At 36.2% G+C, this 60,948-nt stretch overlaps 1 protein-coding gene, 3 long non-coding RNA genes and 1 other non-coding gene across 6 annotated transcripts; 3 read left to right on the forward strand and 2 right to left on the reverse strand.

Moving 5' to 3' along the window:
• Positions 1–12,184: 12,184 nt before the first annotated feature.
• Positions 12,185–12,291, reverse strand: LOC119629441 (U6 spliceosomal RNA). The gene has a single exon (XR_005245424.1). It is a non-coding gene; the product is annotated as a U6 spliceosomal RNA (small nuclear RNA).
• Positions 12,292–17,706: 5,415 nt separating this feature from the next.
• Positions 17,707–26,755, forward strand: LOC105841926 (uncharacterized). Of its 2 annotated transcripts, XR_009974717.1 has the most exons (6): positions 17,707–18,130; positions 19,002–19,021; positions 19,693–20,022; positions 21,396–21,534; positions 21,602–21,815; positions 21,903–26,755. It is a non-coding gene; the product is annotated as an uncharacterized LOC105841926 (long non-coding RNA). The 2 variants fall into 2 exon arrangements; XR_009974718.1 differs by lacking the exon at positions 19,002–19,021.
• Positions 26,756–33,048: 6,293 nt separating this feature from the next.
• LOC105841905 (uncharacterized) lies at positions 33,049–36,221 on the forward strand. The gene is made up of 3 exons (XM_012691696.4): positions 33,049–33,267; positions 34,395–34,572; positions 35,753–36,221. The coding sequence occupies exons 1-3, from the start codon at positions 33,183–33,185 to the stop codon at positions 36,054–36,056; spliced, it is 567 nt and encodes a 188-aa protein (XP_012547150.2). The 5' UTR covers positions 33,049–33,182; the 3' UTR covers positions 36,057–36,221.
• Positions 36,222–37,411: 1,190 nt separating this feature from the next.
• On the reverse strand, positions 37,412–40,516 carry LOC134199995 (uncharacterized). Its single transcript, XR_009974724.1, has 2 exons — positions 40,152–40,516; positions 37,412–37,634 (listed from the first exon to the last, which is right to left on the reverse strand). It is a non-coding gene; the product is annotated as an uncharacterized LOC134199995 (long non-coding RNA).
• Positions 38,103–39,520, forward strand: LOC134199992 (uncharacterized). Its single transcript, XR_009974721.1, has 2 exons — positions 38,103–38,287; positions 39,303–39,520. It is a non-coding gene; the product is annotated as an uncharacterized LOC134199992 (long non-coding RNA).
• Positions 40,517–60,948: the final 20,432 nt, after the last annotated feature.

Genomic DNA, 60,948 nt, shown 5'->3' on the forward strand with positions numbered 1-60,948 from the left:
GCACGTGACTTAATTATTTACACGTTTGTGACGTCTGTACGCAAATAGTACAATTTAGATAGAACACGGAAAAAGTGAACATTCCGTACATCGCATTCCGGTTTAAATAAAACAGACCAAGTTTATTCTAAAAAATTCCGTGAGCTTAGAGTAGATTTCTATTTTTGTATTTCAGAATATATAAGTAATGCAGATTTCATATTCGCCTAAAGTATTATTAAACATGCCTCAGTGTATCTTCGATTAATAATTTATTTATTAGCCATCACCATCGTATTGATTTGAGCGTCATTGTCTTAAGGTGTATAACATCAAATTATATTAAACAAAACAGTTAGCGTGCTATCAAATTATAATGTTTGTTCGATAATCTTTAAAAGTGCTGAAACGGTATATATCAATCGGAAAATATATAAGTCGGATTTAATAGACCAACGAACTGCGACAGTGTTCATGCAACGTTGACACCGCTCACTTCCACCCTGCTTAATAAGTGTCACCCGGGGACATAGCGGTCTATCTTGCACTCTACTTACCTTTTTAATTAGGTAGGTTTATTTTGCAAGTCTAATCGTTGCGTAGATTAATTTCAACGATCTAAGAAGCAAAAATCTAAAAATAATCGTTCACAGGTGTGTTGTTCGATGTGTAACGAAAATAAACGGTTATTTTGCGTATAGAACGTATTTCTCGAGGATTACATTTTGCAAGCGACGAGAGATTAACGGGGTCTCGCATCAGCTTGATTACGTCTAAACATGGTGGCACAGACGATATGCGACGATCGCGTTTTTGTACATCGCACGTTTATGGTGAAGCGGTCGCGGATCCGGGTCATGCGCTGCACGTAACGGGCTGATGGTAACGGGTGTGTGTCTTGGCCTAGGCTAGGTCGTACAGCGGGATGATACTCGCGGAAGTGGGCTCTCGGACGGTGATTACTGGCGCGCGGTCGCCATTGCTCGGCGGCTATGTTCTTTTTTTAAAAATGCATTTTCTAATTAACTATATAACCTTCTTCCCGCAATTCCGACGTTTATGCTTTTATTTACAATACAATATTTTCAGGTATAGTTACTTATAGCAATTGGATGAAAATAATCTTAAATATGTTGATTTCAGTTTAGGCATTTAAAATATGTATATGTAAAGGGTTTTTTTGTTTAAAATCCAAAGATAAAGTACAAAATAAATATGATCATAACTCGGTTTACGATTCGCGAGAGGGAAGCGCGGGCGCTATTCCGACTGCTATAAGAAAGTTAAGTTCACTGCCACGGACACTAGGTGCGACAACCTTGCCACTACTCTACACGTAATGTCATCTATTTACTGCCAAATTACTTCTTTGACTTCACTCTTATATTCGATAAGAATATAAGAGTGAAGTCAAAGTATATATTCGATAAGAATGTGGAAGTGAGTATTTTTGAAATGTACAATTTTTTTTAGATTGCCGAATGAGGAAAATGTTCTTTGAGGGTATGATTGTCTTTTTCTTTGGCATCGTTTGACAGCGTTTCTAAATCTTTAGATGGAATTCAACATATGAGGTGTCATTAGGTTCATTTCAACTGTGGGCATGGCGTCCATGAAATACATTAAAAATTAGCCAATCACTAAAAAGTATATAACATAACGTCGTTGTCAAACCAAAATCTGATATGTGCATTTTTGAGATTTTCACTTCTTGACCTTTTCCTATATTTCCCAGCCCTATCTACCGTTTAAAAAAAACTATTAGGTATGTGTCTAGAGTAGAGTGTGTAGAGCTTTAATATTTATCTATAGTTTTCATTTGATATAGTTCTTAAAAATATATCTTCATATAAAATTTTATACGAAAATGTTTTTACTCGTTAATTCAAAATATAGTTTTTGCACATAGCAGATTTTGGTTTGACGCGATGATAAACTAATTGAATAAATAAAAAACTAAATAAATCAATATTTATGTATAATTTCTTCGTCCCCATTAGTAATAGGTACGTTTACTTACATTACTTACTTACGTTATGAAAAAAAGCTTTTTTTCGCATTTTAATTAGAAGGTTTTGTGTTTCATTTCATAATTTAGTTTATTCACATGAGTAAATAATGAATACCAACCAACCAACACTTGTATTAACGAAAACTGCTTTATTCAATGTCGAAAGTTATTACATTTCGTATTTTGAATTGCCATTTGTTGAATGATAATGAAGTTTTCTTTCTGCTAAAGAATTTGCATTTTAATCTCTATTATGGATATAATTAAAGCAAAGTGTATCTTTTGGAGGTTAATTTAATTCGAGTTTTTGAGTTTTCTTTTATTACCGATATCCGTAGGCAACGGTAACCCTTTTCAACACATTGGCCGCACGTCCATATGATTGGTACAAAACAAAATGGAATTAACGGATTCGCAGACGTGTCGACGCGGCCACGATGTACTTGAGATTATAATGTAAGCGGTACTTCGATAGTAATACGCGCACAGAATACCTATGTGATAATTCAAACCATCGGTGACGTAACCGGTTTGCAAACTCATTATAAATAACCACATGAGTTTGTTTACGTAATAAATTTTGAGGAAATATTGCTACTCCGAAAGCAAAAAAAATGGTTAATGTAACAAGATTTATATATTTAATGATAGCATGGAATCGTTCAATTTGATTGCCGTATTAATCATAGAGATAGCTTGTTTAAAGTTTACCTAAGACACATACTAACGATATTGTTTTTACAATAATGTAGGTATACGTTTTTAGAAAATATCTCAGTAAACAAAACCGTCATGAAGTCTGCCTAGACTTTCCAGCGTCAGCATTCCACTGTAAAAATATTATGGTTAGTTACATTATCGCACATTTACAAGCGCTTTTAAAATTGCCAATAAAAATTTAGACACGCATATTCTAAATCTAGACAATCACGTTTGTTTCAGGTTGAATCACAATTCAAAAATGCAGTGAGCAAACCAGAGTCACTTGCGATCATAATATGTGAATCAGCGCGACCGGAAACTTCGCCATGTTGGCTCACTGCCGCCATGTTTATTGGTGCTCCGGAAGTTGTGCGCGCGCCTTACTTCTTTAGTTAGATACACATACGATTTTCACGAGTCGGAAATATTCAGTAGCTATTTTGGGTGACGACGTTTTTCTGCTCCACGGAGACATTCAGAACAGTTAATCATAAACTTGTCGACAGAATTTGGTGCTATATATAAAATAGAGGCGTGTGTAAGTGTGAGACATAATGTCTATTTGGTTTTGTTATTATGAGAAAAAACACATCCCAATTAAATTTATGTAAATTTAAAATAGGTCTCTATTTAAGAAATTTTTGATTTTATTTTAATATACAAAACGAATGTTTTTGTATCCATGATGTCGGGTTGCGTGTTTGTTTGTCTGCTTGATTAGAAGCTTTGTACAATTGTTGTTGGCATTTCTGTTGTACTATAAACCTGAGACTTAGAACTCTGATGTCTGAAGGTGGATGGCGGTATTTACGTCGTCTATGGGCTCCAGTTACTTAACACCAGCTGGGCCGTGACTTCGTCCACTCACGTAAGCAATAATAAATAAATAAAATCTTCAGCAAATTTAAAACCTCTGATTTACAAAGTTATACTGAACTGAGACTTAGCTGCGTTAAATACTTTTTTTTTTGCTTTAATTATTGAACATATGTATTTGTTAGAACAATGCGCTGGCACTGCCGCATCGTCAGTCATCCACAAAAATACAGCTAAAAACGATTTCACCATTGTCAAATAACAATGGTAAACCGATCACTCAGTGCTTTAGGAAAGCAAGAAAATCTGATTTGTTGGAAAAAAAAAAGATAGCTGAGAAAGGGTGCGCTCACGCACGAAGGCTCGAGGGGCTTGAGGAATGCGGTCGGACGACTGCGCCGGGGTGCGGACGGGAGGTACGAGGGACAAAAGCCTTTAAGAACTGGTTTTGCTTCCTGTACGTGTCGGATGTCCTGCGGCTTCCTGCCTTAGTATAGGCACGAAGTTGAGCATAGGGTTGAACTCACCATGTTACCTATTTTAGTTTATCAGAGTTCTTTTTTAGCTTAAAGGAAGGGTAAGAAAGAAGAAAGGAAATAATTTTCAATAGATAGGAGTTAATTGTCGTTGTAAACTAAGCTTGAAGTTATTTGTATCTAAAATAATACGTAATTATTTTTAGCATTTCGATTATGATAATCTAATGGCTCTTTTGGGCCTCTGGGTCTCTACGGAGGTATGGTAGGGCAGCTATTATTACATTATCACCAAAGTTAATCTTACATTATCAAGACAGGTGACGACGTTCACCTATTAACATCAGGTGTGCCGATGGGAAATGATCTCTGCTTATAGTGTAGCGTTACAAATATCTACCGATCTTTTGTTTTTTTTTTGTTTTGTGTTATTAAAGATTGTTAACCCTAGGAGAGACGGGTCCGCAGGATGCGCACGATTGAGAAACTCTATTTTCTTATTTCTGCCCTGCGGTCACTGTAACATAACGCTCCTCGCTTCAGAGAGTGCCGGACCTGCGTAAACCACAGATAACTTTGTCTTTCAAAATTCAATTTATTGACAATGTTCATATCAATCGTCTCGGGATAATAAAAATGCTTATTTTAATTAAAATTCAGCTTGCTATGGAAGCGAGTTTTTTAAAGTTTTAAACTACATATTTTTAAATTCACTTTTAATCATTAAAATTAGCATGAAAATTTAACAGCTTAGTTTACCAGTTTTTGAAATCGTAATCGTGTCAATATAATCAAATAAAAAAGTAGGTAAAAAGCTGTGACTAAAGAATTTCTGCTACAAAGCAGTTAGTATGTTTTCCGGTTCAAAGAATAATAGGGGTATTATTCCAATGAAATTGGTTCAAATGGAAACTTCGTCCTTATTTCTTTTTTACGTTATGGTGTACATTCTCCGGTAGCTGCTTAACATCAGAGTTGGTGTAAGTTCATCCATCTAAGTTCATAAGATATGTAGAAATCACACCGACATGCTTTTGTGTTTCATAACTTAACCTTTCTTTCATAACTTAACTTTTTTTTCTATTTCATAACCTATTTATTTGAAACTTGCTGACCCAGCAGACTTCGTAGTACCTCGATCGATAAATAAAAGACCTAAACTTTTGTATAAAATAAACTTAAAACAAACAAAAGGAATCCGTCCGACGGAGGACACATCAAAGGGAAAACACTATTGTTATTTTTATTTAATTCCATAGCAGCATTTTCATATTTATCTACCATTTAAACCTTCTCTGGACTTCCACAAATAATTCAAGACCAAAATTAGCCAAATCGGTCCAGCCGCTCTCGAGTTTTAGCGAGACTCTCTCTCTCTCTTCGATCGGTTTCTCACTGCTGAGGATCGTGACTTCGTCCGATTTCGTCAACCAACTGTCTCCATCGATCCCGCCCTGCAGCCCGGTGGAGTGCTTCGCTGATAGGTATCCCCAGTTCCTCCGCTATTTGGTCTGACCATCGTTTGGGACCTCTACCCCTAGGCCTTTTTAGTGAGACTAACGAACAGCAATTTATTTTTATATATATATAAGAAAAAGATAGAAGATAATATATTTTTTGCAACGATTTGCGTACTCCTATACTATCTACTGGTTACACCCGTGTTATTTTATTAAAAGCCTACAAAACTACCTATTGAACATAGAACGGGAACAAATTAACATCGCAGAACCTATAAATGTTCATTTTTAAATGTTTATATATCAGAAGATTGTATTACCTACTTCAAAGCATTACGGTTATAGGTAGTCATGCAGATCTTGCGTAACCAGTTTATTTATCTATTACGTACAGCTAGTGAGTAGCAACAGCAACCGAGAGAAGCCTGCCTAACGACATCTATCTTTGAAACGTGTCATTAAGTCAAATGTACAAGTCATTAGACCTGTTTCTGCATTGGTTTCCGTCGCCCCGCCCGCGGCCTCATTTCTGCCCCCGGCGGTACGTGGATCTACGTAAACTACGTTAAAACAATGCGCCAGCACTTCCGCATCGTCAATCGTTTTCCACGCGCAAGGCTAATGCCAAGGTCCCGACTTTCTACCGTTTACCGACGAACGATTGAGGCCTTTAGGAGCTATAAGAACCTTTTGTTGTTTTTTTGGTACATTTTTATCTATGGAAATTACGGAAAATTACATAATTAATTGGAATTGCATTAATTTACTGAAAAACGGGACTGTGATTTTCTAATATCAAGTGGGGCACCTTGATAACGTTAAATATGTATATAGTTAGCTCTATATAACACCTTTTCTATTTGATATTAAATTTTTTCACCACATCGTTCATAGCGCTATTTTATATTTTTACGTATTAAATTAGTTTTCGTGAATCTGTTACAAAAAAAAAAAACACTTGATCTTAATTAATGAAATCTTATTTGAATGATTATAACAAAACCGTACCCACGATATTTGAACTAGAAGGTTCTGTAAAATTTCTGATTGTGACGCACTTCTTTATCGATACTTACTTTGTTTGAACAGCTTAAGTACAATAAAGTGTAACGACTGTATCGACTTTCCATGATTGGGTATGGCTATTTTAATGATGACACTATTTCATTTTTATCCTTTTTAAATAATTTTCATTTGCTGATTCTACCAGGAAATAAAGAGTGATCTTCGACGCAGAAGAGGTGAGTTTTTAAGTAGCTCCAAGCTTAAATCTGAGAGCGTTGTAGGTCATGAAAAGCAAAAGATTATTTATTGTCTTGTGCATTACTTGAAAGAAAACTAAAGTGCTTCTAAATTGATACAAATACTTTCCGTTCCTTTAAATATTTTCGTATCACAGAATTAAAGTCGACATGTTATTTAATTATATTATTAAATAAATTTTATGTAGATAGCAACGTTTGCTCCTATATGTAATTTTATTTTTGATTACTCGGGTCCCACGTTCATTCTTAGGTTCACCTACTTCTAAGTATATATCCACATAGAAGTATATACATATTATTTATTAATAACTTACGTAAGGTTATTATTTCTTAAATCAATATAATAAATTGATTTGGTTTTAATTTTACTTAAATTGTGTTGTTCTGAAGAAAACACGTCCGCTTATTTGGTCAGATAATGAGCAAACGTAATTACGTATTATGTCAGTACAATGGATGGTCTCAGTGAGAACATCCGCGATTGCGTCACGTAATGCGAGAAAAACTAAGAGTCTAAGGAAAATGAATGGATTCGCAGCCGGATATCGATGTTCACACGATTAATTGTCCGTTGATTCTGTTATTCAGACTTAAAAACACTAGTTTGACCGCTCCTGCATTAAAAATGCGCTTCCTCATTCTGAAGGACATAAACAGGATTTTAATCGAAGGCTCGTACAGTGGCTTTTCCTGGTCCTTATATTAAAATAATCGTTGTTTTCTGAAAAATTTAATAACTAGTTCTTTTTTGCAAAACATCCTGTTTCGCTATCACGACTTTGGGATGGCTTTATTTACATTAATAAAATTCACTCTAAAACTGTCACAAACATTCTAAAAACATATAGGAAGCATTGAAGTGTTCAAAGACTAGCTAAATAAATTTAACTTAGGTTAACACATATGTTTATAACTATAGTACGATTTCAATTGAGATACACAGTGCACACATACTTAAAACTAAATTGAAGACACATGATACCAATTGGTCACGCATGCTGCGCTTAGAAACCCAGGGGCGTCGACTGCGAAGCACGCGACATAATGTCACTCTCATTTACTCGACGAAAGTAAAACAATGAGATCTCTAAGCTGGACTAAAAAATAACGATCGTGAGACATGTAATTGAAGGTATTCGATTTTAATTATAGAAATAGATAACTCAATCGAAACTTACTAAGTTCGTGCCTTGCAAGGCAAGGCTTAATTGCAATTAATGGTTTTATGTTTCATTTTAATTTGATAGGTATGCTATAGGATGTCTGTGAAAACAAAATATTGTAATGAACTGGATACGAACACTTAACTGTGATTTAAATATTAAGCAACTAAATGCTTCCTTTCCACAGTTTTTTTTCATTCAACTAGATTTTGATTTAGTGGTTAAATAAAACATTGTTGTTTTTATGATATAATAATATAATTACCCTATAACAAAGTTAAAGATATTATAGAAATGGTTTTATCGGCTTGCAAAAATGTGTTTTCCTGTGAGTCAACATGCAATGTGATAATGCTGATAACTTATAGCAATAGGTACCTACTATATTATATGTTTACTCATATGAGATATTATTTTATAGTTCAGTTTTGCAACAACGATGTGTCGATCGATCATTCATTCAAATTGAATGGGCACAAACAATCAAGTAGTCTAATAGGTATAATCAATTATAGGTAATTTGAAAAGTAAAAAAAAACATATTGGTTAAAAATCAATTTGGGTAGTATAATGATTATTACTAAAAATAAATTGGTAAATTTGAATTTTAGATGATTTCTAAATAGCCGAGAAACTAAAGTTTTAATTTTATTAGTTCCAAACCGTCGTTAAATCGTAATGAAATTATCATACTCATATATTTATAATATTTTAGTTTGATTTAACAGTTTTTCTTATGTTAGGTCGCTATTTCGATTGTAGTATACAATCAAACTAAGTTTTCCTCAGTTTCTGGAATATAACGTCATTGTTTAGATGATAAGTAGTATCATGTCCACAGCCGATTGTTCTGGAAATGAGCGCATTTACTATGACGTCATAACATTTTATTGATTACGTGAATTTTTTTTTACAAGTCCGCACGGGTGGACACTGATCTTCTGCCACGAAAAAATTATACATTGCCTAATGGTGTTTATGGGCCCCGATAACAGCTTAACAGCTGAAATGGGTCTTCGTCATTCATGGTTAGTTAACAACAAAATAAAACTACGAAATAAAACAAATTGCAGTTTTAGTTAAGGTTCGAATGGTTGAGGCGAAGTGTACGCTTGTGAAGCTAAATAACGAAACAACCAGTTCACGATCAACTCTTGAATATCATCAAATACAAATGTAATTATGTCATGTAGATGGCAAGGAAAGACTCGATCATGGAAGCGGTAGGTCTTGAATCAATTGTGGTCCTATTCCATGATTGGCTGTACCAATCGATTTTGATTGAATTTTACTTGGGCCCTATCAAAGAAACTACTAAGCACAAAGGTTATTTAAAAACTTTCTCCCACAGACACAGCCCACCGTGTTTCTCGCTGGATCTTCTCAGTGGGTCGCGTTTCCGATTCGGTGGTAGATTCTGCTCCTAGTAAGAGCAGAATAGCCTCTAAACTTTAGAGTCTAAAGGATACCAGCCTAAGAAGGAAAAAAAAACTTTCTAAGAACATTGTCAACATCAGCGACTATCTATCTGGATGAGCTGGTGTGGAAAAGAATGAATATTTTTGCGACACGCAACAAGAGGCACAAAGAAATAACTCAAGTTTTCGTTTTGTAAGAACAGTCTAGTTCATACATAATAAACAGTAATTACTCAGACTGCCAGAAATTGTGCACTTTGGATTGATCTGGAATATTACACACTATTCACACAACTTGTAGAAGTCTTGGTCGCACCGCTGCCTGTGTTCAAATCTCGTGGACCGGTATTAATTGTTTCATAAAAGATTAAAAGAAAGAAAATATATTGAACAATTTAAATGATAAAGTCCATATAAATTTCCGTAATTACCGGTGGTAGGGTGTATCGTAAGCCCGCAATAGTGGATATTACAATTTTGTCTAGTGCCAAGCTTGTACAATACGATTAAGACTTCGAACTCATGTCTCAAAGAGGGTGGTTGTTTTCACGTCGTGATGTCTCTGAGTTCTGGCAACCATTTAATACCAGCTGGACCGCGACCATGTTCATGTTCTAAATGTTCAATAAAAACAACCGAACGTGTGATATGCACAAGGGAAATAATGGCTGCTAATAAGAAAATAACAAACCTATAAATTTACTTTAAAACTATGTATTTAAAGAAATTTCTTGATTTTTAAACTATCCATATAAATGTTTTTTATATAAACGGGAATCGTCACAAATGTTATTTTAAGTTTATACATACTTTCTCTAAAGTTGATACTGGCACTTTATCTAGCAATAAAATTGGAAAAAATGCAAAATTTCGAATAATATTAAAAAATATTTCAAGAAATCATAAAAATACAACTTCTTATTCGGATCGTCTCTATATTGTGCAAATTATAACTGTGGAACTAATTATAACTGTCTTTTGCCATCGATAGCAAATTACAGTTGGCCTTGTATGTGTAGAGATGTATTAGTTATAGTTGCTCATGAGCACCAGCAAGCAATACCGAGGTCACCACAGCCAAGAAGTTGCTTACCGTTCAAATTTTTCTTAAAGCTTGTTATTCCAAGGATATTTCATAGCAATCAGACAATACCAATTTCATACTGGTTAATTAATATATTATTAACCTCTCAAAATAATAATCGTAGCGACGACCAGTTTCGGTGGAATGAGCTGTATGATCATCTTACTGTGGCAAAAAAAGTTTATGACTTCTTGCCATAATAGAAAAAATATAGATTTTTAAATAAATGGAAACGTTCGTATCGATGAATCGAATCGATGTTCATGCATTCACTAACTACGACGCATTTACATTAATACTTAATTTAGAAGTGTTAAGAATTAGGAGCACATATTCGAGTAGACTATGTATGAAGTAGGTGACACGACTGAACATAGTACTGACGAAAACAAATTACAATGCTGAATACTTAAACGAGACCTTTTTTTTAAATATACTCTATAGGATAACCTATACCTATTATAGGATAACCTATAGAATATATTTTAAAAAAAGGTCTAGATTCACCGAGCTAGAAGAAGAGAGAAGAAGGGTCGTCGTACCCCCTTTCGGGGGCACGGAACGGGCCTCGGGGCAAACCCCACTGCCCGGAACGAAGCTCCCTGCCACATAGGGCAGGGGTGGTATGGATGCAGGAAGAACTGGGGAGAGGTACGCTGTTCGCAGCGCGCACGGCCGCACTACATCGACAAAATAAATAAATACTTAGATATAATACGATGGGCTTGTTTTCCTGGGTGGAGTGATACCCGTGGAGGAGTCTCCCCGGCGCCGGCTGCTGTCCTCTGCTTGTTTTTTTTTTTTCCCCTAACTACTAACTATAACTAACTAACACTAAACTACTGTACTAACTATTAACTACTAACTATTTACAATATATACAAAGCCGGGACAACAATCAGCACCGTGGGGCCCGCCACCGGCCCCATGCCGCGGCCCCATGTCTACAAGTCAGAGGGGGAGCCGCGGCACTAGTTAGGCGCTCACCCGCTAAGGGCTCCCCAGAAGGGAAAGACCGTCGCGGGGAGGGACCGACGTAAAGTGGTCCACCCAACGGGGGGTAGAAATGGGTCCCCATAGGGGGGCACCCCAACAGTGTGGGGGAAATGAAGAGTGTGGACAGCTCTGTCCCATGGGGGCACTCATTATGAGCACTCCCATATCACTCCGGTTAAGCCGACTATCTTACCATAGCCGGGGGTTCCAGTAGCTCCCTTGGTAGCGCCCGACCATCAGGTGGTCTTGCGTGCAAGGGAGCTAAGTTGTGGAGATGCTCGTGGGGTCCACCGTCAGCTCGCTCGTAAAGATCACGAGCTAGCCTCCGGATGAACCCCTCGAGCGACTCCACATCCAGATCCCGGGCAATTACGGCATTACTGACGTAACGCCCTGCTCCGACTATCGTGCGAAGAGCCAGATTCTGCTGGGCCTGTAACTTCACCCGCATGACCTGCGGGATGAGGTGATACCAGGCCGCAGCTGCCTACGTGATACGGGAACGAACATACGTCTTGTAAATGCCGAGTCTAGTCCTGGTCGGCAACCTGGAGGCCAACACCGGCCGGAGGAGAAACCTCGCGTAGCGGGCGGCCGCCAACGTCGACTTGGCGTGGGCGGTCATCCTCAAACTCCGGTCGATATTGACTCCCAGGTATCGGACACTGGGCCTAAACTCGACATTGACTCCACGAAGACTGAGCTGTCCTGGGACGACTCTTGTGCGGACCGGACCGAAGAGAATAGCCGCGGTCTTCCCCACGTTGACCGCGACCCTCCATCAGTCCAGCCACTGGGGCAGTAGGTCCAACAGAAAAATGTGGAACGCTTCACGATTTTGCGTGTCATCCTTGCGCAGGGGCCATGCTAATCTTCTTTGTATCATTCCAATTTTAGTATATGTACTGCCGAAGCAAGTACACCGAGCTAGTAGGTGAGCTCACGGGGCCTAAACCGGGAGTGTTGCTAAGACTGGCCCTAGCAAGAGCAGTGTTTCGCAGAATCTACCACCGGATCGGAAACGCGACCCACTGAGAAGAGCCGGCGAGAAACTCAGTGGGCTGTGTCTATCGGTTAATTTACTCGTGGAGCCCTTCGTCGCAAGCGACGGGTTCGGCGAGGACTGTGACCGGTGCTTGAGGTACCTAAAAGCACCGTTAATGGATCGGGAGGATCCGTAATGACGTGCTTAGGGCGACGTCGACTGTTTACCATTCGGTCCACCGGAGCGAGTAGGACCTATGTACCTACATACTAATGTATTGTATTTTTTAATTTGATGTATAACAGTTTTTATTTTAGAATTTGTACTGCGTACCATTTTAATTCTTTATAAACAAGAAATATGAAAAATGAGTTGTATCTGATTCATAATCCTTTCCAGGTTTCCCCTAATGATGTTTATCAATTAAGTTATCAATTAAATAGATATACTATGTTGCTTGGGATGCAAATAACAGTTGTTAATCGGATTTGTGCACACAAATGTAGTATACGAATTAGTATTAGATACCTTAAGTAAATGCATGAAAACATGCATTTATTAAAAGACCGCTGAACCTTGATCTGAAAAATGTTCCATAAAACGCCAACAACTATTTGCAATGTTTCACTTAAATCGAACTAAATAGCAGAGCTCGCAGATCACGAATAACATAAACATTTATATTCATAATGTATTATCGGAATATTAAAACTATGGTTTTAAAATAACTACATACATATAGCCAAGAAACAATATCATCTCTTACCATCCATTGCATTGATTTTTAATTTTATCATCATCAAAACATAATACTGATAATAAGGTAACCAATAGTTATGATGTGATATCAATAACACAAATGGTATTGAAGTTAAACAATGGATTTAATTATCACATGCACTTCATAAGTTTTCCTGTAATACTAGGTAGGCACATAATGGATAAGATACTGTCTTCATTTGTTAACGTTTGTTTACAATACAATTGAAGTAAATTTCTAGATTGTGTAATTTTAGCCTCATAATCGAAAGAAATCAACCCATCTGATTGTGGTCGTCACTCTAAATTGGTCTCATTATAGTGTGACCTTAATTAATTTATTGAAAGTTATTACTATGCGCGTACAAATTTGGTTTTGACGTAATACTCACTGCGGAATCGACAGCACAATGGTCATATTTTTCATAATGAATGTGAATAAATGTATTATTTAGTTACTAAAATAGTATTTCCTATCGAAGCGCGGTTACAAAACAAAGCCACGCCAGCTGACATAACGAGTCCCTTTGAAAGAAATAAACGAGTAATTTATGTAATAAGTAAATTACATAACCTTAACCAGTCAGCGAGTAACTGCGATATAATATAAAGCAACAGAAATAGGTATTAGATTTATTAACAAAGCAAGTAGCGGCAGATGTTTTAGTGGATGATGACGCCAAGTGGCGAGTAGAAAGCGGAAGGGTGGCCGTGTCGTCAATTGGCACAATTGGCAGTAATTGCGGGCGGTATGTCCGGCGCGCCGTACCGCGACCCCGGTCCGTCGCCAATGCGCCTCACAATCTGTCTGCGCCCACTGATATAATATTCACCAAACGTGATTATTATTACAAAAATAAATTACGTAATCATAATATTATCGAATTCCTTTTAGGTATGTGAATAACAACATTCTTTACACTTGAAATTCTTTTCATTATTTTGTTTCGATGATGTTTGTTGGTTTTATTGGTAGGTACAGCATACACAGACGCGGTTTTGATTTGACACACATTTGATTATCAACCGATAATAGAGCTAATATAATATAAATATACAATTATTAAATGAAAACTACGTCGTTCGCCAGCCAGACAGATTACCGCTTCCGTTCCAAATTACGAAGGAATCCAGCGTTGAGAATTTGCTTTTAAATATTTCATGAATTCGTTTTAACATTCTAAGCATGTTCATATTCTATTTGGAAGTAACATCTTTTTTGTGGTGTTCAGGACTTTTTAGGGTTCCGCTGTCGAATAAGAAAATGCTCTTTGTATTCGTCGGTATTCATACAGACTCTTGACACTCCAATATACTTTTATAAATAATCCACTTAGATAAAGTTGATGACATGACGTTGAGTACACCAATGATAGAGCGTATTCTGAGCCCGGACGAGCAAACTCCACTATCCTGTTACTATCTGCCCTGCAGCAACCATGCATTCCGGTTTGATGGGTAGCACAATTAAATTGAGACTTCGGTCTCATATGCCATGGTGGGTGGCGGTATTCACGTTGTGAGTTCTATGAGCTCTCTTAAATCCAGTCTTGATAACATACATTGAAATCATTATGTTTTTAATTTCAATAAATGAGCCATCGTTCTAAAGTCATAAAAAGTGCATCTCTTCTTTGTTTTTTTAATTCACAATTGAAAAACGTAAAATATTTAGATGATAGCAATTATTATTATTACTAGAGGTCCCGCAGTAGTCGAAATTCGATTATAATTAATTGTAATTGTAAGTTTGTACACTATTATGATTGTATTTTATACATATTTCTATAATCACAAATTTCGCCAAGACTACACTATAAAAAATATTAACAAAGACAAACCATATTCTATTCTCAATTTGACAACAGACGTCAAGAACAAAAGTTTGACAATAAATAGTATGCATGCGTGTGTGCGTCAAATACACGGTATGTAGTGTGTGTAATGTTTTCTTTATTGATTTAATGTATCTTTTATGCATTATTTAAAAAAAATATTAGCATTGTGCACTTCTTCTCTATATTCTCTATAAGTCTGGAAAATTTCATACTCCTCCGTCCGCGCAATTTTCGTAAAAAGGGCTACAAAGTTTTTGCTTCACGTATTAATATATAGATGTAGTACGTATGTCTTAGTTAGAGCAAGACAGTTTGAGGTTGTGTAGCTTGTGTGACGGAATTTAAAAAAAAAAACAAATGTTTGAAACTCAGTGATTGAAGTATTCAGACTGATTAAGGGCAGGAATATAGCTAAAGTAATTTTGAAATCAATCGAAAATGTCATAAGACTCAAGACTAGAAAAGGATGGTAAAATCTTCTTCCGAAAAGAACTAAATATATATACATGTATATGTATATATTACATTTTATTTGACCACTTGATAGAAAGTGGAAGTGGAATGAACAAAGAAAAGCGGTAGTTGCCAGTTCATTATTATCTGATTAACTAATCCAGACGCTCGTTACGATAGGTCATTGGGCAAGGCAACGCCGTTGAGTGACTCGCAGTATAGAAATTGTTAAGCATAGTAATTATTAAGAATAATTAATAATTATGATACAATATTGCAGGCTGAACCGGAATGGTTACCGATTGGACGGTACGTCTATACTGCCATATTTTTTCACTTATTTAATCAAACTTATCAACTACTCTTATTTATAATAATATGCTCAATTTCAGCTGTTACGCTGTTACTTATCTATTCTTACAATCTACGATGAATTTGTCCCATATTTACTGGTGGACCTCTTATGTGTGAGTCCGCGCGGGTAGGTACCACCACCTTGTCTATTTCAGCCGTGAAGCAGTAATGCGTTTCGGTTTGAAGGGCGAGGCGGCCGTTGTAACTATACTTGAGACCTTAGAACTTATATCTCAAGGTGGGTGGCGCATTTACGTTGTAGATGTCTATGGGCTCCAGCAACCACTTAACACCAGGTTGGCTGTGAGCTCGTCCATCCGCTCGTCATCCATGAGATTCGAACATCGCTCAACACGAATGCACCGGACGTCTTATCCTTTGGGCCACGACGACTCTAACTTAATCGTTGATAGCTTAAGGGACGCACGGACGGTTAGGTGAGATCACGGGGCTCATTCTGATTGTTAGGACTAGAAATATTAAGGATCTATATCATAACTTACTATTTAAAATTACTATTTTGGTTTTACTGGACTTTAGCAATGCTTTTAATTCAGTTGATTTTGACATTCTTCTCGGTATCCTATCCTCTCTTAATGTCTCGTCTTCGGTAATTCAGTGGTTTAATTCTTACCTCCGTGGACGCTCGCAGTCGGTTCGCTATGAAGAGTCTTTCTCTGAGTGGTGTGACCTCACTGCGGGTGTTCCACAGGGTGGCGTACTTTCTCCTCTCCTCTTCTCTGTGTTTATAAACACAATTTCTCAATCTTTATCTTCACACTTCCATCTCTATGCAGACGACTTGCAGCTATATCGTCATACGAGGGTTGCTGACGTTGGGGCTGCTATTTCGGCAATCAACGTGGATCTCTCTGCGATTTACAACTGGGCCAAGTCCTTTGGTCTTTTGGTGAATCCTTCGAAATCGCAAGCTCTCATTGTTGGTGGTAGGTATATGTGCGGCCTTCTCGATTACAGCTCGTTAGCGCCCATCCTCTACGACAACGTTCCGATAGCGTATTCGAAATGTGTCAAAAATCTAGGTTTATACATCGACAGTCACCTCTCGTGGATTAATCACGTTTCCGAAGTAAGCAGAAAAACAGTTTACTCCTTTCAGTCTCTGAAACGCCTTCAAAAATTCTTGCCTCTTCGCACTAAAATTTATCTTGCCCAAACGCTTTTAATTCCTCTTCTCGATTATGCTGATATCTGTTTTCTAGATGCTTCTGAATTGCTTTTAGATAAACTCGAACGTCTGCAGAATTTGTGTATCCGCTTCATTTTTTGGTCTCCGGAAGTATGACCATGTCTCCGATTTCCGGGCTGAGCTGGGGTGGCTGCCGATTAGGCGACGTCGAGATTGCCACATTCTCTCTTTTCTCTATTCTATTCTTCACAATCCTGATGCCCCTATCTATCTCCGTGAACGCTTTGAATATCTGATTCCTGACGGCAAAGTTAGTCGACAAGCCACTTCTCTTCTTTTAAAAACTCCCATACACAGCTCTAGTCGCTATAGTGGCTCTTTCACAATACAAGCAGTGCGATTATGGAATTCTCTCCCTCAACCTATTCGTGCTAGTTCCTCTCTAGAAGTTTTTAAGAGTCAAATGAAGAAACATTTCCTGTCACTTTAATCGTATTTAAGTTATTGTTTTATGTATTTTTATTTATATGTATTTTTCATTTAATGTTAGATTTTTTTTTTTAATGCTTAGTTAAAAATCATGCTTTATATTGTACACTATTCCCCTCTTATACATCGTATTTCTCTCTGATAATGGTTTGCTGGAAGAAAACTCATGAATGAGTTAAGCTCGCCTTTGTACATAGTATTTAGAATTCTTTAAATCTGTTTTTTATTGTATTTTCTTTTGTGTACAATAAGTATAAATAAAAAAAAAAAAAAAAAAAAAAAAAAAATAATATCAGGGTCACTATACTGCCATAAAGAATAAATACATTCGATAATTTTGAACGTATATTTGCTTATATTCAAGGACACAGTAAGGCCTACCTCTGTGTTCGTTAGTAATGTGTTAATCGTGTTAAATAAGTACCTAACACGTTATTTTGAAACTACTTCCCGAAGTTCCGTAGGTATAGGTGGGTGTGGATTAGATGTCTAGTTACATAAGCACACACAAATATGTTTAGTAAGTGTCTCATAACTAACTGTGTTACGACTAGTTCAGGATAAAATAATGAGCAGCCACAAACGGAACGCACGCGCAGCGCAGGGCGACGCGGAAATCACAACACACACTTCCGCGTGCCGCCATCTTGGCTAACACCTCGTGAGATTCGCCTGTTACTCAGATTACACGCCAATGTTGTGCTAAATTTTAACTTAAACTACACCACAAATGTAAGTATTTACCTACCGAAGTTCCAATACAATTAATTGTACATTGTCTTGTTGTTACATAGGCTAAAAAGGCTTTATTTATCAACATTGTATTCATCAACAATTTTAAATGATTACATACCGTGTTTGAGTATTTGGTGAATATTTTATTAAATTAAGCTGTTGACTATAAAGTCTAATGATACCTCGAAATCCGCAGAGAGCAAGAGTCTACGGTTTTAATGTTCGCAGTTTCCGTGAATAGTTACAATTACGGAATATTGTGGTGTAACAAAAAGAGATGGCCCACTTTCGGTAGATACCGGTCGTGCGAGATCGGGTGCGCGCACCGTTGCACATATTATTACGTGTTAGAAGATGAGGTTATGCGTTCAGCAATTGCATTGCTGTAACGGAACATAACCGATGTGAATTTTCTCGCCCTAAAACAGTTTTTGCACACTTTTTCCGATTCTGTAACTTGTATGACGCTTCTTGTGTAACACATAACGTGAATGCAATATGCAAGCATTTGTTTCGACATTACATTCCTAAAGTTTGTTAAATGGTAATAATCTTCTGAAACTAGTTAGGTACATCGTTATAAAATTGTTATTCTGGTATCGCTAGTTAGAATGCATATTATTATTTATTATATCGTAGTGTTAGCTTTTGGCAGTTGAATGTCCTTTATCTTTACCGTGAACTTGGCACGGTAAAAGGTTAGATATATTGGTTTAGGAATTTGCAACATTTGAGACTAGTGTTACTCGTTTGAAATTTATGTGATATGATTACTTTTGAAAGAACAATCCTTAGACCTAGTTGTGAAAATAATTTTCTGTTGATGATATTTAAAATATGCGCTTTTAAATTAATGTATTTGTTTCAGTAGAAGACAGTAGAAAGAATGTAAGTTGATGGATCATTTTGTGTTGCAAATAAATTTCGTAATAACGTTGTTGGATAGGCATAGTGTGTTAGGCAAGCCTTTAAGGTGAGGTAACTTGGCGTAGTTCCGAGAGATGCATCCTGCTTTACCATGTAATCAGTGGATAGAATTTAAGTAAAGAATTGGGTGATGACTTATTTATTCATAGATAAAACCTAACTTTTCAGAATAATCTGTATTCACCCAGTGATCGAAATTTGATAATGATCATTAACATCTCAAGATGTAGATTAATTTTACGTAATACATTATATTATGATTGTTTATTATGATTGTAAAATATATCTAGTTATTTTTCTTTTTTAACGGATAGCGAAAAAGATAATCAGTGGATACTAAATAAGTAAAAATGAATCGGTTACACGCATGAGAAAATTGCAGATTTGCAGAAAACAATATTTTCTAGATGGGCAGTCGAGCTCATGGCCCACCTGGTCTTAAGTGATCACTGAAGCCCACAGACACAAATCCACCCACCTTGAGGCATGCAATCGAAGTTTTAATTGTGCTGCATAATGGCTGTCTGAATGTTCACTTTTCGACCAGAACAGATGTTCGCTTCGCGTCAGAAATCAGTGGTTACTTACCACCCATGAGGGCTACATCCTACCACTAACCAATCTGATCGCAGAATAAGCAGAAACGAAGTCGGTACGAAGTATAACTCAAAAGGAAACGATTACGGTATTGCAGCTGATCAGTGATTGTAGTAACAGTTACATATGGCAAGGTGTGGCAACCCGCGGTAGTCTGCAGGTCCCGTGCGTGTTTCTCAAGCAAGGATAGTGTCCGGGCGAGACTTGCAAGTTGCGGCGGCTACGTAATCCCACGGCAACGCCACTTCCTGAAGGTGGCGCAAGCGGTACGCGAATGTCGGCCGAGCATTTCGCGCCACTTTCGTAATCCGTTGCGTGGTGCGACCGGCCGCCTTGCCCGGCCCGCAGGAAGTAAAAGTTCGAAGGTAAGAAAGTAGGTCTCTGCTGTAATTGGCAACGCGCCTGCATACTGATGTATTCATCACTATAATATAGGTTGCTCGGGCATCTGTAAAGCTAGCGTCAATTATTAATTACTGCTAATAGTAAGTGCAAAATCAAAGTTGGCAAAATCGAAATCTGATTAATACTACATAGTTCGGTGGTGGCAATATGTATTATATTCATTAAGATAAATACGAAATTTTTTAAATTAAAACTAAAATAAATTACAAGAATGCGTGCTTTTTGTAATTAACGGCATGAACAGACCGCGCGTTACGCACGCACATTTACGTGACATAACTGTAGTGTGTCAACTGACATGTTACTGGCGCCGCGCCGCGCCGCGACGCGCAGTCCGCCCGCTGACGCTGACGGCTGACCCAATCCGACACATGACGTAAGCTAGCATCGACTGGCCAGCACGAACTGGGCCGAGAATCTAGATGCGCCGAAACGAATTGTTTGCGCAATTTAGAAGTTCATAGTATTAAGTACGAAATTGTCGATGAGCCCTACTCCCAAAATCGAAGATCGATGATGACTGCTTCTAAAATGCATCTGATCAATAATAATTGTAGTAGCTGTTAGATATTTTAAGGTGTGGCAACCCGCGGTAGACCACAGACTTCGAGCGCGTGCGTGTTTCTCAAGCGAGGATTTAAATTTATAAACTTTAATTTGAAAAAAAGAATACAAGAACAATTAATATTACGCGATTTTATTCCTTTAAGTCGTTCATGAACATTTGTTGTATGATACGCAGGTAACTGTTTGTTTAACTAACATAAGAAAAAAATGTAGATGGTTTGGCCTCCGTTGACCGCGCAGAACTTCGAGCTGCTGTGTGAACTTATACAGCTTTACAACGTGGACTGACAAATTGTGAAATAAGAATAATCATGCTTCGAATTCACAACCTCTCTTTGAACTGAATTTAGAATAATTAGTATCCAAACTTAGCATACGTTTTTTTTTTTTTTTTCGTTAATTTTACGGCTACTTAAACCGTTTCCGTTTGAACTATAATTAGAAAAGTAGCAACGAGAAAAGCCTTTTTTAACGTACCTAAAAAGTTTCCTCTAAATCTATCAACGAATATTTCACGAACCAGTTATATTTTAAATTTTACTAAGCCAAGAGAGTATTGAAAATAATTTTCTTCTTTAACTTCTAAAGAAAAATTCTTGTTTTCAAAATTTACTAACGCAGTAAAATCTGCCATGGGATTTATTGCCTAATGTCAAGTCCAGAAAGAATGTTTCATTGTCGCAACACCAGAAGCCAAAGTAAATTCAATCCGGTAGATAAAATAGGTGCTGTTGTAAAATAACGATTTTATTTATTTATTTGTTAGATGGGTGGATGAGCTCACGGCCACCATGAACAGTCCAAACCGAAGCGCATTACTTCTTCACGAGCCGTGCTGACTCACAAGACGTCCTACCACCAGGAAAAACAGAACAAAACTTACTAACAGAACGAAGCTTATTTTGGTAAAAAATATATTAATTATTGTGTTCATTGAACTGAAAAGCCTTCTATCTGACATCGTCGTTGTAGATCGGAAACTTCGACCGGTTTCAAAGCCGACCGGAAACCGGAACCGCGGCAAGGGTTAGAGCGGAGACGACGCTCGTTTCCGTCGGAAGAACGGTGCGGCGCCAGGAAGGTTGCTATATACTAGTAGATTCCTAGAAAATAAATAAAGCGTCGCCATATTGCCGGACTCCGATCAATAAATCCGTTCAGTTTTGCATCTATATTCATCTGTTATGTACGTCTTCCGCTTCCTGTTTACTTTCAGTATGTAATAAACAACACGACGCGTATCAATAATGACTAAATATGTTTATGGTTTCAGGAACAGTTTCTAGCCAAATCTCGCAAATCAGTCTTGAAAAACTCCCTTAATCGTGATTCTATATTGTTATTTGGTAGTTCAAGGTGTTAGGAAAAGATTAAAATTTCGACAACAACTGCTTGTACAAGCAGAAAATGTCTTTAAGTAAAATTCAGCTGAATAATTAATTTTTATATTAAAAGAAAACCATGAATCAATATTTTTCTTTTTAGTTTCAGTGCTCGAACCTATAAGTTCAAAAAGTATTATTGAAAGAAGGACTTTAAAAGCGCGTAGTTTAAGAAACTCCTGTGATTCGATGTGGCTGAAAGGACCAGATGCCGTGGCTACTTTTAAGAAGCGAATCGACTAGGCTTGTTTTGAAATCAAGTCTCAAGTCCTCATGTCTCAAGTTGGACGGCGGCATTAATGCTTATGAACTCGTGTGTCTACGTAACACCAGATGGATCGTGAGCTATTTTGCCCATAACTCTAAAAACAAAACAATAAATACTTATAGTTATACTTATTATACTTATACTTATTACTTTTTTGATATCTCAAAAAAAGTCAAAGGTTATTTCTGCTGCCAATATCTTGGATAACTTAATTTTGTTAATTTGTATATCATAAACTTAATTTTAATAACAATAAAAAAACCATATAATCTGTGTTCAGTTCTATCGTGCAGAATCTAAAAAGTAATTTATATCTAAACGTTACTTACAATAGTGTGTCATAGAGATTACAAATTATAGCAATTATTACAAATTTTAAGAAAAAATTAACGATCACATGTGATACATCTAACGTCTTCCACTTGGATTAATAAAAACAAACTTCCCAAGAGCTTTATTGAGAAACAGTTTTCTTATTACATGCAAGAATTACTGCTGCTGTTTTTAAACGCGCGTTACGCATTGAAAACTTTTCGAGCTAATTTCCCCTTTGCAGGTCTTGCAAGGATGTATTTGTTCTCTTACTTTATAAAGAGCTCACATACATACTTTAAGAATGCATTGTTACAATCGTGCGGTAAAGAGCGATGTCAAGTGAACTCATGTCGATTCTCGGAACCGAACAGAAAACATTTTTAGGTCCGGTTTCAAGCGTACTTCGAATAACGGAAATTTACGCTATCGTGTGTGGAATGCTATAAGAATTGATAGTTTATTCAAAAGCTATAAAAATACTGTTCTTTTTTTCTGTTAAAATGAAGAAAACACCCCGTCGAAAACTTCCTAAATCACAAGTTTGTTGCAAATTTTGAGCAAGCACAGAATAAAGTGTAATTGTAGCTATTTCAGTACGTAACTAGCTACACGTGATTGTTTAAAATTGTAATAAACCTTCATAACTAAACACGGTTGGAACACAGGCATATTCTAAAACGGTACACGCATTATCGGAATTATCGGTTTACTAAATCGTGCTGTATTCCCAACGGACGAGGAAGGAAACTTATTGATATTTGGCGTCGCGCGCCTAACCGGTTCTGCAAGTGTTATTCTGAAAACAAGATGCCTCTGGACTTTCCGATCAGACGGTATTTTACTGATTTGTTTTTTTCTTTTTCTTGTATAACGTATGTGCCGCGCTTAGAAGACCATAATAACTTTTTACTGATGGACAAAGCTGAAGGTCACGCGGAACTCGAGTCTAGTCCGACTATAATTTTTGTTTCGAATTGCGAAGGAAGTTATAAAAACTTGATCAGAGGTATTGATGGGGCAGGTAACATTTAAGTCCTTTTTTTAGGTATCTGTGTCGGCTTGTAGTTTTTTTAAATGTTAATTTGAAACATAATTTACAAGTAATGCTGAGCTGATGTGTTTTTGTTTATCTGCTTTGTACAAAAGAACAAAGGTTCTGTTAAGCATTCAACAATTGCAAGCAAGTGAAAGCAAGTGTTCACAATTTAGAAAGAAGTTTGGAAACATATGACAATTTTTTTTTTTTATTATTGCTTAATATTTTAATTTGTGTAAAACAACGCAAGCTGAAGATTATTTTTGACTCTTTATTATGGTTCCATCTTAATTGAGTCAACCTACCTCGTATGTTTTCGCGACAACAACAATATTATGGACTCTAAATGATGTTGACGTTTCGTATTCTATTAAAAAAAAAACTATCTTATAAAGTTGTCGGTTGACTTTATCATGATAGTCCAATAAGTAGATAAATATTTAGTTGTTATATGTATTTTCATATTTTGTTTCATTAATATGCAGATGAAGATGTAATGAATATGTATGTGCCCACTGAGAAGAGGCCTCGACGACCGTTCTAGAGGTCAATGTCAACTGAATAACACGACCATAGAGATAAGAGCTATTCGTGAATCTTTAACTCCCTCTCCGTCTGACAAGATACGGATTACAACGGGGATTTGAAAAGGTCAAGATATATTGGCTTGTTTTGACTGCCGGTTCCGCCGGTTGTAGGTGGACATACCCGATAGCACTTACGAGGAAACTTACTCGTCATCTTCCGATAAGTTTTTAACAGCTTTGCAATACTTTTATGTGTACTCAAACATTATAATTCAGACTAATTAAACACGCAAGGCGAATTAAAAGCACAAAGAGCGCGAACATCGGATCTTTTTTTTCCAAATAAAAACTTTTTATTGAAATTACAATAAATTTTATCGACGTCCACCCGGATTGGTCTGATATAATATAAAAAATACTAATTTAATATAAAGAAATCCAAACAATATTTACTGTAATAATTTCAAAGCAATTTATTAGTTGTGTTAGTTCTGATTTTGTGATTAGGTATAGATAATATGATCACAAAATAAAATACTCTTCATTTGACTTTGCGCAGACACAACATAAAAGAAAAGAAGTTTCTAGATTCCAAGTTATAACGCTAAATTGTTGATCGATTTAATATCTAAATGGTAAGCAAGATTCCTGACTTAATATGTACGTTGATTATTTTTTCTGTCCAGTATGTTATTGTATTAATTTGAGTTCTAATAGCTACTATAGTGAGAATGAAGTAAACATTTCCTGGGAATTCCAAAATACCATAGATTTAAAATCAACGTCATAAAAATGTTTACAAGAAAATCTGTAAATGAAGACAAAATAGCATTAGTTATTTTTATAATGTTATAGTTTGTGTGTTCATTCACTGTTTAAGCTAAGATAAATATGTAGTTTGGGAAATTCAAAGAAGACCTATTTGTTTATTGTAGAAAGGGAAACGAGATAAATTCTAAAAGAAATTTCTAACACTGACGGAACAGTATAAGAAAAGTACCTTTAAAACATTGCATAGCGAGGAAGTTAATCTTAATTATAATTTGTTATCTTACGTTGTGCTGGTAAATAATAAAAACAAGCTATTAACAATCTCAATAAAAATTTAATGGGTTGCCAACTGTTATCGTGTCAGAAGAAACATCACAATATATTCACATTACGTACCTATACGGTTTTCGGCACAAATGAAAACAGATTGGTAAGTGCCCGGTATCAAACCTGAAATCTTTCGATTGAGAAGCACATATGTCAGTATAAAGCCATGATCCAACAGCTGTATTGACGAGAGAGATAATGTTGTTTTTGTTTTGCGTTCATAACATGGTGTGTCGTGTAATGCGAAGATTCAATTTGTTTGAGTTTTAGAACACATGACTAGTAAGTAGTTCTTCAAACGAGTTGAAAGGGGCATGTTCGCATGGCGTGACAACTCGCCGGTCCAATTGGTCGAGATTGCAAGCTTCCGGCGCGCGCTTCCGCCCGATAACAGCAAGACGCCAAACGCGAGTAAACCGCAACGGTCAACGGACTTCAACAACTACTTGCTAAATCTATAGACCGGCATTGTCAATATTAAAAAAAAAAATAGCCGAGCTCACGACTTACCAATCTTAACTGTAGCACAAATGTGAGATCGAGATATGAAGTCGAAATTTCATTTGTATTCTATAAGACTGAGAAATATGCAGTACTGTTATTATTATCTAAATATCATGTTACTCCATAATAAAGTTATATCTAACGATTGATGTCAGTTACATCGTACCTACCAGCTTTACAATGTCGAAAATCATTTAACCGCATGCACGCGTTTGAATTTAGGAATCATACTTTATGCGATTGACACAGTAGTTACTGTAAACTACTGAGATAACAAACAAACTTCCACTGACTTAGCAATAGTATTCACACGAGACGGATCCACGTTTGGAAATTACTTTCGATTTTACGGATTTTTTTTTCCTAAGCACCTAAATTGTGTCTGGACACCATAAACCGCCTCATTATAGATGCCTGCGTCTTATAATTAATGCCTACTGACGCACAGCACAAAGGGCATTCAGAGCCCTCAAAAGCTTCACGAAGGGTTGCGATATCTATAATCGAATAGAATAAATTCGACAAAAACCTCAATCACAGCTAGTCTTATTTGATTGACGATAGACTGTCGTCTGTCTACGGAACAAATCACTCATTCTGTCGTAGGTTTTCCTGAGATCTTCCCACCGTAGTCGTTGGCTATAAGTATGGAGATAGATAGTCCATTCTGGGTTCGAACAAGTAAAAATCTAAGCATGGACTATAAATATCGTTCTCGAAGCCAGTATGCTATTTAGGTCGCCCCGCAAATGAAAACGGAGCCATATGCTTACCACTAAATAAATTACATTGTAAAAGAACATGTGATGTCATCTTACAGACTATAAATTGAAAGTTTTTATTGTTTAATATTGTAGTATCTCTGCCTTCGGCAGTTTCTAGGCTTAAAAACTTCTTTTACTTAAAATGTTGTGTTTGTTATTTTCATTTTAAGTCTAAACTCTAAATCGACTATGTTATTATTCGTTGACGTTTAAATATACTGCTAACTACTAACTACCGTCATTTTTTTTAAATTGAGTTTAGGCACAGAAATAACTAATCGTATGTTGATATTTGTATCCTTTTTGTTTTCCTACGAAACTTTGGTACCCTAAGTGACTATTCCAACTACTCAAAGATAGGTAGGAGAGCTTACAGGCTAAACTTGAGAGAATTGCTAACACTGACCCTAGCAAGAGCAGTGCTCCGCTGAATCATCCACCGTACCCGAATCGCGACCGACTGATAAATTTAATGGGTTTTTTGTATTCCTTAATATACGCAGATTGAACTTATTTTCTCTTTGCGAGATATAATTTGAAACACACTATGATATCTGCTTTCAGTTAAAATTCACTGAAAAAGGAATGTTGTATTTCAGGCGTTCTATGTATCTATATATTAATACGTGAAGCAAAAACTTTGTACCCCTTTTTACGAAAATTGTGCGAACGGAGGAGTATGAAATATCTCACACTTATAGAGAACATAGAGAAGAGTGCACAATGCTAATATTTTTTTTAAATAATGCACAAAAGATACATTAAATCAATAAAGAAAACATTACACACACTACCATGTATTTGAGACACACACATGCATTTTGTTATTGCATAAAGTCTATGGTCCAATTGAGAATAAATTAAATATTGTTTGTCTTTGTTAATATTTGTCTAAAGTGTAGTCTTGGTGCTGTACCACTAGTTTATTTAAAATGTTTAAAAGGACAATGGACTCTGATGAACAACTAATCAGAAACCGAAAATAAAGTCACATTTTATCAAAAGTAATAGGTATACTACCAACGGAAATGGATAAATACTATTCTAATACTAATGGATATTCTTGATAATATTAACAGTCAGCTTCGCAACGCATTCTAGCATTGATTCTATAAATTCTGCGCATGTTTCCTAAGGCCTGTCTCCGAACGTTTACAAATCCATTATAATATTTAAATCTGATGTTGGTTATATGTTTATTCGACAACTTTTTAACGGTATGGTACAGATTTTCTATAACTTTTCTGGACAACTTAATTTTGCCAACACTTTAAATATTTTATTTTTTAAATATCTATTTTTGAAGTCGCTCTTGGTAACAACCGTTTAAATAATGATTTCTGGGTGCTTTCAGTTATTATTGTTTTAAAATATCTAGGTTAATATAAAATTTTAAATCGATCGAGATTCAATTACAATAATATTAATACATTTCTCAGTATGTTGCGATTAATAAATTCAATGGTTGAAAGGTAGGTAGGTACTTATTTTATTTCTTGGAAAAAACCACATCTGCAAAAGTTGACCTTTCTTATCTGACCCACGTGACGAGGATGATAAGCGGTAAGTTTTTCAATAAATCTCTTAATGTGTGTGTGAGTTTTTTACAAAAAAACTAGAGTTCCGTTTTGAAGTTTGATAAATTATGATCTAATCGTATGTAGGAAGCAGATAGTAAACATATATCTCTGATTGTGTTCATAGATACAGTTTCATATGAAATGTTTCATGCTAAAAATATACGAATTCAGTTTTTATACATTACGTAGTTTCTTCCTTATTGAAATAAAGAATGTTTGTAATTCATTCCACTTTTACAAGCTAACTTGAAAAATATTTATCTTAAATATATAAGCCTTTTTAATATTAATCTTTTCCTATTTTCATGGAAACTATGTATTACCGAAAACAAAATCCATACACCAATAAACAAATAGGTATAGCTCCATTTTCTCTTTTTATAAAACCAGTAATTGTTATGGTCGGAAGTATAGTGATAGCAGGGTAATTTTTTTTTGCTTATTTTGGTTTGCTTGATAAATTATTATTTAATATGTTATTTTATTACACATCTCTAATTTATAACCTATAAATTTTTTGTTCAGTTCACTTTTTATGTTCCGGTATCATTCTCATCTCTACATTTCAAACGGAAAAATAACAAAACAATTACAAAGTTCTAATTAATTTCTGTTATTCTACACATTATTAACAGAGTACTGAAGCATTCACATTTATTCAAAACTAGTTTTGAAGAATTCTACTGATTATAATTTAGAATCAAAATTGTTTGAGTTTATGGCAAGGATTCGTCAACAACTAACACATAGGACTTGGCATCATCGCTAATGCAAGGCTGCAGCCAATCTTGTTGTGCAACTCGTTTAGACAAGCCGATTATGCGACTAGGGTAACAAGATTTTAAGTTGAAGATTTTAATTAAGCCACTGTAGTTATTTATTTCAATTGGTCAGCGTCTGTTTTGAGAGCGTTTATAGACATGTTGATTCCTATGATTCGTCTGTTATACTGGTATCTTAGCGTGTTTATTCACTTAATTCTTTAACTTCAAAGCAATAGAAAATAAGCAATAAAAAAATATCATTCTACCGCAAAGCAGTCATACGTTTCTGCTTTGAAATATGGACAGTCATTGCACTAATAAAATTAAAATTTCATCTTATCTTTATCAAGGGTACCAGGATTCATATGATACTTACTTTAACAGCTTAACTTAACACCAGGACCGCCTTATTTTTGTCTGACAGACAGTTGAAATCCCTGTCACTCTACTAAAATAGTGTTAAATTTGTAACTTTTTTTTAACTTACTTTTAGATTCTTTTATTTTAATCTTGTTACAATTTTTTTTTCCGAGTGGCAAGTTTTACGCGTGACCTATAAATTAACATGATACTTTATTTTCAAAAATACTGTCTTACAGGGAAAACAAGGCGACCCTACTCAAAGGAAATAGTTGAGAGTGTCGAGGCGCAATGCGGACCGGAAACGTCGGCCGTTCCCACGGACACTCATCCGTTAGCTCACCTCGCCTCCCTTCCCACCTCAGGACCCCTGTTACTTTCTAAGAAACTCACAGCAGTTCAGTTCTATATAATTTCATATTCTCAGTTTAATTGAACTGTTATTGAAAAACACAATACTGGTAACTTAAAACTGGTAAAGACTAATAGTATACTAGGTATAAGCGTTAGGATATTTAATAAACTACCAAAGAAATTAAGAGACCTAGACGATTTTCATTTTAAGAAAAAACTAAAAGATAATCTTATTAGTGAATATATTTTATTATTATATGTGAATATATATTTTTTTTCATTGCTTAGAGACGAGCTCACAGCCCCCCTGGTGTTAAGTGGTTACTGGAGCCCATAGACATCCACAACGTAAATGCGCCACTTACCTTGAGATAAGTTCTAAGATCTCAGTATAGTTCAACGGCTGCTCCACTCTTCAAACCGAAACGCATTACTGCTTCATGGCAGAAATAGGCGGCGTGATTGTACCTACCCGTGCGGACTCACAAGAGGTCCTACCACCAGTCAAAATCACATAAATGATTTTCTTAGGGACGACATTGAAAATATATGGATTTTTTAATTATTAGTTGAATTATGGATGAATGAATGATAAAATTATATAATACAATGCAACTTTGCTTACTGAACACAATCATAACGATTGCGTAACTAACTACGTACCATATTGTATCCTAATAATCAATTCCAAATTATATTCTATAAACGCCGCATACAAATTTTAATTTCTTCGAACTTTAAACTGTGTTTCGCATTTGAAAATATGACGAATGATTTCCATGGAAATCTATCAGATCGTCTTGGTTATTTCTGATTTTTATACACCAGACAGACGGAAAATCAAATTTAACGAAACCATAACAACGCGTCTGTCTAAGCAAATTCAAAAGCAGTAACATAAACAAATCACATAATTGAAATCAATGTCTTTGTCGGTCGGAGGCGTCAGCCCCGCTACTTCCCGCAATAGGACCAGCTGATCTCATTGTTTAGTCTACCAGTGTGTTGCTTTTAATTCCTTAACTAAACGAACTACAAACTTGATTATGTATTCATGACGATATTTATTGGTTACGCAATATTCGAATTAGGTATTGCGATAGGTTAACTAATATCTCTTGCAAGTAATCTCATTGCTATTTTTGTATATTCAGTAGTTTTTATTTCGAACTATTAATAAACTAAGTACATACTAAAATACGCAATGATGATCATTCAATAGTTCTCAACTATGATAAATCGAACATAAAAAAAATTGTGGTTTTTGTTAATCTATACTTCTATACAATATTATAAAGAGGAAAGATTTGTTTGTTTGTTTGTATTGAATAGGCTCCGAAACTACTGAACCGATTTGAAAAATTCTTTTACTGTTTGGAACTTCGATCAACAATAGTGTTGATCGAAGGTTTGGAAGCTACACTATTCCAGATAGGCTATAATCTTTTTTGAAAAAAATTAGGGATTCTTACTAAAACTCCAATAATGTAACCCAAGGTGTAAAAATATTGCCTAATATGTTCTTTACATCGTGTGCCCTGCGAAAACTATTCATGATAGAATAAATTAATGTACTACGACTTTGTAGAACACATTATTATTTACAAAAAGTGTCGCAACAGCATGTCTCACTATAGTTATGCCGCAATAAATGTTCTTTTACTTAAAAAAATAAGACAACGTCAAATATCGTTGAAATTTTTGTTAAAGACCCGAGCGGAGTCGGAGCGGGCTACTAGTTTACAATAAACCTAATGCACGTGTGGAACAGAAGTAACATTGTGTCTGATCTGACTTTTAAACTTTTTGAGATCCTCTTATAGTTGAGTTTACTTAGTACTTAAGTAAATATTGCGTGCTTCGTTATTTAAGAAGGTATGCAGGACTGAAATAGGTACGATAATGGGTATGATTTGTATCTAAGAATGCTTATCAGAGCATATCCTACCGGCAGTGCTCAAAATTACAAGAGTCAAGAGAGGAGTAGAAATAAGTATGAAAGTAAGGCGAGGCTACTATTACCATTTTACTGGTGGTAGGACCTCTTGTGAGTCCGCACGGGTGGGTACCACCACCCTGCCTATTTCTGCCGTGAAGCAGTAATGCGTTTCGGTTTGAAGGGTGGGGCAGCCGTCGTTACTATACGTGACCTTATACGTAGACCTTAGAACTTGTATCTCAAGGTGGGTGGCGCATTTACGTTGTGGATGTCTATGGGCTCCAGTAACCACTTAACATCAGGTGGGCTGTGAGCTCGTCCACCCATCTAAGCAATAAAAAAAAATTAAAAAATAAATAAATAAATAAGCGAATGATAGAGAGAATCGGCAGAAGCTCCAGAATACTAGGGACGCATATACTGTTTTTGGAACGAAGTTCCTTATGGGACGATGCAGAGGGGTACCTCAACCGGGAAAAAACGTCCGTAACGTAAGATTTTTATTATTTATGTATAGTCTTAGTATGATGGCTATACAGTGTCTAATGTATAGTCTACGTGATGACGGTTATTACTATTATTCATATAAATAGCTGTTTCTTTGTATATCATTTTTTATTATATATTTTTTATAAATCATTGTGAATAAAATAAAGTTGATAACTTTGTAGAGTACATGTTTTTTTATTTTTCAGTAAAAAAATCATAATAAAAAATGTATACCCGAATAATTATTTTCCTTATACCTCGAATAGAACTTAAAATTAATATTTTTATAATAAGGAACTTCGTTCCTATCCGGTGTCCCACGACATCACACATCTTTTATTTTATTTTTTTGTCTTATTACATCCAATCTGTACTTCATATTTCCTTAACAAAAAATGTTACGGAAGGAAAATTTAATTCAATGCAAAATTATATTAGTGAAGTAAATGCTGTTACTGTTGTTAGTTCGTTACGGAGTGGGAGGCGGTAGGCGGTACATCGTGATCGTACAAGTGGACCGGATCTCCGGGCCGTGCGTCGGCGGCCGGAAGTACGCAAGACTTCCGCTCCCTCGGGACTGATCGTCACGCGTCAAGGCGTCACACAACACTGTCTTATTACTGCTTCGCTTTCAGATTTTTGTTAATTAGCTTTGATTTATATAACTTTAATAGATTTCAAAAGGTAGATCTCATGACATTACAGATAACATGCAGTGTTATTTCTTCAAAAACATACATCTGCATTTCTCCTATGTACAAAATACATGAGTAGTTTGGCCTCATAGGGTATAAAGGAAGCGACAACTTAGAGATGTTTATATTCTTTTTTGCACTTTAATTTTTTATTTTATTATTCCTTCCTTTATTTATTCTTTTTAACATCTGTATGCGCAATTTGCAAAGTTGCTTTGCTTGATAGCAGTACTCCGGCGTCCTAATTTTTAGGCCACAACGTCTTGATTACGGCGTATAGAAGTGATTTTCAAACTCTCTCAGACCATTGATAATAAAAGTATCTGAAATAATAGACACATGTAGTGATTGATTCTCTATGGACACACTTTTTGTCAGCTTAGCTGTTAAACGTCTAAATTTGGGTTAGATTATAAATGCACCTTATAATATGAGATAAAGAGTCCTTTAAAGTACCAACGTAAAATATATTCGAATTATGATTAGTAAAAGAGACATCAATATTTTTTTACCACCTATGATATGTAATAATTTACGGGAAAAAATCAAAGATGGTGCGATTGGTATGTCTAAAAATAGTTTTTTGTTGGTGTAGCTCACGATACAATTAAAGATCAGAGACATTACAAGATAAATTCCAATACCCATCATTAGGCACGAAGGCTAGTCTTAGTTAATTAAAGAATCAAACCTCAAATAGTTTGAATTTTGATAGGACGGAGACGCTCTTATTTATGCCTGTGTCACAGATTCAACAAATTCAAATCCACAATCTTTATTAGCACTTTGGATTTGATTACATGCTGTAATTTCTTGGTCGTGTTATACTTTTCTGTATTAATGTTACTAGCCTGACGATAGAACGACCCCGTCATGACCTATGCAAGTGTAGTGTTCGCTCACGCGGCCCGCACTGACTAAAAATCACTCCAAATTATTCAATCCCGTTTTTGCGGGATAGCCGTCGGAGCCCCATGGTTCGTCAGGAACGTCGACCTCCATGACGACCTGGACTTAGAGTCCATCAGTAAGTATATTCAGTTTGCATCGATGCGCCACTTCGATAAAGCGGCACGACACGAGAACCCTCTCATCGTGGCCGCCGCTAACTACATTCCCGATCCTGCAGACAGAATGGAAAACAGTCAATGTCGCCCCAAACACGTAATTTCGGATCCTCCCGATTCACGAACGGTGCTAGGTACCTCAAGCACCGGTCATCGTTCTCGTCGAACCCGTCGCTTGCGACGAAGGGCTCGACGAGTAAATTAACCCTCAGACCCAACCCACTGAGTTTCTCGCCGGATCTTCTCAGCGGGTCGCGTTTCCGATCCGGTGGTAGATTCTGCGAAGCACAGCTCTTGCTAGGGTTCGTGTTAGCAACGTCGTCAGGTTTGCGCCCCGTGAGCTCACCCACTAGTTAAGTTTAACTGAAATAGCCTCTCAAGGCTCTCAGCTTAGGTATGAAAAAAAATCGAACGACGGTATAATCGCATAGCTATGAGCATACCGGACTTCTTAACTACGCCACGGACACTTCTTTTTTTGTATATTTTAATGGAATCTCAGCTCCATCATAATAATCAAACCGTCATATTAATCAAAACTTTTGTTCAGTACATTCTTAGAGAAAACCGCCCCAGCCGTTAAGCGTAATAAGAAATATGTCTAATATGAGAGATTTTTTTAGATGATATGGACAACTTAGTACTGAATCAAGACAAACGAAACGGAAGGATTTCGAAACTGAGCCTAGGAAATAAAATCACAAATATCAGTCCCAGTTCTATACGTCCATTATCAATAACTTGGTTTCCTGATCAACTTTATTTTGCTATTAACAAAAAGAAACTCACTAAGAAGTTAAGGTTAGTGGTTTACCTTTGTCATATCCTTTAGATATGCCATTACTCGATAACCTTTATTCTGTTTTTATTGACTTTAAATAGATGCTGTTGTTAATAAACTTTCAGTATTATATTGTGCAAATAAAATAAATGTTATTAAAGCTAATTTTATAATTTTGCTTCGCGTTTATTATTTTACGATTGAAGGTTCGAATGCTTTACAGTTTTAGTTTTTGTGGCCACGGACTTTTACGCTTCAATAAACGAGTAAAAGTTATTACGTTCTATGTTATATTTTAATAATTATTTATTCGACTTGCAAAAAGGCACAAATATATAAACGTGCTTCTTAATAATACAAAAAAAATGACATCGCTTTTATTAATATCGTATACTTTTCTGCCCGTTGTTGTCCATAGTATTTAAAATTAATAAAATCAACAAATAAGTTCTGAAGTTTTGATCAAACATTAAACAGTATTTCTGGTACATGGCGAGACGTGTTTCAATTCGTACAGGCTGATTTCAAAGTCGCATTCTTCCTATTTCTATCGTAATCCAGTCATGCGTTCTTGTTTGTTTTAGCCGTTATTCTAATATCACTGTGATTATGATCTTATATATCAAAAAGGGTCCCATTAATGACGCCTAGTCTATTTATTACCTTGAGTAACAACTAGGCTGATCGTGAGCTTATCTATCCGAGTGAGCACACAGACAGACCGCCTCGTTGGTCGAGTGGTTAGTTATCCTAGTATACGGGCTCCAGATTTGGTCGTTGAATGTGGAGCATTAACCTTTTTCTTGCCCTTATTCCACATTATCTTGAGTCGGTGCACCATATCCTCTAATCACGCTACATAGGAATTTGGCATGAGTTTTACAACGGGCTCATGCTGCATAGGAATTTCGACCGGCATTCGCCTGTCTGTCGTCAACCCTCTTTGGGTTATAGCTCAAGTATCCATCCAGTATGGATTATATCCATTACAATCTGCCATAGGGAGAAACTTTTCGGTTTCTCCGTTTAATGTTTGTTTAGTTCATCCTTTTTTGGTTCTATGATTTTCATTTTAATATTATGAACATTTGAGGTAAAGTCAGATAAAAATATCACATTTTATTAGTTTTTCTATATTTTCAAATAATGTCGAAATGTGGAATAACAAAAACTTTATAAGTTCCTCTTTGTATGACCCAGGGTCTTGAATGCTTGCTCAAATACCGTTTACATACACTGCTGTGGGTTATGGAACGAGAAGGCAAGATTGGGAGCAAGTTGGAATTGCCATCCCCGTACCAGACTTCGTTTAGCGCCAGGATTAATGGGCGAAATAACAGTCCAAATTAAACCTCGTGAAACAAGTCCCGTTCAACTTACGTGTGCTGCTCTGCAATTAGCTGCGTCGCGTCTACGGGAAAACGTAACAGGATATTTCGCCGTTCCCATTGAAGTTTCATTCTTGAACAGTGTGATGCCGTCTTTAACCGGCGAAGAATCATAGCAAAGAAATAAACGGAATTCTTGATCACATCACAGAAGACTGAAATTATTTAATATAAAAAAAGTGAAACATTTTTTTTTTTTGCAAAAACTGAAATTAATTTGTTTGTAAAATATAAAGTAGAATAAAATATACATCTGTGAATCAATTTATCTTCTCGTATAATCGTGTTTTTAATTATGTATTTTTGGTAGAAAATAGTTCGGCAGAGAAGCTTTATTTTTATTTTTAGACTATAAAATTAAATATGACATAAAAATACCCGTTATTTCGGATCGGATCAACACGCAGGTGTCTAACGAAAGTTGTGTATTTAGTTTATAATTTCTAAGGATGTTCATGTTTTGTGTGGTTTTATTTGGATATTAAGCTTCAATCACTGTCGACTAATGAATTTAATATTAAAGAGATTAGCGCCTGCAGATTCCCCGTTGTGTACTAAACTTAATATTCTGTGAGCCGACACTCATAAATGAGATTAAAAGCAGCCTATTTTTTTTACATCGTTCAAATATATGTATTTCCATACCGAATAGTCAACATTGGGTTGGTGGTTTAAGTGCGAAAATGTATACCGAGCTATATTTTCTAGTGTAAGTGATATTTAAATGACGATAACTTTTGTTACATTTCTTTTTGCGGCTGCGGTCGGTGCTATTGTAAAAACGAGATGACGGTATTATCTCGAACAATTCTTCAGAGCATCATCATCCGATTTCTTTTTTTTTATTGCCTCTGTAGGCCGCCGAGCGTACGGCCCATCTGGTGATGAGTGGTTACCGTTGCCCTGGACTTCAGCAATGTCAGTGGCAGAGCCAAACCGCTGCCTACCGGGCAGTCTATAGTCTCCAAATTTGTATCTATGTACCTGTGATGTGAATGATATGAAATTCCGTTTACTACTTCCTGAGATATGCGCCAACAAACAAATAGATTTATTTTTTATTGGCATAATGGGTGAATCAGCTCCCAGACCACCTGTTGTCAAGTTATTACCATAGCCCATAGACATCAACAACGTAAATATCGCTACCCACCTTGAGACAGTTCTAAATCACAGTTTTACAGTAGAAATGCTGTTCCACCCTTCAAACCGAAACACATTACTGCTTGACGGCAGAAATAGGCAGGGCAGTGACCCTTACTTGTGCGGGTTCCTCAGACGCCAATAAAAGATAGACAGACTGAAAATAATGATAAAGATTCTATGTTTTTCATTATATGTATTCTTTTCTATTTTTATCATGTTTAACCTTCCATTCGTTATGTACATTTTAGAAGGTTTAACTTATGGAATATACACAAAGGTATCTTAGAGGTTAATTTCATTAAATTATGAAATGAAAAGGCACCAGAAAGAATAAAGAATTTGTTAAATAAATGAGTCACTATCCTTGTCTTCAAAACAGTAGACGAGTGAAAACTGCCGTTGCGGGTGACGTCTGAGGAATAGACCGTGAAAAATGCTTCAGGTTATTTTCTCGGTGATTTCACACTCTCGAACAGACATCTTATTTTTAACTTCTGATTGGAAACGTGGGAGTCGCCTTGATTCTGTCTGTGTTTGAATATCTAAACCTAAAATCAAAACAAGTAAGTGTCGCAGTGTTATGTAAGTTCCGCACTCATAGTGAATGTTATATATAATTAATGGTAATTCGGCGTTTGGGCATTCGTAATGTTTAAATCGACTTTATGTAACCGTGAATAATCCATAAATCAAAAACTACTCAATGTAACAAACATGCAGTTTCCTTTGAGTTTCAAATTTTAAAACAGTTTTATTTTGAAAATAACGGAATAAACATATTTTATATATTGAAAATAGGTGAACTTTTCTTTGCAATGCTCCAAAATCAAGAGTACATAATGACTGTATAAAAACTTCCCGTGGTTTTCAAATTTGATTAGTACTACCTCCTGTTCCTAATTCCCCTGGCCGAACATTTTCATACTATTACATAATTGTTACAACATTATTTCATGTATATCAAAACACAAAGTTCACTACTTTACTTCTAACGCACCTTTTTTTTCTACCTATTCTATTAACCTCGAGGGGTTATACTAGATGCGCAGAACAAATAGAGGAGAGCTCACGGGGCTCTAAGCTGACGAAGCTGCCAACCCTAGCCCTAGCAAAAGCAGTGCTTCGCAGAATCTACCACCGGATTGGAAAAGCGACCCACTGAGAAGATCCAGCGAGAAACTCAGTGGGCTAGCGTACCTAAGTGAATAATTACTTAGAAAAATTATGAAAAGGAAACCAGATTGTAATTTATATTTTTCATGTTCATGTTTATTACGCTTTTGTTATTTCTGTTGTGTCCTCAATTAATTACGTCTTTCATATAATTAGGTACAAATTTTAATGTTCATTATTAACATACAACCTGTAATTACAGTAGTTCATAAAACATTGCTTCCTGTTAGTGTTGATTGTCCTTCTTCTAAATAGTCTGATTGGTGGGTGCGTGCCGCAAATGCGCAAGAAATAGATTTTACGAGTGCGTGTCGAGCGATATTTACGTGTGTTTACACTTCAGACGATTTTATAGGCGCAACGACACCGTCGCTCCACTGTATTAACAAATAAGGGCCTCAGGGTTGCTAACGACACAAACTTGAAAATCCTTAATGTGCTTTTGCCTTTTATCAGTATTACTTTCGATATTTTGTTGTCAATTTAAGCGTAAAATAAAATTTTAGAAGATACTATCTAAATTGAAAGTTAGTAACAAAAGGCTAAATCAAAACAAAATATCTTAAATACTAGAGGACTACTCCAACGGTGGGTCGTTGACGAAAGTAATCTTGTTTTGTTTCAAAAGAGCTTTCATCGTTGAAGTTGAAAGATTTAAGTCAAATATGTAGGTACTCACTATAGAGATAAAAACTCAGATGACATCCCTAAAGATGGGACCACTCTACAATTTCTTCATGTTAACTACAACGGCGAAAGATTTTACGAGTCTGCTAACTTTATTTTTATGATGACAACATTTCTGTAATGTTTTGGTTTGACAATGTTATGAAGACTTCTACATTATTATATAGTGTTACATCAAAGTGGGTTGAATCATTCCTAATATGTTAGATGTTGAATATTAATACAGTAACCAGTATCAGGGGTGTCTTGCATATAATTAAATAAGGTTTTTTTTTTTAATATAGAAGAAATCGCTTTTACCCTTAAATATTTTTTCGTTTTACTGTCTAAAAACCAATTAAATTTAACCATTTCAGAAAGAAGTGCGGAAAGATACTGATAGTGAATCGGAAGGAGAAAAGCCGGAAAGGCCGGAACGTCGGATGTCCGTTTCGGTATTTCCACCACCCACTACCGTATCCGGGCACAGAACGTCGGTGCTTTTGCAACTTTTGACGGCTTTGTGGAGAAGATTAGATAAATACATAAATGAAATTTTATGCTTTGAAAAATACAAGGTGTAGGAACATACAAATATTATTTTCAAATAGATTGATTAAGCTTAAATGAGCAAACATAAATTAAATATAGCATTTCTCGGTAAGCACTACGCAGAATTCAACGAACAATTATCACTACTTAATCAATGTAAAAAACTTTTTTTTTTTAATATTGCTTGGATGGATGGACGAGTTAAGTGGTTGGTTACTGGAGCCCATGGACATCTCCCACCTTGAGATATAAGTTCTAAGGTCTCAGTATAGTTACAACGGCTACCCCACCCTTCAAACCGAAACGCATTACGGCTTCACGACAGAAATAGGCGGGGTGGTGATACCTATCCGCGCGGACTCACAAGAGGTCACTCACAAATATATAGGACTCACAATAGCAAAGTATAGTCAATATTTTGCAATCCTGGAGTATCTTTACGTTGAAAGTATAAACGAAAAAACTCTTTATTTCGGTTCGTACTGCCTGCGTTTGTACTGTCGTTTGAAAGCTTGCAATCGTCAAGTGGATATCGCATGTCCGAAAAGTGCACACACAAAGAAAGCCAGTGATCGTTTCAATGCAATTATACATCGGAGCCGATGTGAGTTACAGGGCCCACTGTCTCGGATTGATTTAGCGTGAAAATATTCTGAGCACGGAGATCACCTTACGTTTTTCTTATTAAGGAATCCTTTTATTTATTATCTGTGTGGTATTCGATACTTGATCGGCAGCTGGCGCCAATCGCTTCCGTATAGTGGTCGCGGGTTCGGCTGCAGATGCGGAATTCGATATTTTGTTGATGGAAGCGAGATTTCGACTTTTATCTAAAGATCTGCAGTGTCTCGTGCGTGAAACAAGAGATGGGACATGCAGCTGTAGAAGTCTTATAATATCTGTTTCTGTAACAATGCTGTCACTACAGGAACTTTAGATTTTGATCAAGCCTGTCTTATCTATTATGAAAATGGCAGATGACACTGTCAATCGCTATTTGAATGTTGTATAAAAGTACTTAATAAAATTATGTGCATTAATTTAATTCTAGTATTTTCTGTGTCTATTTTAAATAAATACAGTGTCGACAAATTTATCGACATGTCTTACATGAATAAAAACTAGAAAAATGCTAATAAATTATTCTATATTTCTTGCACATTATTTCCTTGCATAGGCAAGGAAATAAAAGCAAGGATAGCTTTGCTTTTTGCTATATAAGCTTTCTCTTCAAGGCTTATAGCTATAAGCTCAGAGAAGGTTTAAAAGGTAGATAAATATGAAAATGCTCGCAATTAAATAAAGTTTAGGTCTTTTATTTATCGATTGAGGCACTACGAAGTCTGCCGGGTCAGCTAGTCTGTACTAATTATTAGGGATTATTTGAAAATTTAATATGTATACAGTACATTTAATAATGAAAGAGGAAAAGGCTTAGGTATAATAACATTATACGAAAAGATAAAGAGTCTGATTTAGTTGTCTAGCATTTAGCAGATAATTTTGTTCGAACGATAGATTTCCAAAAGTTTTGAACCATTAAATAGCCCAGTAGTTCTTCTATTCATTAATCACATCAATACGCAAGCAACCGTTCCTATAAAAAATGAGTCAAGTTTCAACGCTTTTAGAACTGTCAGAACGCAGACGTCAAAAAAACACAACTTGTACTAAAGACGACGCGTATGTTGAACAAACATGTGCAGTGCAGTTCCTTAAAAAACTTGACGATCCAAAAAAAAACTTACTCCAATACTAAAGCCTGGTTCGACTGACAGGAAATATGATATTTTATTTTGGGCGTGGGATCAAACCAACTCGATAATTTGTGTCACGAATAAGATCAGAAAGAAATTAAATTGTTGAATGCCTTTTATGTTATTAGTAAAGGAAAGGAATGATTTACAATAAACAAAAATAGGCATGTCTTTGAAAGCTGCGTCGCGAACAGGTCCCGCGTGATCTTTCGAAGAGCTATTAATACATTTTTTTGTCACCAGAAACGTTTTATCTCGCGTTTCAAGTTGTAAATTTCATTTGTTTGAAATCAAAAGTTTTCTTCCATTACAGGAACATAAAAATGTAAGATTAAGATAAACATTAATGGATTTTAAAAGGATCACTTAATCATTTAATTTTAGTTTTTACAACAATCAGAACGCGTTACATATCATACATAAGCACTCAAATTATATAAAAATGAATTGCTGTTCGTTAGTCTCGCTAAAACCCGAGAACGGCTGGAGTGATTTGGCTAATTTTGGTCTTGAATTATTTCTGGAAGTCCAGAGAAGGTTCAAAAGGTAGATAGTAATGTAAATGCTAGGAATTAAATAAAAATAACAATGTTGTTTTTCCTTTGATGTGTCCCACGTCGGACGGAATCCTCTCGTTTGTTTTATGTTTATTTTATACAAAAGTTTAGGTCTTTTATTTATCGATTGAGGCACTACGAAGTTTGCCGGGTTAGTTAATGTAAAATTAAGTTTCATTGCGGGCTTGATGAGTTTAATAGTTATATAAATAATGTAAGCAGCGCGCCTGTTTCAGAAAGGCTTAGGTAATACTAGGGGAAGGTTTCGCGAGCGCCTTATTGATACACAGATTCATTATGAAAATTAATTTTTTTTTAAATAAAAACCAAATCATTGTATCATCAAATACACATAATATGCCTACATATTCAACGATACCGTACAAGTGCGTGTGGACGGCAATGTCCGGCCGGAGGACAATAATAAGAATCAATCAACATCAATCAGCACCCGGAAGCCTTGTATCGGACTGATTGTGCCTCAACTACTCTAGTTGATGTCAGAGCTTGTCGCTTTTTGTTATGCTGTGTGTTTTAAAGAACATTTCAGATTGAATAGCGCAGGCATTGATCGTGATTACGTTTACAGCTTACCAAACGAATTACGATGGTTCAAATTTATCATTGCAACACCTACTATCAGACTAGAGCTCTTCTATACTACCTAGAACCACTGCGTTTAACCACAGCGCGTTTCCAGAAACCTTTTCTGCCACGTAATATCCAGCTTTGAAATGAACTTCCCTTATCGGTGTTTTTCCTGAGCGCTATGACATGTCTTTCCTCGAACAATTTGCGGAGAGTACTCAGCCTTAGGCGTATTAGTATAGTAGTAGACTCGTATTAGCAGCAGTTTGGACAAAACAATTGTGACTGCCACCGTATACCTGAAGGTGGCCATATGAATTTTTCACTTTGAGGCGGCACGACATGAGAGCCCTCTTGTCGTGGCCGCTGAAAACTACATATCCGATCCTGTAGACCGAATGGTAAACAGTCGACGTCGCCCAAAATACGTCATTATGGATTCTCCCGATCCATTAATGGTGCTTTTAGCCACAAGCACCGGTCACCGTCCTCATCGAACCCGTCGCTTGCGACGAAGGGCTCTACGAGCGAATTAACCCATAGACACAGCCCACTGAGTTTCTCGCCGGATCTTCTCAGTAGGTCGTGTTTCCGATCCGGTGGTAGATTCTGCGAAACACTGCTCTTCCTAGGGTCAGTATTAGCATCACTCCGGTTTGAGCCCCGTGAGCTCACCAACTAGCTAAGGTTACGCTGAAATAGCCTTTCAAGGCTATCAGCTTAAGTAGGAAAAAAATGATTTTTTCTTTTATCAAATGCTACGCGCTTCCTTAACAATTTACCATAATGTGGGCCATAAATTCTGTCTGCCTATTGTAATAAAAATATTAGCAAATATTACTATAAATGGGATTCCTTCGGGGTCGACGGTTAGTTCATATAAAAACAAAAAGTAATAACAACAAAAACACTTAAATTTAGATGTTGAATCATTAGGTACTCATTTAACAGAAGTAAACGTTGCTGTTACAGAAATAGTCAAAGAATCACGCAACACCTCATTCTGTAACACGCGTAATATCGTAACTAGTATATTAATATAACACAACACTCTCCCACTGCGGCGATTTCCTTACAAAACACGTGGTCATGATGCAGCTAAATCGTCGAACTTGGCTTTTACAAAACGCTCTTGTGGTAGTCGTTTTTTGACGATATGTTTTGGGTACACTAACTGTGATTAGTATAGATTGCAGAATAACAGTCGTTTAGTAAGTAATTAATGTAATATAACAGATTATATTCTTTCTAGTTACATCCTTTAAAGTGCTTAAATTATATTAATCTTGTTATAAAGACGGTAAAATCAGTTATACCAAAGATAATATTGAAAAAAAAGGTGATAAATGTTTAAACAAAAATAGTTGATAATTACTTATCTGCCACTTTACAAAATGGCTGATTCAAAAGTAACATAAACAACACATATACATTGTTAAAATGAAACCATTACATTTTAATGAGTTTAAAACGGGTAATGGTTTGGGATCTAATAGTTTGGTTTTGAAGTAGTCGTAAAATTAGTTTTATTAGCAAATTGAGGCGGATAATTACGTTTAAGTACGCTCACTTGTAATTGTGGTATCAAAGCTTTATCTGTTTAATAGCGAATTGCTGAAAGTTGCATTTATGAGAATTAAGAAAATTCACAACTGTTAACAAAATATATAAGTATAATTATAAGTATAGTTATTATTGTAACGAACCTGTTCATCATAAGAATATGAGTCCGATGTGGGAATCGAAGCCACGACTCTCGGCCCAGTAGTCAGGGACGCCAACTACCGCACCATCGAATTAGTCGAATATAAGAAAATGAGTAGACGTTACTTTTTTATTTTTTTTTATTGCCATAATAGGCAGACGAGCATACGGCCCACCTGATGGTAAGTGGGCACCGTCGCTCATGGACGTCAGCAATGCCAGGGGCAGAGCCAAGCCGCTGCCTTCCGTTAAACATTAGTGCACCTGAGCACCTCTAACGAATGACCGGGAACACATACTTTTTTAATTTACTATTATTTACTTTCCATACCACTTTAGTGGTATTTTACTGTAGTACTACTACTACTACTACTTTGGAAGTCGTCGTGGCCTAAAGGATAAGACGTCCGATGCATTCGAATCTAGCGATGCACCAGTGTTCGAAACCCACAGACGGGTATCAATTTTTCTGATGAAATACGTACTTGATGTATGTTCACGATTGAATTCCACGGTAAAGGAATAACATCGTGTAATAAAAATCAAACCCGGAAATTTATAATTTTCGTAATTACCTACTGGCGGTAGGACGTCTTGTGAGTCCGCACGGGTAGGTACCAACACCCTGCTTATTTCTGCCGCGAAGCAGTAATGCGTTTCGGTTTGAAGGGTGGGGCAGCCGTCGGTACTATACTAATACTATATACTGAGACCTTAGAACTCATTTCTCAAGCTGGGTGGCGGCATTTACATTGTAAATATCTATGGGCTCCGGTAACCACTTAACACCAGAGGGACTGTGAGGCCACCTATCTATGCAATAAAAAATAAATAAATAAAACTACTGCTAATAATGTACAATAATTAACCGTTCAAGGGTGATGCACCGTCCAGATTCACTATCAATTGAGGTCAACGATAGCAGAATTATTACTGTATTGTCACAAGCAGAACCTAGCAATTGTGCGTATCATTTACAATACATACCATTGCTAAGTGCTTCTGTTCGTAAGACTGGGCTGTGTTTAGAGGCCGCAACGAGCTGGTAGCAACCTTATTTTGCCGAATCAGTAAATGGTTCGGAAGGCGCATCATAAAAAAAAATTGTTTAGAATTTGAGAGTGTTTATCGGACTGGAAACTTATTTCAATATAATGAATTAAAAAGTGTTGAGTGCTGCAACGTAATTTATCAGTTTTTACTTTTAATTATAGCCCTTATATTCAAATCTGTAGAGATATTTAATAAGCTATAAAATATCCAATGTATGTAACTAATGTAATAAATAAATAGTAATCACGCGTCAGCTGTAACTAACGAAGACAGTTAAACGTATCTAGTAGTTTATTATCGTATGGTTACCCTCCACTTCTTGTAACGTCAGAGAATATGAACACAATGTAGTATGTACACACGTGTGCCGTCGATCAAGACAAGTGCACTGACATACAACGGTTCAATTCTCGGAATCGGGTTAATTCTGTGTGTGACGTCAGCGACCGCCGCGCCGAGCCGAGCGCGCTTCCTCGTCGGATGGAATACGACTCGAGAGTAATTAATAGCTGAATTCGTTTAGTTCCTGACTTGACGGTTGACTGTTTCAAAATGAATAATAGTAGTTGTCTCGGTGTTTCGTGCTTGTGGACGTAACTGACGTCGTTTCCGTCTTTTTTTGTGAATATTTAAGTTCACGAACTTAACTATGATCATAATTGATTCAAAGTTCATAAACAATAGATGTTAATTTCGTTCGGGTGTTTTATTGATTGTTTATATTCTTGAATTACATATATTGAGTTTACTGACTGACGAATCTAATATATTCCATTCTGATTTATCAGTTTTATTAAGCATACCTACATTTTTACTTAAATAATTGCGTGATAATATTCTTTAAACATTAAAATGTTTTGCATTGTTATTGAAAGAGCTCCTTTCATTGTATACGTCGACAGATGTTGCAATAATTTGGGTCGGCACGAGTACGCGCAGCGGGATGTCCGATGTATGTACTCATTACTTGGCGCAAGTCAATGCGCTTTGGGCGATGGGACTATTTCCCCTTTTCAAATAATGATTTACTTACTACAGTTTACTTGTTCCATTTATTATAAGCGGACTATTAAGACAAAATCATTAATAACATAATAATTTACTAATATTGTACCCCCCTCCTGGCTGAGCCTTTGCTCGCCCACCTGTCTAAAAACTAGTTATTAATCTTTATTCTTTATTCTAAAAAAACTAGTCTTTTTCTAACACAGCGTTGGAGTTCAGAGCATATAAAACTATAAAATATATAATCTAATGTTTTTATTAGATTCACTCATACTCACACTCTCACCAATAATCGATTACAAAAAAATTAAAAGATCCAACTTTCTCTGATTGGAACCACATGACGTCGTTGAACGACAAAATAAATTAAAAAACAATCAACAGATCATTTAGAAACAACAAAAAAAAACCTTTTAAGGCTCACTGCAACCGAGACATTTGCTCCTGAACGAACTTCAAAGCCGAGAACCAGTCACGTGTGTATATTACAGTAACGACACATTTCTAAACTCAAATTTCATAAGGGCGTAAACGTTAAAGTTTTGGTTTACGTTTTGAAAGGTGGAAGATACCCGTTGCGTGGGAAAGCTCTCTGAGGTCAGGTGGCACCGGCAGCACATGTGGTACACTCCTGTTCGAATGTTTTAAAAATGTTTATCGATATACAAATATAGGTGACGAACTAAGATTAGGGCGCTGCGTCGCGGGGGAGTACAAGCTGGCCTGGTGGTCTCTTAACAATAACATACCGTTATCTTAGTTAGTTATGACGAACGTTTACGACAGTGCACTGGGGAATCAACATGTGGTGTTAATGAAATAACCGCAGAATAAAATCCTCATAGATTGAGCTCTCCTGCACGGAGTAGTTGATTGCGCTCTGAAATTTTATGTTGTTTGTTTTTTATTTAAATATAATACACAGTATCAAAGTTAAACCTCATATTTGAGTCGTCTATTATCAAAGGTGGCAATCTGTGCATTTGGACAAAAAAATGTTATTGATATGTCAATACAGATTGATTTGAATATAATCGTCTCCTTCAAAGAATACGGTTCAAAACCTGCATTAAATAAAGGTTAATAATTAACCTGTAATTTATCTAAGATGTGGTTCAGAAGAGTTTTGTGACTGCCAATGGAATACAAAGTCAATAATTCGTTTTTCTGATTTACCAATAATTGTCCAAAAGTCACATTGCCGGCTTTAATAATAGTCGACTCATTTATCGTTTTCAAATTAGGATCCCTCCACATATTTTCACTTTGTTTCGTAAATTCTTTTCACTTGGCATACTTTAGAGAATTTAATGTCGCAAAAAGTGAATCTGTGCAAGACTGAGCTCCGCCCTAAATTGGCTTCTGTGCGTCACTCGAACCCGTGGGATTGGTGCTATTATAGGGAGGATTTCGCAACGTGGGTGTCCGGCTTGTGTACGAATTATGAAACAGTATTTATACCTCCTTATACTTATGGCGTAGACTGCTCAACCATGCACAATAATGTAGGCTTTGTCAATGAGCACACGGTGCGTAAAGGGATCCATTGATGTGTTGCTTTGCTGACTACAGGGTGAATTAGGAGTACATGTTATTCTATTATACTATTCTACATCTATCTAGTTTGTAGATTTCAACAAGAGAACAAAGTAGGTATTAACGTTTGTGGTGAAAATCAAAATGAATGTAAATAGACCTTTTTGTTTGGTACTTTGTGACATTTTATGTGTATTATCTATGACATGTTCCTCCTGCAAGTGTAGTGTTCGCTCACGCGTCCCGCACTAACTTGAAACCCCTTTAAGTCATTCAATCCCGTTTTTGCAGGATAGCCGTCGGAGCACCACGGTTCCTAAGGAATGTGGATCCCCGTGCTGAATAAGTATTTATAGTCGGCATCATTACGCCACTTTGAGAAGGTGGCACGACACGAAAACCCTCTTGTCGTGGCCGCCGGAAATTACATACCCGATCCTGCGGACCGAATGGTAAACAGTCGCTTTCGCCCAAAACATGTCATTTCGGATCCTCCCGATTCGCGAACGGTGCTAGGGACCTCAAGCACCGGTCATCGTTCTCGTCGAACCCGTCGCTTGCGACGAAGGGCTCGGCGAGTAAACTAACCCACAGACACAGCCCACTGAGTTTCTCACCTGATCTTCTCAGTGGATCACGTTTCCGATCCTGTGGTAGATTCTGAGAAGCAGTGCTCTTGCGTTAGAGTTAACAACTTCGCCAGGTTTGAGCCCCGTGAGCTCACCTACTCTTTCGGTAACGGTGATTTAGCATAAGTAGGAGAAAAAAATCGATAGAAATGAGTAGGTAGTAATTAAGTTTCCTGTTTAGACGACACTAACCTTTAATGTGTTCTAACTTAATAAAATTTCTAGTAGTATGTAACATAAAATAAGCGTCGTACGATATAATTCTTAATTTTTAAAATAAACATACCGTAACCGACATCGCAGGAATAAGTTGAATCAACACATACGTAGGCGCAAACGTTTGCTAACTTAACTATTTAAATTTTAATAAATAAAAAACCGTGCTAATTAAAAGAATATACACAGTCTTGAATGGTATTATCGTCGATGACGTCATATTTAGCGTGTCGTTAGTTGAGGCGTGCTGACTCTGGGAAAGATTCGAGCGGAAATTAGTGCTATGCAGGACTTAAAAACACTTACAGCACTATGTGTTCGTCACAATAGACTCACTCAGGACATATTTGATAACAATTTCAATCATCCAAAGCAAAGTAAATCGTCTTATCAGAATACATTTAGGCTGGTGTTATATCTAAATGTCTTTGGATATGAATTCGCGATTGACAATTGGTAGAGATACACTTATTCGAAAATATCCATTTTGTGTTTTCAATTTGTACACGGTTCTAAACATTGTTCCTTTGTTGATCGATTAATATGCTAGTATTTTTTTTTATTGCTTAGATGGGTGGACGAGCTCACAGCCCACCTGGTGTTAAGTGGTTACTGGAGCCCATAGACATCTACAACGTAAATGCGCCACCCACCTCGAGATATAAGTTCTAAGGTCTCAGTATATGTAGTTACAACGGCTACCCCACCCTTCGAACCGAAACGCATTACTGCTTCACGGCGGAAATAGGCGGGGTGGTGGTACCTACCCGTGCGGCCTCCCAAGAGGTCCTACCACCAGTGATTACGCAAATTATAATTTTTGGGTTTGATTTTTATTAAATTTTAACTGAATTAAATTAAAATGGTAGAAGGAAGTTCTCGATTCGCGGCGTACGTTTTAATGTTATAATTGGGATTTCTTCGACACAAATAATACATAATTTTAAATAACCATACTACTGGTTTTTAAATAAATGTAAAAGATGAAAAATATAAAATGTTTTGCTGGATAAAGTGTCAAGCAATATTATACTCTAAACAGCATTTATTTGTTTGAGTTTGCTATGACAAGACCGTTATTGAGTCCGGAAACAATATTTATAGTATTTAATTTAATTTTAGAAGTCCGTTATCGTGTTTATTGTGATATTACGTTTTAAATATTGAAATAACCAATCTAGGGAAGTCCTTCTGAAAGAGTTTTCAAATGAGACAGTAGCAAATTTTTAATTCCTTAAGAAATTCTTTGATGGCCCTGATACTTTTTACTGATGATACTTTTTAATGCACGGACGGTGATCAGTTACGCTCAAATGGGGCGTATACCTGCCACCAACGGCAATAAAAAGCAAGAAACATTTCGTAGTACACAATGCGAGTTACTGCGTGCTATGTGCATCTATTGTGGATAACTGTGATAGGAACAGAACTGACAGACACTTCCCGGTTCAATGCTCGTCAATGAGATCGCGTACCGAACTCTGACTTGAGTTTACTTCGCATTGAAATTCTAGATACGTATAACTCACGTAGAAGCTGAGTTGGTTAGAATTAAAACACATTTTCAAATGTCGCCTAAACTTTTTTCATATACAGCTGGTAATTATTTTCCACTTGCAATGTTATGCTCCCGATATTTGAATTATTTTTTCTTACCCTATTCATTATTAATAAATACATAAATGATAATAAATGAAGATTTGGTATTTAGAACCAATTTATGGAACAACCGTATTAGTATGAAAATGAATTCGATCGTAATCAAATAAAATCGAGTTAGGTATATATATGAATATATATATGAATATTATATATGAAATGATAATTGGAATAGAATAAAACCAGACGAAATGAAATGGAATAATAATCCAATAAAATAGTGGGAATTCACTGAGACTTCAGTGGATTATTTAAAAGAGCCCGAGAAGCCACGTCCAAGTTTCATTTTCCCTCACATAATATGTATATTCACCACATATAGGCACCACAGCTATGCAGGCTATACTTAAGAAGCAACAAATAAACACAATTAATACCCACAGCTCACTCCTCCGTCCGCCAATAAAACAGGTTTCCAGATTATGTGTTGCAAAGTAATATTTATATACCTAATCCAGCTATAAGTTCTGTTACAAATGAAAATGCATTTTTCTTAATGAAGTAATGTAATATCATTAAAATGTATACTTACATATTTATTAGTCTCAGCAAAAAAGAAAATAGTATTCTATTCGAAATGGCCACCTTTGACATTTATACAGGCCTTTAATCTATTTGGTCACGAATCTATGGATTCGCACACTTTTTCCAAGGGAAATTTCGCCACTGCTTGCTCCAAAGATTTTTAAGAGACTCAATCTCGCCGTGTCGTTTAAAGCAGGCCATGTCCTCTAAAATTGACCATAATTTGAAGTCTAAAGGGTTGAGGTCTGGGCTAGATGAGGGCCAGTCTTCAGCTCTTATAAAGTCCGGAACGTTAGTTTCAAGCCAGGCTTGGGTAGTTCGTGCCTTGTGACCAGGTGCACAGTCCTGCTGGAAAGGCCACGGTATAATTATAAAAAGTGTATTGCTGAGAGGTTTCACAACATGATCCAAGACTGTATCTTGATATACTTTGGCTGAAGTTTTCACTCTTTTTTCACAAAAATGTAGTTTTGCGACTCCTTGATAAGACACGCCCTACCAAACCAACACTGACGCAGGATGATGACCACATTGTACCTTTCCGACACTTGAGCAGCTTCTTTAGAACTGTGAGCGTACTTTATCATTTTGCTTATTGTTGTGTTCTTCAATCGTGAAAATTTTTTCATCGATAAAGAGGATATTTCTGTGCCTTTCACCTGCGTATCGCGACAGAAGACGTTTTGATCGATTCACTCTATTTAATTGCAAATATTGATTTGGGGCATGTCCTGTATATCGACGATAAGCACCAAGCTTCTTGTTTTATAATACGCGACAGAGTCTAGCGGGAATCTTTATTTCTCGCGATAAGATTTTTTGCTTCCTAATGGGGGTTTCGACGAATTCTGGTTTTAACAGCATTAACAGCCTTTGTATTTCTAAAAGCACGCGGCCGCCCTGATCTTTTCCAGTCTTGGACAGACGAAGTGTTGGTGTATCTGTTGATAATACGATATACGAACATACGGCTGATACAAAGCTTTTGAAGTGTCTGGGATATGACCGACGGATCCATGCCCACTTTGTACAAGCCGATCACTGCAATCCTATTTTTTTAATGCCCCATTCCATATTGTAATTAGGTAACGATCACGAAAAAATATATGAAATGGCGTAAAATCGAAAGAAGTTTTTAAAATAATATACTTGTTCCAAATTCAAATTAATTAAAAAGTTGAAAAAATATAAGTTTTTATGTATGTGTATGTATTTATGGCCAGACTAGTAAAGTTTGAATTTTAAGTAAATAAATATTTTTTAATATCTTTTGACATTGGGGTTTAATCATTCGTTGTTTGTTATTTGAAACTCTAAAATAGTAAATTGAATTGTATCGTTAAAGCATAAAATCTATATATTTGATTTAAATATATTTTTATTTCACTAATAACCAGCGATTGGTAATTAATGATTGATTTTTTTTATTGCTTAGATGTGTGGACGAGCTCACAGCCCACCTGGTGTTAAGTGGTTACTGGAGCCCATAGACATCTACAACGTAAATGTGCCACCCACCTTGAGATATAAGTTCTAAGATCTGAGTATAGTTACAACGGCTGCCCTACCCTTCAAACCGAAACGCATTACTGCTTCACGGCAGAAATAGGCAGGGCGGTGGTACCTACCCGCGCGGACTCACAAGAGGTCCTACCACCAGTAAAATGTACGAGTATAATAAGTACTCTGTAATTATAGCGTTTTTATTGCCGATCTAGGTGGTTCCGCTCATTCCCTCCTGGCGGAAAGTAGCTCTTGTTTATTATTAGTTTGGACAAATCTAGGGGAATAGCGAATTCTAAAAACCTCTTTTTTCATTAATCGGTTTCAGTTGTGTAGGTTGTTTTTACTGTGAAACTTACGTATGGTGAAACGCCAAATCACAGTCACACACGAATAACTTCGGACGAATTGGCCAATTATTTTTTTCCACCCCTCCAATCTTTAAGTTAAGTGGATTCTGCGTCATAGCCTTGAGTTACATTCGACAGTGGCGTTTCCGGGATAACCCGGCTTATCTGTGAAAATGTTTTGAATTTTATAAATAATCATTTACGTATATAGATTTGAATTTCGCTGAATTCAAAAAACACTGAAATAAAATGATTTTAGTTTTTATTTTAAATTATTTGGACATTAACTATAAACTAAATTTCAAAGCAAATTAGTTTTAGGTTTTTACTCGTATATACTAGCGACCCGCCCTCGCTTCGCTTCGGAAACATTAAATTTTATTATTAATAGCTGAGTCCCGCGATGTTACCCGCGGTTATTGTCGTACCGCGGGTGAAGCCGCGGGGCGAGGCTAGTCTAAAAAAGTAGCCTAAGTTACTCCTTATATCATCAGCTACCTATTAGTGAAAGTCTCATCAAAATCGGTCCAGCCGTTCCAGAGATTAGCCGGAACAAACAGACAGACAGACAAAAATTGTAAAAAATGTTATTTTGGTGTATGTACCGTATATATATTCATATGCATGTAGTAAAAAGCGGTTATTTCAATACTACAAACAGACACAAATTTTATTTATATGTGTAGATCTATACTTTAATATTATAAAGAGGAAAGATTTGTTTGTTTGTTTGTTTCGAATAGGCTCCGAAACTAATGGACCGATTTGAAAAATTCTTTTTCCATTAGAAGCCGACATTGTCCCTGATGAACATAGGCTACTTTTTTATTTAGTTTTTATTTTTATTTTTTTGGTTTCATGTGTGTTTTAATGTTTCCGAAGCGAAGCGAGAGCGGGTCGCTAGTGTATAGATAAAGTAATTTTGCACCATTTTTCATTCGCAAATTATTTTGACAATAGAGAATACAGAATCCGAATGTTCGATGACTGTCTCTACAGCTACATTCTCACAGGATTCAACATTAAGTACTGTTTGTTCGACAAGCTTGTAGTTGTTTCTTGTAGTTTATTAAAGTGAAATAAATTATTAGGTTTTATAATAAATAAAGTTATTTTTGCTCGAATTTTGTTAAAATTCTGCTAAATTGCTTTTTTTAAGTTCCTATCATGTGTTTTGACCTTGCTAAGTTCTCCAAACTAAACGGAAGTTACAACAGGCTCCGGCTTAACTGAGTCTCTAAAATTCTAATATTGCTTCGGTATATCCTTGGACGACTTCGACCACTTTTATTAACGAAGAAAATTAAAGTGGTTATAATTTAAAAAATATCTGAGACAAGCTTCAATAATTAAATTCATCAATTAATGTTAACAATAGGATAACCTCAAAAGTATACTTTGAAAACAAACAACAAAAAAGTTCACAATCTGTCCACAAATTATGAAGGTATCTCCGGTATAAAAATATATACATTTAGAGTCGAACATATAATCATCCCCTTTTTTAGGGTTTATTAAAACGTTGTCAATTATTATAACAAAATGATAAATCAGAACCAATTAGTGTAAAAGTTTAACTTATTATAACAATACTATTGGCACTTCCGCCTTATAGCTCAAGGAGGGCTAATGATGATTATTTAATTTAAAAAACAAACGGTTATCCCCTTCATACGCATAATTAGACTGCAGCAGAATTAACTAAGAACCGGTTCGTGCGAGCGTTATCTATAATGATCATACGATACCTTTATTAACTTAAACATAATAAAATTATGATAATTTTATTTTAAATCTAAAGCCATGTATTTTTTTTATCCAATTTAACTGGTATGTATGCAATTGCAAATGTTAATCGTCTTTGTGGACTCTATATCTTATAAATTAATGTATCGACGTGACCGCCACAGGAGTCATTGACGCGGAAACTAATATGAAACTGCTTTGACATCGACAGATTGGGTCAAGAACAACTTGTATCGCTGTATCAGTCCACTCTGCTTATGACGGAACTACTGCTGTTCAATAGCCCCGATAAAACATCATATTGTGATAATTTTATGTATGCATTAGTAATGGATTAAAATTTTTGCATAAATAAAAAGTTACATTTTAAAGAATTCTTTTAGATTTAATCGCACAGAAGCATGAGTTAAGAATTGTTAGATTTCACTATTATTTCCAAGATTATCATTGTTAGGTGGTTTGCCAAAGTAAGGATTCGATGAAATTTAGAAAATTATGACGTAATACCTGTTGGCTGTGTGATATCGACCTACAATAGCATCACCCCGCTCTGTGGGTATCATAAAAGGAGACTAAAGGATTCACTGGGGAATGGACAGTAATGATTTCTGAGTTTTCCATATACATATTTACCAGCATACTGCGCTCGTCATAATTTACTAGTAATGCGTCTTGTATTGTATGCACACATGGCTATGTACCACCGTTCTGCGTATTACTATCGAAGCAGCCATGTTTTGCGATTTGAAGGATGAGGCAAACTCCGACTTTATAACTCGGGACCCCATAGACAGAACCCACTGAGTTTCTCGCTGGATCTTTTCAGTAGCTGCGATTCCGATCCGGTTGTAGATCCTTGCTAGGGTCTGTGCCAGTAATTCTCTCAGGTGAACTCACCTACCGGTCCATGAGTAGTTGAAATAGCCCCTTAGGCTGCCAACGATAGGGTAAGAAAAAAATCATGAAGTGGATGGCGATGTTTTTTTTTTCGGTCCGAGGGCCAAACCTCCTACGAGTTACCCGCGCCTAGCGGGCGCGTGGGTATGTGGGATTTGACGATCTGCAAGGTGTTGGGAGCAGACCGCGGGCCCAAGGAATTTTAGGGCCCTACTCACTAAACGGGAGTCGTTTACACTCGTACTCATAACGTAAATGCCGCCATCCACCTTGAGATATGAGTTTTAAGGTCTCACTTTTAATGGTACAATAGTAATGTTTTTATTAAAAAAAAAGGATTTATTTTCATCTTTTTATCACGACAATATTTTCAAGCTCACCAAGTAGTTACCGCTCCTGACTCTGGGGCCGGGGGTTGTGGATTCGATTGCCACATTGAGAATACATTTGTGCTATAAACAGGTTTTTTTTTTATTGACCGTGCAGTAGTGTATCGAGCATACGGCCCATCCGATAGTAAGTGTTTACCATCTCTCGTGGACGTCAGCAGTGCCAATGGACAGAGCCAAGCCGCTGCCTACCGCTAATTGTTGATTTTTGGTCTGGGTGTTTATTATCTACATATGTATATATGTTAATGTAAATAAGTCTCTAGTTCCCATAATCTACATATGTATTTAATTTAACGTAAATGAGTCTCTAGTTCCCATAACACAGGGAATCCTAATTTGGGGCCGGATGACCGTGCGTGTTTTGTTCCTGTTATTTCTCGGTGTTTATTAAGTATGTTGTGTCTTGAATACTTAACTTGTTGCGAATTCTATCTCTTGTATCTGCTGGTGTTATTTGAGATTTGGAAATATACAAATATAGTACTTTAATACCAGAGTACCAATTATTTTTTGCATCTAAATATAACGTTAATTGAAAATTTATTTCATGTGTAGGTATTATTGGGAATTCAGGGCCTATTCACGGTATAGTGACCCACTACTCGGTATCCGGTAGTAATTATAGGCAGTATATATAGTATAGGATACACAGATAGAAAACGCTTCATGTTTCAAATTACTATTGTACATCACTACATAGTATAAAATAAAGTCGCTTTCTCTGTCCCTATGTATGCTTAAATTTTTAAAACTACGCAACGGAAATAATGCGGTTTTGTTTAATAGATAGAGTGATTGAAGAGGAAGGTTTATATGTATAATAACATCCATTAAATAGTGGAGACATCAATAATAAATTACAGTTTCCGAAGCGAAGCGAGGGCGGGTCGCTAGTGCATGTATAATTTATTATTTATCAGTTCATTTCTTAGTTGAATTACTTTTAAATAATCACCTAACGGCTAACGCGTCTAATTACAGTTAGTCTGAATACATTATTAAATTATATTAGCAAAATCTGAAAAAAAGTCATTTTCTAATCTGACTTTACTGACAAGTAACAGTATTAATTTAATAACTATATTATGCTAATATTGCTGTCCGTTTAAGTTATTCGATAGAATCACAGAATAAGCTACTATATAACGCTATTTGATACGCTACATAGATTCTGAGTTACACTAAAACGAATTCCAATTACATCAGACTATGCAACTGCTTAGTGCCACGTAATTCGTGGATCGAGGAGAAAGCGCGGCGGCCTTGGCAATGAAGCGCGTTCAGCTACTCAGCCGGGCGCGTCGTTGTGACTACGCGACGGCGTCGTCGCTCCGCCCGCCTTGTAATTGGCGCGAGTTTTCACGCAAGCACAACACTTTCGTTGTCAATGAACTTGGAAAGCCGAGGATGCTCTGTCATTGTCGTAAGATACCTGAGAATGCACTCTCGCCGGCGCACACGCTTCTCAATTGTGACACGCAAGTGACGCAACATTATAAGAAGTCAGTTACTGCTCATCAGTTAAAACAATGAGAACTTTGAGAAGCGTTGTAAAATTGAATTATGAGAAGTAACAAAAATTGTAATTGCAAATTTCTTGTTCAAATTGGTTTTTTATAAAACTATCGAATACATTTCAATAATAATAATAATATTGAGTTAATACTAAGATTTGTCATCTCACTATAAAAATTAATAGGTTTCAACCGTATGAGTTAATTAGGCGGTAATAAGGCTTCGGTTTGAGGGAGCGCCCCGGTGGGAAAACTAAAGGCGTTTGGTCTCACTTGACGCTTCAATGATCACGAAAACTACCTCGATCGTAGCATGGACAGTTATTACTGTGGAGTAGTGTTGCATTCTTTTTTATTTCATCACATGTATTTTCTTGCTCTAACTGAGCAGTCGGATTCACATTCATCTAATGGCTTCGAGAGGCCATTGACATTACGAAGTGAATACAGTCACCCGCCTTAGAACATCAAGTTGAAATTTCAATTGTATCTTTTCCTCAATAAAACAGGAAATCAGCAAAAAAAAAATATTATCTACCTGAGCGGACTTATAATTACATCCTGCGGCCAATTATTATCTAGGTACTATAAATTTTTATCTATAAATTATCTTTCTATAAATATTATGAATACGTCTGTGGGCTGATAAGAAGAAGAAGAAAATGATCATTACTGAGCACAGCTGCCTCTTGTCCTAGATATTCCTGATTAGTTCAGCTGAATTATCATTACATGCGGTTCACTTCACTCACATTACAATGCTCAGGTAAAAGTTAAATAGGATAGCTCTTAATCTAATTATATTGAGACTTTGATCTCAAATTCTTAAGATGGATGGCAGTTATATTCATGTCGTGAAGTCTTTGCGCTGCGGCAACATGACAACTATATAACAAATTTAGAAAGATATTTGAAATTAACTAATTTAATGGATAGATTTTGTATATGGCAACTTTTTTTTTGTACGAACGAAATTTTCAATGTAGCTGTTGTTCTAAATCACAGCGCATAATAAGAAAGGCTTGGGGGAACCGCGCTCCATTGGCGTCGTCGTTACGCACGCCAGCCCTCCGCTTCACCAGCTTGACCATCTGACAGAAACCGACAACAAGACAATTGTTTCGAACCGAGTATACATTTGTTAGTTTGGCGTACCATAAAAGGAAGGAATTATACTGTACGTTCGGAATGGTTTATTCGGAATTGAAATGTGTAAGTTTAAAACTTGAAAAATAAATTATGCATTGGAAACTGAATTATAACCATGAATTAAAAAACAAAAAAAGATAACTTTGTTTGTAAAAGTATTCCAGGCGGGGCGGGGCGTAGCTGCTGATGACAAGCTGATTAGCTTGATATTGTTGAATGATTTTTTTTTTCAAATTACACCCACATACATACCTATGTTTCATTACTTTGCTTATAGCCGCTTGAAGTACCTCTTTTTAATTGTTTAATTTAATTGTTTGATTTTAAAATAATAAATTAGTTCCGTTTATCGAATACATTGAATATTTTTACTTTATCCATGTCTTTCGCAGATTCACATTTTTCTAATACACCTTATGTCACTCTTACAAGTGAGACAAATCTAATGGCACTCCTATGTTGCAATCTCTCAAAAAACTAGGGCTGTAGTACGTAGATTAAAGATAAATAATTAATAATTATAAGCATACACTAGTACACACACTACATTTTTTACTCTTGTGAGTCCGCACGGGTAGGTACCACCACCCTGCCTATTTCTGCCGTGAAGCAGTAATGCGTTTCGGTTTAAAGGGTTGGGCAGCCGTCGTAACTATACTTGAGACCTTAGAACTTATATCTCAAGGTGGGTGGCGCATTTACTTCGTAGATGTCTATAGGCTCCAGTAACCACCTAACACCAGGTGGGCTGTGAGCTCGTCCACCCATCTAAGCAATAAATAAATAAAAATACTAGAAGGCGTATTGTATGCCCACATGGCTACGTACCACTGTTCTGCCTGTTACTATCGAAACAATCATAAATAACCTTCCCCCTTTGGCAGTCGCGTCAAAATACCTATACGCAAAACGGATAACGCATATCGGTAAAGTTTTCAATGTATTTTTAATTCGATCATGTCATGATATTAAAATCAAGTTAAACCATGATAATACTGCAGAAGCCTAGTGTTGTAGCTTCAGTAGCAGATTAAAAACATAATAACATTGCATACAGTATGTATGTTAGCTTACGAGATGTGGCAGGTGGTGGCAGTAATGGGTCGGCATACCAGGCAGTAGAAATTCTCGGCGCCGAAGGAAGTGAGCGGACCCGACCTTGACATTTACCGCGACGCCGACGCGAATGTGCCTGCAGACTGATGACGATAGGAGGAAGTAGGAACACATCAGTACACTGACACCGGCCCGGTTACTATTTATATTGCCATAAGAAAAAAAAACTTATCGTTTTAATGGTTGTTTCAATATCGACGTTCACTTGAAATGTTTTTTTATTTTTATTGCCCTTGTAGGCAGACGAGCATACGGCCCACCTGATGGTGAGTGGTTACCGTCGCCCATGGACTTCGGCAATGCCAGGGGCAGACCCAAGCCGCTGCCTACCGCTTAATACGTTCCCCAAGCCTGTAATGTTAAATATCATGTACCTTCTACATTAGATTAAAGGCTCAGGAATTAATCACTTTATTATAGAAGAAACAGGTAAAACGTTCATAGAAACATATACGGATTACTCTACGATCAGCAAATGTACCTACCTATGAAATAATGAACGATTTTTTTTTCTTTAATTGCAATGCATTATATAGACTTAGCTAGTTTGTAGTAAGATTATTACTACATGTTTGTGTTGTTACTATATGCTCATTGGTTGCAGTAAAGATAAAAACGTTAAAAATTGCAGCTTTCTTAGAAGATATTTTTTAAATATATAATATATACCAGTTGGTAAAGTATTACAGAGTGGGTTTTTCTTTTTATAAGATGTCTACACTATTGCTGCGCTACTATTGTAAATATAAAAATCGATATAATTAACGTTCTGTGCTTTTAAACTATGAACAATAGATTTATTTACAGATAGTGGACCGCTCTGGCTCCGCTCGGGTCTTTAACAAAAATTTCAACGATATTTGACGTTGTTTTATTTTTATAAATAAATTAACACTTATTGCGGCATAACTATAATACTTATACATATGCTGTCGCGACACTTTTTGTAAATTATAATGTGTTCTGCAAAGTCGTAGTACATTATTTTATTCTATCATCAATAGTTTTCGCAGGGCACGCGATATAAAGAATATTTTTGATAATTTTTTTACACCTTGGGTTACATTATTGGAGTTTTAGTAAGGAACCCTAATTTTTTTCAAAAAAGATTATAGCCTATGTCACTCGGGAATAGTGTAGCTTCCAAACAGTGAAAGAATTTTTCAAATTGGTTCAGTAGTTTCGGAGCCTATTCAATACAAACAAACAAACAAATCTTTTCTCTTTATAATATTAGTATAGATTAATACGTGAAGCAAAAACTTTGTACCCCTTTTTACGAAAATTGCGCGGACGGAGGAGTGTGAAATTTTCCACACTTATAGAGAATATAGAGAAGAAGTGCACAATGCTAATATTTTTTTAAATAATGCATAAAAGATACATTAAATCAATAAAGCAAAACATTACACACACTACATATCACACGTATTTGACGCACACACGCATGCATACCTACTATTTATTGTCAAACTTTTGTTTTTGACGTCTGTTGTCAAATTGAGAATACATTAAATATTGTTTGTCTTTGATAATATTTTTATAGTGTAGTCTTGGCGAAATTTGTGATTATAG

Source organism: Bombyx mori, chromosome 13 (genome assembly GCF_030269925.1).
Source record: "Bombyx mori chromosome 13, ASM3026992v2".
Taxonomy (NCBI): domain Eukaryota; kingdom Metazoa; phylum Arthropoda; class Insecta; order Lepidoptera; family Bombycidae; genus Bombyx; species Bombyx mori.

What these genes read in the sequence shown, in the direction of transcription:
- LOC105841905 (XM_012691696.4), top strand. Translation starts at nt 33,183, where the DNA reads ATGATTAGTAAAAGAGACATCAATATTTTTTTACCACCTATGATATGT. An exon ending in AATCAAAGATGGTGCGATTG is followed by an intron (nt 33,268 to 34,394) that starts GTATGTCTAAAA and finishes AGATTTTTTTAG; the next exon opens with ATGATATGGACAACTTAGTA. An exon ending in AAACTCACTAAGAAGTTAAG is followed by an intron (nt 34,573 to 35,752) that starts GTTAGTGGTTTA and finishes TGTATGACCCAG; the next exon opens with GGTCTTGAATGCTTGCTCAA.